The sequence below is a fragment of the Salvia miltiorrhiza genome, unplaced genomic scaffold (assembly GCF_028751815.1).
Source record: "Salvia miltiorrhiza cultivar Shanhuang (shh) unplaced genomic scaffold, IMPLAD_Smil_shh original_scaffold_188, whole genome shotgun sequence".
Lineage (NCBI taxonomy): Eukaryota > Viridiplantae > Streptophyta > Magnoliopsida > Lamiales > Lamiaceae > Salvia > Salvia miltiorrhiza.
Window position 1 is genome coordinate 6,554 of NW_026651497.1, and position 52,519 is coordinate 59,072.

General features: G+C 35.4%; 3 protein-coding genes across 4 annotated transcripts; all 3 read right to left on the reverse strand.

Moving 5' to 3' along the window:
* Positions 1-1,367: 1,367 nt before the first annotated feature.
* On the reverse strand, positions 1,368-2,058 carry LOC131003291 (uncharacterized). Its single transcript, XM_057929795.1, has one exon. It carries the CDS (start codon positions 1,883-1,885, stop codon positions 1,502-1,504), a length of 384 nt encoding a protein of 127 aa, XP_057785778.1. The 5' UTR covers positions 1,886-2,058; the 3' UTR covers positions 1,368-1,501.
* Positions 2,059-10,066: 8,008 nt separating this feature from the next.
* On the reverse strand, positions 10,067-12,027 carry LOC131003298 (protein SPEAR1-like). Of its 2 annotated transcripts, XM_057929804.1 has the most exons (6): positions 11,512-12,027; positions 11,323-11,433; positions 10,733-10,800; positions 10,533-10,617; positions 10,301-10,443; positions 10,067-10,252 (listed from the first exon to the last, which is right to left on the reverse strand). In XM_057929804.1, the coding sequence occupies exons 1-5, from the start codon at positions 11,752-11,754 to the stop codon at positions 10,345-10,347; spliced, it is 606 nt and encodes a 201-aa protein (XP_057785787.1). In that variant the 5' UTR covers positions 11,755-12,027; the 3' UTR covers positions 10,067-10,252; positions 10,301-10,344. The 2 variants fall into 2 exon arrangements, with proteins under 2 accessions (XP_057785787.1, XP_057785786.1); XM_057929803.1 differs by having other exon boundaries at positions 10,067-10,443.
* Positions 12,028-19,748: 7,721 nt separating this feature from the next.
* LOC131003282 (metal transporter Nramp2-like) lies at positions 19,749-47,307 on the reverse strand. The gene is made up of 2 exons (XM_057929786.1): positions 47,211-47,307; positions 19,749-20,191 (listed from the first exon to the last, which is right to left on the reverse strand). Exons 1-2 carry the CDS (start codon positions 47,305-47,307, stop codon positions 19,749-19,751), a joined length of 540 nt encoding a protein of 179 aa, XP_057785769.1.
* Between the last annotated feature and the right edge of the window lie 5,212 nt (positions 47,308-52,519).

Here is a 52,519-nt window from a genome sequence, read left to right on the forward strand (position 1 = left end):
GTTAAAAATTTAGATATAATTCGAGCAATTATAACCCTAAATGAAATATTAACACGCCACCTCGTGAATATCCTCATATTTAGCCTATGCTTATCCAGGTCGAGAGCTATTTTGGATTGAACGTGCTTGCCAAATGAAATACTTGCGCTGTAAAATTGGAAAATCCCCCGAAATTACCGGTTTCTTGCTAAAGTTTCAAATTCAGATCAACTGCATATTTGATGTCCGAAAACAGAGAAAGTTAAGGTTTGGCTTTTTAATTACTTGTGGAAGTTTCTGATGAGACTACATTGACAATTTTAGCACATATGGCTGAAAAAAGTGATGGCATAGTAACTTGATAAACAAATAGCTAAGCAATCAAGGGATAATGATTAACCCCTTGGATTAGGTTTGTGGAGTAACTATATTCAAACTTTTAACTATAAGCAGCAGCAAAGAAAATACTGAAATGTACAACACAAACACAAGTACTAACAGCCATGCACGATGATTGTTGTTTTTAACTTGTAGGAGAAAATTATGCTGAAGAAAGATTTTTTAAACCATTCTTCCCCAAGGCCAACACTTGAAAGGAAGCTAAACATAGCAAATCAAATTGGGATTACGAAAATGTGATATTCCTTACTTGGAACCATAAATGTGATGTTCCAGCGCCTTATATTGACTTTACATGCGTTTCTTGAAACAATCAGAATTAAATACACACCCATCACACATTTGAAGCTTCAATTCAGACTAAATTAAACTTCACAATATCCAATAAAAGAAAAGAAATGTAGTCCTTACTTACAGCTTCATCTACTGAAACACTCCAATTCCAACTGTCTGCCGTTGCCGAAATCAGTGCATTATATTATCTTGAGTAAACTATCTATGTCCGCAGAAGAAAAGATTGCATGAAGTTTTCTCATGAGTAGAAATCCCAAATTGGCAAGGTTATACATCTCTAAAGCATCATTTGAGAAATGTACAACACCTAGATAATACACGTATACGTAGTGCTTACACCAACATTAATCACTCAACACATTTCACTAAATTTAGGAGGGTTTCCCCACTCTCGTATAATTTCATGTTGCAATTATATCTAGTATAAAGGCCTTTAAACAACTTAGTAAATACTAGCTTTGTCTTGAATGGAAATATGTTTGACTATAATATCTTACATGCACGCAGTTGAAAGCTTAGTGTGCATTAGCAACCAAAATGATCAAGTGAAAGTAAAGAGAAATGCCACAGCAAAGTTAGTTGTGGACATTCTGATGCACTTCTTAACGAAGATCAAGGATCAGGCATCTCTAATTGCTTTCCTATAGCCATTTCTAGGTTTTATTGGATTTGAATAATATGGTATACTAAATAGATAAGCACACAACTTCATGATGATCCAATATGAAGAAACCTATCACAAAAGGCAATCCCACTTCTCATACTCACACGAGCATTTCAACAAACACGTAGCATTCACAACTCCAACAAGGCAATCAAAACAACATAATCACATGATTGAAGTGCAGACACCTATAACAATGAGACAGGTACCAAACAGCGCGAGGCCCACGCGGGTTTCTTCGCCAAGAATGATCCCAAAAACAGCAGTGGCAGCGAAAGTAGTAGCGTTGGTGACGGGCACAGCTAAAGAAATTGGGGAGTCGCTCAAGATTGCGAAGAAAGCGGCCGAGGCTGACAGATTTACTATGAATGGCAGAGTGTACTGCCAAATCAAGAGGAGCTTCAGCCACTTCTTCAGCGGCGGCGTGTTTGTTTCAGGCGTTGATTTGAGTGCTTCGTCCCATAAGATTGCGCCTTTGCGCATGAGGGCGTTAGTGGCCCCCCAAACAAGCCCTACTGCCAACATCTTCTCCACATCTCTCCCCACCATCGATCGCCACTACAAATTTCTTCAAGATTTCGGGGGACACCACAGCTTATATTCGAATCGAATTACCTCATCTGCTGGAAGAGTAGACTGGTGTTTTAAAATGGAAAATACATAAAAGAAAGACGAAGAAAAAAAGATTAAAATTTAACCCAATCGAACATGCGGTTCACTTTCAATTTGAAATCGATTTTAAAATTAAGTATTAATTTTAGGATTATAATAAAATTAAAATTTTATTTGTAAATTACATATATCTTTTTGTTATTTTTTCTTTATCTTCTTATTTATTTATTATAAAATTGTGAAAATTCAACTAATTATTAAATATTCGATATATATATATATCAAATTAAATATCACGATAAGAGGCTTTAATTTAATATAATATATATGTAGATGCTGAATTTAAAATGTAAAAGTTATATTTATTTAAAGATTAAAACTTAACAAAAATCTCTTTCCTCTCACTTCTCTCATATTTTTCTAAATAGATTTATTTTTTAATTATTTTTTATTTTTTTAACTTATTTTATTTTCTTTATTTTTTTGCTTTTTCATAATACAATTTTATTATTGTGAATTTTTTTATAGTTTTTATATTAAACTCAAATATATTCAAAATAAAATTATATTTCATCTGTCCCAATATTCATGATCTGTATTCTTTATTGAATTGTCCCAATAACATGACTTATTTCTACGTTGGGCCATAATTATAGCTTCATTCAAAATTTAATTAACCAAACTATATATACTCCTAACCCTATCGAAACAAATCACAATCGGCTTATTATTTGTTGTGTTAGTTTGTATCTACACTCCTAACTGTATATATATACTTCCAACCCGATTAATCGTCGTATTTATATCTCACACGCGATAACAACTACTCCCTTCGTCCGCCAAGATTATGGCACAATTACTATATCGGGCGTCCGCCAAGATTATGTCATTTTCCTCTTATGGCAATGGTCCCACCATTTACTTTTATATTTTATCCTTACAAACATTCTTTATTTAAAAAAAACCACCCTAAATTCAATCTCAACCACACATCTCATAAAGTGGTGGGACCCTTCCTCCACTATATCAAAATCATCATTAATTTTATTAAATATCGTGCCCAAACAATTTGCCATAATCTTGACGGACGGAGGGAGTATGTCACATCAATTATTCGTCGTGTTAGTTTGTATCACACTATATATACTCCCAATTATATATACTCTTAACTCGATATTCGTCGTGTTAGTTATGTCACGTCAGTTACTCGGCTAATCATATCAACAATAACTTTAATTAGAATACTGACCGGTAGCATAATCAGATTAAATTAATAGTTCAATGATTACTACATCAAACTTTTAAGTTTGTATACAAAATCATAAGTTGATTAAATTTAATAGTTTATAGGCCATTAATCATATTTGTTTTGAAATAAATTAACACAACGAATTTAATTTATTAGGATATTTATTTCTAATTAGATATAAAAATAGCCTACTGCTTAGTGGGCTCGGGCCCCTCGCTCCAGTAAAATTACATTAGGTTAGGTTCGGAATTTCTCTCTGGCCCAATGGGCTCAGCCGTGCCCATTAACTTTGCTATAGGATTCTAGGAAAGGTCAGCTTAGGGTTCACATTTTCAAGCGTGACATTTTTATTTTGTTAAGTTGAAACTATAGTCATTGGATGAATATACAGACAAATGATATCTCGTTGAGTTCTTTAGTAATTTCAGGCTTAAGCTCACAAAACTCTAGATGGGATCCTCTGTCTCAGAAAATGGTGTGTATCACGTGTACCACTCTTTATTTTTTTATTTTATAAATTATTTTTTATAAAAATAAAAATTATTATTATATTATAAACTCTAATTAATATTTATCATTGAAAATCTAAAATTTGAAAAGTTATATACCCTAACTTTGAATTAATGAACCCAAATAATCTATTATTAATTCTAATAATTATAAAAAAATAATTATAAACCTTAAAATGGATGAGTGAATCCTTATTAATTATCTTTATATTATGTAAAAGCATAATAAATTAAAATTAAAGAAAAAATTAAAAATTATTACATAATAAGAGTGGTACTATACACAATATATTTTGGGACAGAGGATCCCATTTGCACAAAACTCAAACTGTTTAAACATGTATTCTGTAACACCCCAATTTTCATAAACTTTTCAATATAAAATGTTTGAAAAACTAATAGATAAAAATAAAATTTCTTGAATTATAAAAGTTCAAACCAATTTAAAATCAACTTGTCAAAACTAAAGTAGTAACATGAAATAAAATGATAAACTAAAAAGTAACATGTTTCAACTTAAATTTCTATGGAAATACTAAATCTCTAGTCATTCTCGACTTCCATGGCCACCACGACTCCAGAACTGCAAAACTGAGAAGATAAGGGGTGAGCATATTGAAAATATACTCAATGAGGAACATAACAAAATATTTATATACGTCACATATATAATTAAATCACATTATCATACTTGCAAACATACGCCAAGAAACCGGAGCCCCTTGACAAGCATAATCATAGTTTGAGTCGATGGCTTAAGTCCCATGACCAAACACATACATAGATCAATGGCTTAGGTCCCATGATCGCACATAACATAATAGATCAATGGCTTAGGTCCCATGATCGCACATAACAACATAGATCAATGGCTTAGGTCCCATGATCGCACATAACATAGATCAATGGCTTAGGTCCCATGATCGCACATAACATAGATCAATGGCTTAGGTCCCATGATCGCACATAACAACATAGATCAATGGCTTAGGTCCCATGATCGCACATAACAACATAGATCAATGGCTTAGGTCCCATGATCGCACATAACATAGATTAATGGCTTAGGTCCCATGATCGCACATAACATAGATCAATGGCTTAGGTCCCATGATCGCACACAACATAGATCAATAGATGCACGTAAACAAGTAATCAACACGATAATAAAAACATATATAACCATATGAATAAGCGTAAAATCCCTCACCTTAATATCGAAACTTATAAATTCAATCAAAATCCGGAACGAGGTCTTAATAGCGCCGCACCAGAAGAATTCGTCAAAATCGTAGCTGAACAGACCAGTCAGCTTCAAGCCTTCGTTTGAAGCCTCAAACGTCCTCAAATCGTATTTTGCCCAGAAATATGACTTCTTCGTCTTCGAGAGAGCTTTCCGTGGCCGCCTGTTTCACTTTAATCGGAGTTATGTGGAGGAAGTTATGGCCGTTCTCCCGAAACTGCCAGAACTTGATTTCCTGCGAAAATCTGACTCCACACGTTTCTGACCCTCTCTGCTCTCTAAAACCCTAATTAATTAGTGTGTCCGTCTGTTTTAGGGTTTGAAAATAGATCTCATATTTATACTAGTTTCTAAAGACCTTTTGATAAATATAAAAAAATATTTTCTATGTATATCTCCTACTAAGATAAAGAATAAAGATGATAAAATGAGTTCTAATTCTAATAGGAATCATTAATAATAATAATAATAATAATAATAATAATAATAATAATAATAATAATAATAATAATAATAATAATAATACTCTAGATAAAATTAATGGTGCATATCTATATGTATCATGTAATTATTAAAAAAATAATAATAATAAGCTATACAAGAAAATACTATTAATTAAACTTATAAAATAAATCTAAATTATCGGGGTGTTACATATTCTAGCTTTTGTAATTATCAACTACGCCTCTAATGCATTTTGTAACTAAATATAGGAGGCTTGGAAGGTGAAGATGTGCATGGCTACTTATAGAAATAAATATATAGATTTACCCCTTACTTTAAATTTATCACAAACACACATATATGTGTATCCGACATAAAGTTTTGGGAGACAAAAAGGAGATGTCGGAGGAAGAATTAGGCACGACTAACTTGTTTGGAGGCACATCCCATTTTTCTTGCAAATTATATGTACTTGACACCACTTACATTTTTTTCCCACCAAGAAAGTATCATTGTTTCAACAGTATCCCCTAATATCCAACTTTTACGTATATACATATATTTTAAAAAGTATATATAAAAAAAAATAGAACATGTGAGAATAAAAAAAATCAGGATGGATAAAGTAAATATAAAATAAAATAATACTCATTTGAATGGTGCCTATCCCCATATGAGTTGGGAAACATTCAAAAACTGGACCATCGAGATTCGAGATACACCAAACTACGAAAGAGTACTTCTTCATATTTGTGAGGATGACTTTTAAATATATAGTAAATCTTTTATATTTTAATTAGACAACTGAAAAATCAGGGAATTTAAGTCTAACTATATGGTAAATGAAGAAAGCCTGGTAGGTGAAATCTTGCGTTTTATATTATCCAACAACTAGTCTACATAAGTTGTAGAGTATATCTTGGATAATTAAAAATTTATATTTTACGTACTTTTAATGAATTATTTATGTCGACTCCATGTTTTTTTTTTTTGGGCTTGAATTTAATCATGGTGCGTATATGTATTGAAGCACATAACTGGTTGAAGGTAGACAATTGTTCTTTTAGGGGAAAGATAGACAATTAATACTGAAAGAGCCCTAGAAATGTGGGGAAGAAATAATTTACTATACATTTAAATACGCTAGGTTCTAGAAGATTGTTATTTTTCGTGAGATGTGAGAATAATGAATAAATCAGTATACATTGATGAATAAGGTAATATATAGTGTTGAATGACGATATTAAAAAAAAGAGGTGATCTTGGATACACCCGGATTGATCCGTACTCAAATCATGACCCGCATCCTAACTCAAATCGTGTAAATGACACTATTCGGTTATACAAATATCATTGCCTATAATTGGCACTACTCTGTTATACAAATGACACTGCGTATAAATGACATTGTGTATAATTGAGCACTCTTTTTGCTTGTTATGGTTTTTTCCTCTAGGTTTTCTGTAACAAGGTTTTAACGCGGCTCGGCTCTTCGTTGGCGTTTCTGTGCTTTCAAGAATTTTTTTTAGATTTTTTTTCTTTTTCGGTTCATCAATATATAAAATCGTATTTTAATAATTAGCACTATTAAAAAATATAAATGACACTTTTTATAATTGACACTATAAGATTGTTAATGACACTATAATATTTTAAATAACACTATAAGATTGAAAATGACACAATAACATTTTAAAATATTACATCGTCATTTATATAATTGAATAATGTCAATTATAAGCAGTGTCATTTGTATAATTGAATAGTGTTATTTACACGATTTGAGTCAAGATGCGGGTTTAGATTAGCATGCGGGTCAGGATCTGAGTACGAGTCAATTCGGATGTACGGTAAAAAATTTGTACAGAAAATTTTGTATTCAAAAAATTAGTAAAATTTTGGCTCTCTTCAAAATTCGAATTCAGGTAAAAAAATTTCCCTTTTCGAATAAATATCATAAATTTTTCCCTCTCTAAAATTTTGTATAAATCAATTTAAGATCTCAATGTACACGTGGGATCTCGTCAGAACCATTCCCGTCGTTGAAATGTGGTGTAATTTGAAAGCTAACGATACTCCTAAATAATAGTAACATCGAATCACCACTAAATTCAATAATGGTGAATATTATAGTCAAATTCAATGGCCTAGTTTGTTCTATTTTGGAATAAAATCTCCTCGATCTCCTTAATTTTCTCCTCTGATATATATTGGTTGGATACATTTGACATCTTAACTAGTTTTTCTATTTCAAGATTCTTTATGCTTTATTTCTTAAATATATATCAGCTCCACATCCCACGAACACTCTGACAATATATCATTATATAACTAAATAAATTGCATGTGTCAGTAATTATAATTTCTTCCATTGCATAAATAGATTTTCATAAAATTAATGTGGTAACATCACACCATTGTATATATAAAGCATAAATATCTTGCTAGAATACTATAGAAGAGCATTCTGAAGATACTGTATTATTGATCATTGATCCAACTCGAAATTCGCTAAGAAATTCATGATTACGTACGAGGTTTTATTTCATATAATTAATGTTGATCGTGAGAGAATGCAATAAGAAATTTTAGAAAATAACACAAATTAACAGACTCAAATACATTACACAAAAAGTTACCTTCATTTAATTAATAAGTATTCTCGTCGATGCAAGATTCATCTACAAAGAATATATATAATTATTTCTTCGAGCTAAAAAATGCATATTTCGGTCTTTTTGTGGGTGCTTTTATTTTAAACATCTAGCTCTACCATTTATTAGATGTTTCGAGAGTTTATAAATTGTCAAAATATTTAGATAATTGATCTTAAATTAGAGAGAGAACTAAGGGTAAGGGGAAAATATGAATAACACAACTCCTCTTTATTACTCTTAATTAATTATCTTATCGAATAGTTGGTTAGTGCTAGCTAATATAGTTTTTTTTAATTCTTTTTTCTTCATCGTTTTGTATTGATATGCATGGTTTAATAATTAAATTTCGTTTCATATTTAAAATAAATTAAAAATATTTTTTTCTTTTGTTCCATTTTACCTAAATAGAAAGTAAAACTAAAATTGTAAAATATTCTTTTTTTTATTACTAGTATTTATGTATATAAACAATAAACAATAAACAATAACCATTACTTATGTTGTCCATGTAGCGGTTATCTATCTCCCGTAATAGACAATGAAAAATCCCTGTTATCATTAAAGAAACTGCACGTAATTAATGTATCAAACTATATACATAATCTATTAGCGCCCCTTATAAACTATATTTTGATACATTGCATACATTTTATAAATTCTAATTACATTTATTAAGAGTTCTTGAAGCCTATTGTCTGAATTGTGTGACCATGTTTTCAATTTTTTTCATTGAATATTGTCAGCAGTAATTGAGTCGAAAAGTTTACAAAAAAACAAAAAATTAAAACACAAACAAAAACAAACAAGCAAACAAACAAACAGACGTCTAACAACAATAATTGAAAACATAATCAAACAACTTAGACCTTGAACTTCAAAAGTCTTCAATCAATTCTGAATTTCAAATTTTTTGCTTTGATAGACTATGCGCTTTATATATTGAAAAAAATGTTGTGATAGAACTATAAAATACTATTAAAGAGTGGAATAGAAAGTAATTTAAACCCATATAGTATAATGTATAGTAACGAATACGAGTTAAAATAATAATGATAATTAAAATACTATTCCCTCAGTTTCGCAAAACTTGAGCAAATTCTTTTCAACGCGAATTTTAAAGAATTAATATTCGAGTGTGTGTGGTTGGCTTAGTGGTACGTAGGAGGTTAATTAATGCCTAACCTGAGGTCTTGGGTTCGAGTCCCCCATCGCACGATCTTTAAATTTATTTATTTATTCATATAATTTATCACAAAAAAAAGAGAAAAACTTGGCATATTAGTTTGAATAAGTAAGAACTAAAATCGCACTAATCATTTTGAAATTAATTTCCAAATTCATGCACGTGTCATAAATTTCTTCTATTTTAAAAAAATAAGTGAAACACGTGGGTAGTTTCTGATAGACAACTTAGGTACGCTTGCTTGTTCTACTTATGGTGATCGATCAAATTTCAATAGTATTATTATTGACAATTTTATCACGGGGGTAACTTTTTATCTTTAATCAAACTTGAAATTCATAATTTGCCATCTACTTGATTACTAGCTACGAGACTGAACTATATTCATAACATCAGTTGCAAACTTATTATAACTAGTTTCTAAATGATGGCATAACAAAAATAATAAAAGAGCACATAAGTAACTAAAGATATTTTTTTTATAAAAAAGTGAAAAGGAAAATCAATAGTAGTACTGTTGTAGAATATCATAGATTTAAATAAGCAGAAATAATATGTGGATTTATCCTAGTTTCTGTGTGTTTTCCTCAGACATGAGGAATGTGAAAAAGGTATCTAATCTTTGTTTTTTCCTTTGTCCTCCAACAAACAAAGAGAATAAATATGCAAGGATTTGAGAATATTTTGTGATCCAATAATACCAGAATCAGCTTCCCCAGATCACACATGATTGCATTTAATCATGAATTTATGCAAGTACAAATCAGTATTTCTAAGGCTGTATTTTGGAGACTCATATCTAAAACAAAATTAGTGCAAGCTAGAGATGAAAATTGACAAACTTCATTTCATTATAAGAGGCTAGGTTATCAATTCCAATCACATAGCAAGCTATCAAACTGTAACAAATACACAATGTTTATCTTAAACTTGTGCATAGTTGCTAGTTTTTGGACTTATATCCTCCAACTTACACGCGAGATCCACATACGCTATAAGTTGCAGAGAGAGGAGAGTGTGAAGAAGAAGAAGAAGAAGAAGAAGAAGAAGAAGAAGAAGAAGAAGAAGAAGAAGAAGAAGAAGAAGAAGAAGAAGAAGAAGAAGAAGAAGTTCACAGCGAGAGTTTGAGCTCCAAATCTATCTCTTGTGAGCTACTGGATTCCGAGTTCAGACTACTCGACCCATCTTTCATGTTCATGTTGTGGGAGCCCTAAATCAATCAAATCATAATTAATTTTCTCACAAATTATATATGTCTAAATATATTAATTAATTTGTTCAATTTTGATGGTTAATTACCTGAGCCGGAGCTTCGAAGAAGGATCTAGTCATGCTTGGCTCAACAAAATGTTGAGTTCCGTAGCCTGCATTGCCTTGATGCCATCTGATTTAAGCCAATCAAAATATTCAATCACCAAATTTTTATTTGACGATCTTCTAATATTTGGAATAAGATCTAATTTTTACGAAAAGAAATCAAGAATCTATATGCATATTACCTTGCAACATTGGTGGGTTGGGAATCTCCGTAAGCAAGATTTGCCCCATCTAAATCTGGCAATCCCATCTGAAAATAATGGTCAACTAATTAGGAAAATTAGCATATTCCAACAGTTTTGAATGCAGTAGTTTAGCAAGTAAATTAGAAAACACTGTATATATTAAAACAAAAAATGTTTTTGATTCAAGACCCAATTAATCTGATTAGCTCCATCTCAGCATACTAAGTTTAGGAGGAATGAAATTATTGAAATTTAGATTGAGGAGAGAAAAATCTGTATATATAAAATCCGAGAACAAGTGTTGATTTCTTGATAGAAAAAAAAAATGTAAAAACCCATTGTGTAGGAGCTATTTTGTGTGGACTGATCATGTCTAGGGTTACAAACTCCAAAGAAAATACTCCATGAATCTAATCAGGCCAAGATTGAGTGAGGACTTGAAAATGGGGGCAACATTTTTATAATTATACCACAATAATAGGTCAAAGCAAACAATCTAGCTACCATAATTGCAATTAGTCATCATCCACAATTACACCGATCGATCTAAATTATCTTGATTTAATTTGAAATGAAACTAGTCTTACCATGACTCCATGGTGTCCCTGGAAGCCGTAAGGAGGCGACGACGACGATGAATACGAGAAGGAGGACGACGACAACGACGAAGAAGGAGCTGTTTGCAGCCTCATATCCTCCTGCGCATGAGTTCCATCCATGAAATTATAGTAATCCCCAAAAAGATGAATAATAATCCATAAAAGAAATAAACAAACCTGGGTGAAAGTGGAGGCATAAGGGTTGTGATGAACAGAAGGTAAATATGTGCATCCGAGTTGACTATGCAACCTAATCTTCTCAAGCTGCGCCACCCCCAGCCCCCTCTGCGGCTGCTTAGGCTTATCGGAGCCGCTCTTCTTCCCTTTTCTCGACGACGACGACGAAGAAGACGACGACAACCCCCCCGCGCCCCTCTCGTTGCCCAAGTAATTCTGATCGCCGAAGTAGTTGCTCCCCATCTTCCTCAGCTCTACTGTGTGTAGTGCGTTTCTTCCTTCCTTTTCTCTTGATATTTGATAGCACAAAAGGGATTGATTTCTTCCTTGCAAAGAGAAATTTGATTTCAGTGAGATGGAATCAGAGAGATCTTCTGGATACCCTTTTAAGCTGTTAACACTTTGCGCTCACTAATAATTGCATCGCTGGATCTGATTGTATGTAGATTTTGTGTGATTCATTCTGTTTATATAGTATGCTTCAATTTTAATACTATTATTTTTATTTTTTTAATGTATGGTTTGCTCTGAGCTCGTTTTGACAGCTTCCTTCAAATCTCTGCAATTATATATTGTGTTTAGAAAAAAGGTATGGACTTTGAAAAGGATTGTCTTTGATTGTAACTCATTTAATATTTATGCACATAATATTTTTCAAAGATTTCTAACCTAACCCACGCGCTTCCACGGCACGTTCTTCAGAAAGATTTCATTATTTAATTGCGACATTTTAATCCGAAAATATATTTTGGGCAGTTTCATGACTTCAAATCCCGAATCATTTATATGCATATGATCGTGAAAAAGATGAAAATAATGGACACTAGTTTGCATGTTTAAATTCTTTGTTTTACATACTTTTATAGTTAGCTAGTAATCAATGTAAGGAAAAAGAAAAGGAAGCAATACTCCCTATTTGAATTTTTGTGGAGAGAGATAAGGGAATTTAATTTGGATTGTTGCAAATGCACTCAATGAGCATATCTAGCTACTAATAGTATAATGCCTTGAAAATGTCATTACTAGTCATCAAATCGCTAAATCTTTTCCTTTTTTTTCTTTTTCGGGAACGGTATTTTTTTCTTTCGAAATGTCAATATGATATTAGATCCAACATAATTAAGACAATTAGATTGCATAAAATCCTGCAGCAAATGTATAGGGATTGTCACAAAGAGTAAAAAGATATTATCGTCTTTATAAACACGGATATCAATTGGGGAAATAAAGATTTGATTATAAATTATACTTATACTATAATATTAACAGCTAAGCCAAAATCATTTACATACCAATGCTTGCTATATGTGCATATAAATATTCTGCAAGCTGAATTTCAGTATGATATCTTTGTTAGCTCCAAGAATTAACTTAATTATGGGTCTTGCAGTTTACGTCAAAATAATAAAAATAATAATAACAATAATAGATTATATAAATAAATAAATAAAATTAGTTGCCATGCATCAAATCTAATCGAGCTGTTCCACGCATGATTTGTGGGACATATTTTATGAGTTGTTTGTGTGGTGGAAAGTGCGAGAGAGAATCATCCCCTTATTTCTTAAAACATGTGAACTCCCACGCAATTACAAAAGCTATAAATCCATCAAATACAATCTATAACTTCCAAAACGCTGTCGTGTCATTTATTTTATTATTACTTGGCCACTATGTTTAATTATTTTATTATTTATTTTGAATTATTTGATTTGCTATGTTCGCACAATATGTTAACAGATCTAATGTTTCAAATATGTAACAGCCAACAAGAATTCTATCAGTTTCTGATTGTTTTTTTGAAATTGACTTTTAATCTATCGTATTCTGTACATTTCTTTTGAACGTATAATTTTAAAGAATTTTAAAATATGTGCGTGAAAATTAACTTGATTTAATTTACATGAGTAATAATTTAACACCATATTTTTTTTAACCGATGTGTCCATTGATAATGTGCCATATTTATGTGTGATGATTAGTGTGAGAATTATATTACAGGGTGTTGTCATGCCTCATATGTATTATTCGTTAATTTATTCGCCTTAATGGTTCAAATTTTTTGACTCATAATTTATTTATTTATTAATTATCTAATTAAAAAATATTTCTCATAATTCAACCTCATTTGATATCTGATATTTGTCATATGTTAATTTATTGGAAATGAGTACAAATAAAAAAAATAGAGTTTGATGAAATATATGCCTCGTATGGTTGACAAAAAATCTTGTTTGAAAAGTAAAATGATTCCTCATTAATTTATAATATCCAGAAAGTACTAAAATTTTCTTGGATTAGTGATCACGAATTTTGCATTAATTTTTTTTATATATATAAACTAGCTTTAATATATAAATGATCGTAAACAAAATTGAGAGGTCAAAATTATTGCTCATTTAAAATAAAATTTAAAGTTTTTGTTTTTCAAGTTTATCATGTTTTTTTTTTTATTTTGATACTTCAAGGTTTTCTTTTTTGTTTTTAAAATGAAATATAGAATTGGAAAATTTTAAGTTATACTACTTTATTTAATTTGTTGTATTCTAATCACATTATTATGTTTATGTTATTTGAAAAGCGGTTAGATGACTCTTGATTATTATTATTATTATTATTATTATTATTGCTAAATAAATATATATTGTAGTTAAAATTTGAAATGCAAATGGCTTCTATATATGAAAATATTTTTTGATCCAAATTGGTTGAATTACTTTTTTTTTTTTTACAAAAATCACACAAATAAATAAGAGTTTTAAAGATTGCACTACGATGGAATCGAACCTAAGACTTCAGACTTTGAGCATTAATCACTGACCGCCATGCCAAACGCACAGATGATTGAATTACTTTTTAACTCTATGTAAATCGGAAAAACATCATCATTAGGAATTGGATCCCCATTGGAGAGAGAGAAAATGTATGAAAATCTACCCTGGAAATAAAACATTGGTCGGGTATTTATAATTTTGATGACCTTTGGGTTAAAAAGGAGTAAAAATCATCAACCCCGCGACTGTGATTTGCAATAATGCACACACGAACACGAGTAAAGCCTATGCCAAGTGAGTGACACTATTGCATTGCAAGTCCGCAACTTATTGGAATGTCAATTGGATCAATTTATTACGTTTTGGGTTAGTCTTAATGCGATCTATATGAATTGTGGGTTATTCGAGCTGAAATTTTTTTGAACTATAACTTTTAGGGATTATAGCCAAAAAATACACGAACTTTGATAAAAAATTGCAATTTTCACCTGAACTTTCAAATTGGCCAAAATATACCTGAACTTATATTTTTTGTTGTAAATTTCACCTCGACTGGGTTCAATCATTGCAAGTTCAGATGAAATTTACAACAAAAAATATAAGTTCAGGTATATTTTGGCTAATTTGAAAGTTCAGGTAAAAATTGCAATTTTTATCAAAGTTCATGTATTTTTTGGCTATAATCCCTAACTTTTATACTCTAACTCTAAACTTTTGAATTTCGGGGTAACCTGTTGAATTAGTCGGAATCGAAAAAACTTATAAAAATAATTTATCTAATTGATTATTTTATAGTAACAAATAAATAAGTGATATTTCAACATCAACTTAATACTAATATAATAACTAAAACTCCATGCAACTCTTAAAGAGATATAGATGCATCATGCATACATTTTCTTAAATGATTAGTTATCATTTTCTATTTTTTACATCTAAATATTTATGTTAAGTATTATATTAAAAATACATAGAAATTAAAAAATAAGTAAAATTTTATAATATATATTGAATCAAAATATATTTCGCAAACCTTTGAAAAAAATCTTATTATTATAACTTTCAAAAGTAAAGTAGTAAAGTTGAAAAATCAATTAATAACAAGAAAAATTTAATATAACCAAACAGAAACATTGTTTTCGGGTCTACTTTCAGGCCAAGCCTATCGGGTTGTAGGTTATTTGATTACGGACTATTCGGGTTCGAATTTTATCAGGGTTATTTTTCAATAGGGTTATTGCCGGAAAATACATGTAGTTTATATATCAATTTTTTGGTTTAATCGCCTTATAATTTGATCAGAAAATACATCAATTTTCAATTTAATCGCAATTATAACACGACTTTATAGTCTGACCGAAAAATACACAAAGTTTCAATTTAATCTCAATTATAACATGACCATGTTTAGATCATTGTTCATCATAGATATATTAATATTTATTATTTCATATTAAATTGTTATGTATAAAATATTGTTAATTGATTGATTTATTTTTATAAAAAAATAAGCTAGATGATTAATTATTTCATAATATATATATATATATACATACATATATATATCAAGATATTATATTGATGATTTAAAAATACATTAAAAAAATACACACACACACACATGATATATATACATTTTCAACACATACAACATATATATAAATTTGATTTTAATATTTTACACGCAATTATATATTTCTAATTTATTGGTTCTAATATTTTTTATAATTTCATAATTTAAATAGAGAAATACTTATTATATATGTAATATATTAAGATAATGTTAAAATCAAATTTATATATGTGCATTTGTGAGTCGAAAATATATATACATATATATAATAATATAATATATAGTATATAGTATATATTATATATATAATGAAACAATTAATATAAAATAATTAATCATCTAACTTAATTTTTGTAAAAATAAATCAATCAATTAACAATATTTTATACATAACAATGTAATATGAAATTACAATAAATTAATATTAATACATCTATGATGAACAATTATCTAAATAAGGTCATGTTATAATTGAGATTAAATTGACATTTTGTGTATTTTCTGGTCAGACTATAAGGTCATGTTATAATTGCGATTAAATTAAAAATTGATGTATTTTCTGATCAAATTATAAGGTCATGTTATAAACTAGAAAATTGACAAACTACATGTATTTTCCGGCAATAACTCCTTTTTCAATATGCAATCTCATTCATGTATATGCTTATCAAGACTTGTATGAATGATTTTGAGAAGATTGGTGATGCCGGCGAGAGAGTGATGACAAAAATAACGATAGATTAAAAATAGAAATAATATTATCGTTTAAAAAATTAAGAAAGTATCACCGACTTAGAACTAATAGTAAAAATTAATATTAATGACCGAAATAAAGATTGATTTTAAAATAATTAAAAAATAATATTAACGACCGATTGTATAATACTAAAGAAAAATATTAACTATCGATTTTAAATAATAAAAAATACTACTATAATTTAATTTAAAAAAAACATTTTAGTCGATAATTCTATCATTAAAAAATAATTTAAAAATAATATTATTAATAACTTGAAGTTTTAGATCGTCAAAAAAAAAAAAAACTCATTTAGGTTGAATAGCGATTTAATTAATGACCGATAATTTCAATGGTTAAATTTAGTAGTTAAAGCCGCTTTTTCTTAAAGTGTCCGATGGGAAAAGAATACACAACAAATATCCGTTATTTTTTTTATTTTACTTTATAAAAAGTTTTTGCAAGCAAATTTTCTTAAATAATACTCCCTCCGTCCTCATAAAATGTATCCAATTTACCATTCTGCCCTCATAAAATGTATCCAATCTATTTTTGATAAGTTTTTCACTCATAATAAAGTGGGACTCTTACTCCACTGACAACACATTTAACTATTTTATTAAAACTGGTGTAATTTACGAATATAAGAACGAATGGAGTATGAAATATTAATCCATTCAATTAGTTTAATATAAAATCCATAAAAACTCAAAATATATAATAATAGTATAGAATTTTTTTAACATCACATATGCAAACCTCAACAAATTAATATAGTAAGCATAATTTTAAGAAAATAATAGGAGTAAAATTTATGGGGACGAGAAGCTATACCCTGCAATCGACTCGAATTTTAGTGTTTAAATCCGACCGAACCCAACATGAAACTTTTGCCCTATACCCGCCTCATTTGGGGGCAAGTACTTGTGAGTGCCAAAACTCGCATATATAGTTCTATCTGCGTGTATAATTATCATCCCTAAGCATAATTAATAGTTTATGAACAAGCTATAAACAATTATGAACATCTGAATAAAATTTCGAACAAGCTGTAAACAATTATGAAGCGTAATTTTTTTTTCGAACAAGTTGTAAACAATTACGAACCCTAAAAAAACTATTTGAATTTTTTTTGCTAACATAAAGCATTTCGAACAAGCGTACAAAAATTACCTACACCTAAATAAACTATTTGAATGTTTCTTACTAACATAAAATATTTACCATAAATCATTTCGAACATACGTAAAAAATTTATGAACAACTAAATAAAATATTTGAATTTTTCTTGCTGACATAAAATATTTAACATAGAACTTTTCGGACAAACGTAACAAAATTATAAAATAATTTAAGTAAAATATTCACATTTTATCTTGCTGACATAAAATAAAATAATTAACATAAATTATTTCGAATACAGATACAGAAATAATTAATTAGAATAATGACATGACTAAATTACACGTAAATACAGATATATAAATTTGCATAAAGATACGGCAGGATAATATCTTACCAAAAAAAAAGATAATTAAAGATTTGTAGATCTTAATTAACGGCTACACAAATTTGTGAATTACACATAAATGCAGATACAGAAATTTGCATAAAGATATGACAGAATAATATCTTACCAAAATAAATTTGTTCAATTATAAATATAGCCATTTCGGCTATAATTAAGGAAAACAATCAGATTAAATTCGAACCCTTAGATTCAAAAAATTTTGGAGGCGTTAGATTAATTCTCCTTTCTCTACATATTTGTCATTATCTGTTGAATTTTTTCTATATATATATATATATATATATATATATATATATATATATATATATATATATATATATAGGGTGTGGTTTTAGATATAACTACATTATTTGTGAGAACGTGAGAACCATCAAATTTAATGCATTCACTGTAAAAATTAATGCATTCGCTGTTAAAATTAATGCACTCAAAAAAATAAAAAAAATTGCTCCCTTCAGGATTCGAACTCAGGATCTGCATTCATCCAACAAGATGATACATCCACCGTAGATCTTGATAATCGAATGGCTGAAAATGGTTCTCCATTATTTTTTTATTTATGGTTCTTTCTTGAACCTCTCCCTATATATATATATGGAAGAGTTCAATGGAGACCACTCCCCTATATAGAGAATGGAGACCAAATTTGAGCCATTGATCTAACCAAAATCAATGAATCAGATTCATCTGAATTCTTCAAGTTTAGGAAATCCCGTAAATTTCTCATTTTTTCCAATTCTGGGAACCAACGAACATTATTATAAACTTACGGACATAAGTATGTTTATTTGTATGTTCATTTGTTTTTATACGAACATATCGACGAACATTAGCATGTTCATTTGTTTTTTATACGAACACATCGACAAACATTAGTATGTTCGTAAGTTCATAATAATGTTCGTTGGTTCCCAGAATTGGAAAATGAGGAATTTACGGGATTTCCTAAACTTGAAGAATTCTGATTAATTTGATTCATTGATTTTGGTGAGATCAATGGCTCTGATTTGATCTCTATTTTCTATATATATATAGGGGAGCGCTCCAATGAGATTCCATATATCTGGTGAGATTTTAGATTGATTTGTGAGTGTTGATTTCATGTATCCTATGACTGATATTTACCTAGAGGGTGGAAATTTTTACCAGTGTTCGAATTTTGGAGTGAGCAAAATTTTACCAATTTTTTAAATATCGTTATTCATCAGTATATACTGCTTTATTCAATAATATTATATTATAGGGTTAAGTATCAGATTAGCCCCTAAGGTGGAGGCCCCTATGGCATTGGGCCCCTTATGGCAAGGGGTGTGTCAAATAAGCCCCTATGGTAATTAAAATCGAACAAAATCACCCTTAGCCCTAACGGTGAGTTAACAGCCGTTAACTATTTAAAAAAATAAAAATAATCTTTGTCTACCATGTGTTCGACGAAATGACTGAGACTCATCAACTCGCCGCAGCTCAGCCTCCTTAATCCGGAGCCGCCGCTACCGCCACCACCGCTGCCGTCGTAGCCCCCGCTTCCTCCACCACCACTTCCGCCACCAACGACGGCGTCGTCACCACGGCGCGGAGGATGTCGACAATCAAGGCCCAATCCGGATACTCATCTCCTGAATATCAGCCCCAATCAATGGCGCTTCCGATCACCTCCTGAATATCAGCCCCAATCAAGGCCACCTCCGCCATGAACCACAGAACAATCCTCGCCCAGTCCGGATACTCATCGCGGCAGAGCTCGGCCAAATGCCGGCCCGTCGCCACCCCTAGCCTCGCCGACAGAAGCTGAATCAGCAGCCCCATCGCCGTGGCCCACATCAGCAGCCACAACAAGGAGTAGCCAGCAATGGCGCCGGCCTGAAGATCCCCCTCGAGATTCCCCGGATCTAGAAACGCTATGCTCATCAGGAAACCCGGACCCGTGAACATCCACAGCTTCTTGAACGAGAACGGCAGCGCCCCCGAGTAATTGGGCGAATCTAATTCGAAATCGGCGATCAGGATCTTCTGGCGCGCCTCGTACGCCGCCTCCTCGTCGTCGACGTTGTCGGTTTGAATCGGAACTGGTGACGACGCCGTCGTTGGTGGCGGAAGTGGTGGTGGAGGAAGCGGGGGCTACGACGGCAGCGGTGGTGGCGGTAGCGGCGGCTCCGGATTAAGGAGGCTGAGCTGCGGCGAGTTGATGAGTCTCAGTCATTTCGTCGAACACATGGTAGACAAAGATTATTTTTATTTTTTTAAATAGTTAACGGCTGTTAACTCACCGTTAGGGCTAAGGGTGATTTTGTTCGATTTTAATTACCATAGGGGCTTATTTGACACACCCCTTGCCATAAGGGACCCAATGCCATAGGGGCCTCCACCTTAGGGGCTAATCTGATATTTAACCCTATATTATATACTCCCTCCGTCCACGAAATGAGTACCCATATTTCCTTTTTCGTCCGTCCACGAAATGAGTACCCATTTCCCTTTTTGGCAAGTGTACCCCACACATCTCTTTAATTAATACACTCAAAAAGTGGGACCCTTAAACTATTCACACTACACTCCATACATTTCTTAAAACCCGTGCCGTCCACAAATGGGTACTCATTTCGTGGACGGAGGGAGTACTATCTTATTCATTAAATTCATGATCTCACGAAAAATAGCAATTTTATTGGAGTGGACCATATATATATGGGTTAATTACGCCAAAAATCATGAACTTTGGGCCCATTTCCAAATTTTCCATGAACTTTGATTTTTATCAAATTTTCCCTGAACTTAAAGGCGTGAACAATTTTTCCATGAATTTCAGCTCCGGTAATACTCCGGTAAAACTCCGAGCTGAGATGGCAATTACGAGCTGAGATGGCAATTACGGGCTGACATGGCTCTTACACGCACACACACTGATACACACGCAGACACCTCCCCCTCACATCGCCTCCGCCTCCCTCCTCGGCGGCAACAGCCGTCGCCGACAACATCCATCCCTCCTCCTTTTCCCTCTTTCGTCCTCTCCCTCGCTGGACCGAAATCCCCAAAGTCGTAACCTGCGACCTAACAACAGCACACGGAACCGTCGCCTTTGGCTCTCCTTTTCCCAGCTCGGCGCGACAGCAGATCTGCCGCCTTTGGCTCTCCTTCTCCCACCACCACACCAGATCCGCCGCCTTCATCTTCCCCCTCGCGCCACCACCACGCTAGATCCGCCGTCTCCCTCCCTCCTCCCACCCCCAAATTGAAACCCTAGGACCGCCTCCCTCCTCCCACCACCGGCGCCGCGCCACAGATCTTAATTTCAGAATCGCGGCGGCGGTGCACGACCTGGTGGCGAAGATGTGGCCCTAGGACCGCCTCCCTCCTCCCAGCTACAGATCTTAATTTCAGAATCGCGGCGGCGGCGCACGACCTGGTGGCGAAGATGTAGCCCTAGGATCGCCTCCCTCCTCCCACCGCCGCGCCACAGATCTTAATTTCAGAATCGCGGCGGCTGCGGCGTTCAGAACCGCCCTTCGTCCTCTCCCCCAACCCCGAAAATCTGACTCCGGCGAGCAGCAGACCCGAGGCTGCCACCGCCAAGCGGTCACGATGACGTCTAGTGAGTTTCCCGGCTAGGAAGCATGGTTGGGGCTCAAAACGACGTCGTTTTACCCCCCAACTAAACGACGTCGTTTTGATTCACTGCCGGCGATGCCATGTCACTGCCGGCGACGCCATGTCAGCATTCAATTTGGGGATTCTTGAAAGTCATGGAAAAATTGTTCACGCCTTTAAGTTCATGGAAAATTTAGAAATGGGCCCAAAGTTCATGGTTTTTGGCGTAATTAACCCTATATATATATGAAGTTGAAACAATTATTGATGATAGAGAGCAGAATGAATTACTTTTCATTACAATAGTCTAATTATTGAATAGGAACCACTTACTATTGCAAAAAATTAGTTTAACAATAAATTAATGTAGTAGTAGTGTTCCAAAATGCGAGTGGTATACAAGAGAAGGTTCGATGAATCTCACAATCTTTTACTAATTCTTTATTTTCGTTGAAATGATGAAATGTTGATATGTATGTGTATAATGACGTAAAAGCGACATTTGTAACATCTAAGCAACCAAAACGTGATATTGACATCTCCTACAGTTTTCATGCTTGAATATAAAATATTAGTTCTGCTGCCTCCGTTATCCTACATTTATTTTATTAAAACGTATATCACATGAACTATATTCAAATCTGTGTTATGTTTATTAAGAATCGACATAGCCATTTAATTTTAGGAGAGGACTGCATAAGGTCTTTCCCTCTTTTCGAACTGATGCTCTCACTCTATATTTTAGGGCATTCATGTCGAATTTTCTCATTCTTTTTTACACATATCTTCTTTCTCTTTTCTCATATATCAATTTTATTTTCTTCTGACACCATACATATATATTTTTGATACTGACCATGATATTTGTTATCAGCACTCTTCTGACACCGTCGATGGTCAATAAAATAATATTTACTTTTTATTTTTCTATTTTTTTTTTTACTTTGTATAATATATATCGACCTTGTACATATATATATATATATATATATATATATATATATATATATATATGGACCATATTGGGATTGTATCATGATTTTCTTTTAAAAAGCACTACTTTGTTAGCAATATATATCGATAATTCGGATATACTATATATTAAATTGCGATTTTACTAAAAAAAAAAAAAAAAAAACCTAACCATCCTTGTAAATACACGAGCAGGGGCGGATCTAGGGGGGCCGGGGGAGGGGTGCTGAAGCCTCCTCTCAAATTTTGAGTTTATATATATATATATATATATATATATATATATATATATATATATATATATATATATATAGGAGCGCTCCAATAAGACCCCATATTTTTAGTGAGACCTGAGACACGATCTCGTGTGTTTATTTCATCAATCCTATGGCTGATATTGTATCTAGAGGGAGATTTTTTTTTTCTCAACGTTTGAATCCTGGAGGGAGCGAAATATTTTAAATTTCATTATTCATCAGTATATACTGCATTGTTCATCGGTATATACTGTCTTGTTCATCAGTTTATATGTCTTATTCATTACCAATTTTTTAAATTTTGTTATTCATCAGTATTACAGTATATACTGCATTGTGGCCCTTATTCATCAGTACTCAGTGTCTCACGAAAAATAGGGGGTCTCACTGGAGCGTGCCCATATATATATATATATATATATATATATATATATATATATATATGTTCGCTATTTATTTTCACCACACCGCAAGTATACGGGTAGTTGCAATATATGGAAGCAAGGTCGTATCCCACAAGGATTAGTAGTTCAATCTAGTGATTATCTTAATTCATTATGCTAGAGCTATTTAGACTAAACAATGAGGTGAAAGGTTCAATTATCTAGCAATTTCAAAGACTAATAAGATCAAACAAACAAAGAGAATTAAACAAGTGATGAAGGTGATTTAGGGACTAGGCATCAATGGACAAGTAATGGATTTCAAATAGCTCAATATTAATCTTAACATTCCTAATTATCTAGAGTGATCTCCCAACTAGTTCTAGCCCCCTCCCGGACGACTAAAACGGTAGATTACGGGTCATAGTTGCCGTCCCCGGTCAACTTCTAACCTATAACTCCCAAAAGCACACAAAGATCGACAAACTCTCACCCAACTCTCAACCTCTCGGTTTATTGAGTTGATATGTTTCAAGCACCTAATCTATTATGATTATCCTCTCCCGATTCAAAACATAAATTGGAAATGCATAGAGAGTGGCCAACAATCCATACAAGATATAAATCTAGGGCTTGAAAAGATAATAGCAATAGAAATAACTAAGAAATATATTGAGCATAACATTCAATCCAATACAACATCCATCTAGCCTAATCCCCAAACCAATGGGAAATTAGCTTAACATGTTCAAACACAATAAATCAAAGTTAAAGGTGTACATAAATGAAAGAGAGAGTAAGAAATGACAAATCCTATTAATGAGCTTTCTTCAATCTTCTCTCCTCTTCAATGCCTTCAATCTTGGTGAAAAAATGTGGTAATGGAGGTTAGGGTTTGGTGTGGAGGAATTGGGGAAGATGAAGTGGGTGTGTGTGGTGAATGATATGAGAAAAGAGGGGAAAAATGGAGTTTTGGGCTAAAAATCACGTCTGGGCCCACCAAAAGGCGGATCCCCGCCTCTTCCCCGCGGTCACGGCATGAACCGCGGTTGAAAACGCGGCTGGAAGCAGGGGAGGCCGCGGCCATGGCCCGCGGCCGCGGCTCGGACCGCGGGTGCCTCTAAAAAACGTTCTGGACTGCTCTGGAGCAGAGGCCCGCGGTCGGGCCCGCGGCCGCGGCCCGGACCGCGGGTTACTGGGCAAATTTGGAGCAGAGGCCCGCGGTCGGGCCCGTGGCCGCGGCCCGGACCGCGGGTGCCTGGGCTTTATGCGCAGTCCGCTTGTTCGGGTCCGTTCTCCCTCGTCCGGACTCGGATTTGGTCGCCGTTTGCGCTCACGAATTCCTCTCGAGACGTACTTAAATTTCATGTCTTCAAAATCCTCCAAATAATCCTTTATTTTTCCTGAAATCACTCCAAAACTACACCAAGAAATCAAAACTTCACAAAACTCAAAATTGGGATACAAACACATATTAGCAATCAATTCAAGGGGGAAAAAGACAACAATTCATGCGATATTGAGGTACGAAAACCATGTTTGTCAACCCCCCAAACTTAAAGCGTTGTTTGTCCCCAAACAACAATGAGAAGAAAAATAAAAGATAACAAACATGTGAGAATGAATTGGTGTCATTTCAAGGGCTTCAATTTTTTTTTTCAAATGAGTATCACAAGTAGATGTGCATTTCAAGAAATCACAAGTGATAATGAGTTCAACATTATAGCCTCCAAGCTTGAATCCTCACAAATGTGGATGTTTCAATGATGCACTCAACTCTCAAGTGTTTAGAATGGACGTGTTTGCACTCAAATTGAAACAATGTATGCAATCTACCATAAGCTTGCCATTTATCCTCACTCTTTATACTTCAATGTGTTACAAATAAAGATCAACAAGGACTTTCATAAGGTTGTAATGAGGGCTCTTTGGTGAGGTGAGGTGTTTTTAGGCAAATGACTCATATCCCACAATCTAACAATCACAATGAACAAGTCAAATTCACCATTTCTCTTTTCTAATCAATCAAAAACCAATATCCCCACATTTCTTCTTTTCACCCTTAGTGATACTTATCATGATATGATTCAAAAGGCAAATCACTCCCCTTTATGCTCTTTTATTCACATTCATTTTCATTTCTTTTTCTTTTTCTTTTTTTTTCTTTTTCTTTTTAAGCTCATAGGGAACTAGTGATTTTCACTCAATCAAAGCTTGATAAGAAATTTCAATCATTTCCCAAACATTTTCATCAAAGTAACCACTAACAATCTAAGTTCTACCCATCATTGGTTAATTCAAAGAAATGCTACAAGGCACAAAGAGGGTAAACTAGGATCATATGAGAATTTGGACACAATTTAAGTCAAGTGGCTAACAAGGATGGCCTTAAATCACTTCAATATTAACAACACATCTACTTTTATTTTCAAGAGATGACTCATGGCAAGTTCTAGAGATCAACACACATGCTCAAATGATTTACACTCAAGAACAAAATGAGATTGTAAATGTATGACAATCAAAGGCTCAATTCTCACAAGCTCATTTTCTTTTTCAAGTTCTTGGAGGTACAACATTTAGCTCACTTGTCACAAGTTCAAACTTTTCATGCATAATCCACAAGTGATACACACAATTTTTCCAAAAACAAAATTCATATCATAAGCCCAACACACATTTCATCCAACTCATGTTTTTCAACAATCAAGCTCAAACTCAAGAGACATGGAAAAGCTCAAGAAAATAGACAAAATCTCATTATTCGAAAACTAAACTAACTAAATAAATAAACAACGGATAAATGAGATAAGTAACTCGTCTTCACCCTCCCCCCAAACTTATTTCACACAAAGGAGAAATAAGTTTGGATGAAGGAGAAAATGGTTACTTGTCTCGTACTCACAAGCGAGGTGGAGGCTTAGGCGGTGGCCATTTCTCATCAAATTTGCATGCTCCATCCGTTGCCACCCAAAAATATGGTGGCTTTGCAATTCTTGAGACATCCCGGGCGTCATGGTAATCTCGTTCACCATCTAGAGTACCACCACACTCAAACAATTCCTTATTAGACAAATCAAAGTGAAAATCAAAAGATGAAGATAAATAAAAGTGAAAGAAGCAAGCCTTCATAGAATCTCCCGTGTCGAGGTAAGGATCGACAAAATTTTTGACTTTGCATTCTTTAAAACTTGTGAAATCTTCATCCTTTTGGAATTGTAGAGGTTGCGTTGGAAAAGTTGGGCTCTCGACTTCAAGGGGTTTGGAGAATTGATCCTCATCTTCTTCATACTCTTCTTCAACTTCTTGAGGCTCTTCACTTAGCATCGGCATTGGTTCCTCATACAAGGTTCCATTCCGTAGGCTAATCACCATGCATAAATCGTCAATTCGTTTTTGGTTTTCCATAGTGGTAGCCAAAGACCTCCTTTGCTCATCTAGCATAACCTCCGATTTTGCTAGACTTTTTTCTATCCAAGCTTGTGTAGTTAAGAAGCATTGTAGGAGATCGTCTTTCGAATTCGATTTCTCCTCTTGATAGTATCGATTTCTCCCTTGAAAGCCTTCTTGAGTGGAATAAGAATTTTCATAATTCCAACTATTGAAATAGTCCTCATACTCCAATGGTGATTGCCACTCCATGGCATTGCACCCCATGTCATAATACTCACCATAGGAAGGTGTTGGTTGGAAGGCTTTTTGGATCATTGGTTGCCTACAATTTCTTTTGGCTTCCAAAACACGCAACTTAAGTTGCATCAATGCCAATTGTAGTTGGAGTTGCTCAACCAACTCATTCCTTCCATCATCCATTTTTGATGCCGCTTTTACGGTTGTCGAGCAATTTTCTCTAACAAAAATAAATAAACATATAAATAAACAAACATAAAAACAATATCTAAATTAGATAGAAACAACTTTTCACAATATCAAAAGTAAAAACTCAACCAATCCCCGGCAACGGCGCCAAAAACTTGTTCGCTATTATTTTCACCACGCCGCAAGTATACGGTGTAGTTGCAACATAGGGAAGCAAGGTCGTATTCCACAAGGATTGGTGAATTTAAACTTCTAAATATTATTAATAAGTTATTTTCAATCTATTTAGACAACCAAAGTTCAAGAAGTGTTGATAACTAAACAAAGCTAAATTAAAGCAAGCAAAGTAAAATAACAACAAGATAAACTTAGTTAATAAATTGGGGAATGACTCGAAGGAAAGTTATCATAGGGACTAGATTTCGATGGATCGTAATGAACTTCAATCTAAAGCAATATTAATCTTGATATGGCCTACTTATCTAGGGCGATCTCCCCACTAGTTTTAGCCCCCTCCCGGACGACTAAAACAGTAGATTACGGGTCATAATTGCCGTCCCCGGTCAATTTCTAACCTATAACTCCCAAGAGCACAAAAGATCAACAAGCCCTCACCCAACTCTCAACCTCCCGGTTTATTGAGATGATATGTATCAAACTCCTAATCTATTGTAATTATCCTCTCCCGATTCAAATCACAAATTAGAAATGCACAAAAGGTGGCCAACCAATCATACAAGAGATAAATCTAGGACTTGAAAAGATAACAATAAGCACAATCAAGATATATATAAGACAAAGAAATCAATCCATTACAAATCCATCTAATCTAATCCCTAAACCAATGGGAAATTAGCTTAACATGTTCAAACACAATAAATCAAAGTTAAAGGTGTACATAAATGAAAGAGAGAGTAAGAAATGACAAATCCTATTAATGAGCTTTCTTCAATCTTCTCTCCTCTTCAATGCCTTCAATCTTGGTGAAAAAATGTGGTAATGGAGGTTAGGGTTTGGTGTGGAGGAATTGGGGAAGATGAAGTGGGTGTGTGTGGTGAATGATATGAGAAAAGAGGGGAAAAATGGAGTTTTGGGCTAAAAATCACGTCTGGGCCCACCAAAAGGCGGATCCCCGCCTCTTCCCCGCGGTCACGGCATGAACCGCGGTTGAAAACGCGGCTGGAAGCAGGGGAGGCCGCGGCCATGGCCCGCGGCCGCGGCTCGGACCGCGGGTGCCTCTAAAAAACGTTCTGGACTGCTCTGGAGCAGAGGCCCGCGGTCGGGCCCGCGGCCGCGGCCCGGACCGCGGGTTACTGGGCAAATTTGGAGCAGAGGCCCGCGGTCGGGCCCGTGGCCGCGGCCCGGACCGCGGGTGCCTGGGCTTTATGCGCAGTCCGCTTGTTCGGGTCCGTTCTCCCTCGTCCGGACTCGGATTTGGTCGCCGTTTGCGCTCACGAATTCCTCTCGAGACGTACTTCAATTTCATGTCTTCAAAATCCTCCAAATAATCCTTTATTTTTCCTGAAATCACTCCAAAACTACACCAAGAAATCAAAACTTCACAAAACTCAAAATTGGGATACAAACACATATTAGCAATCAATTCAAGGGGGAAAAAGACAACAATTCATGCGATATTGAGGTACGAAAACCATGTTTGTCAATATATATATATTCCTAATTATAAAATAGTCTTATAAAATAGTCTTGTTGAGTCTTGTTTTACAAAAAATGTTTTGCTTGTTATATTTTCTCGTATAGATTTAATTTAAGGTTAATTGTGTTATTTAAAATTATATAATTTATCAAAATATTGTTCATTACTATTATTATTATTGTGCTTGTCTTTTAATAAAAAAATGCTTAAAATGTACAGAATGTAAAAAAAAATTATTATAATGTATTGAAACTAATTTGTAATGTATTGAAATTATAGAATATATGAAAATGTTGTTCTTTATTATTACTATTATACTTGTCTTTTAATAAAAAAAAATACAATGTATGAAAATACCCCAAAAAATTTTGTAATGTATTGATATTATATAATCCATGAAAATGTTGTTCGTTATTATTGTTATGTTTGTCTTTTAATATAAATTAAAATGCCTAAAATGTACGAAATGCCCCCAAAAAATTTGTAATGTATTGAAATTATATAATCTATGAAAATATTGTTATTTATTATTACTCTTATGCTTGTATTTTGATTTTAAAAAATGCCTAAAATGAACGGAATGCCTAAAAAAAATTCGGGGGCGGTAGCTCCCGAAGCCCCATAAAAGTTCAGTCCCCCTCCCCCACCGGAACAAAATTCCTGGCTCCTCCACTGCACATAAAGCAGATTGTCCCATTTAGCCCGACAAGATACAGATCAACTTGAATCGATAACCAGGCTAGCTAGATACATCACGTTCGGCCCAAAAGGTTACCGTCAGCCTAGTTACGAAGTCAAAAGATCCAGCTGTCAACCCTAAGGGGCGTCTTGATCTGATCCGCTAAGCTGACATAGTTAGAAGGTAAATCTAAACAATCTCGTCCAAATCGCAACAACTTGAAATTGGAAGGCATGGACGGATAAGGTCAGCTTGTAAAAATCCTAGCGGCTGGTCATCCTTTATATAGACAGATCGACTAGGTTACAAGAGACACGAAAATCCGACTTGCTCTCTATCTCTTGAATTTTCTCTATTCCTGCCACCGTGATCATTGCTCTAACAAGTTGGAAATAGCCAACCTAGTCTATCTCCGCCTCCAACCTTCCATTATCACAGCCCGCCGTCACCGTTTCCATCCTCTAAACGCCGCTAACATGTTGGAATAATCATTCATTCCAACCTGTCTTTCTATCTTACTTCATCTTATTTATCATTCTAATTCGTTATTCTGTTACCAACTTGAGCATCGGAGGCTCTACAGTCGACACCCTCTTTCGGTGCTCAACCTAGAGATCTTACGTATTCTTGTGTTGATAGGTTGTTAGTGCCCAATCGATCTGAACGTGCCGACGTTATCCTCAATTGTAGATCTAGCCTCTACAATGTATAATTGACACTATTCAGAAATATAAATGACACTTCCTGTAATTGACATTATAAGATTGTAAATGACACTGTAAGATTGAAAATGACACTATAACATTTTAAAATGTTACAGTGTCATTTATTTAACAGAATAATATCAATTATAGGCAGTGTCATTTGTATAACCGAATGTCATTTACACGATTTTGATCAGGATGTAAATTTGGATCAAGATGCAGGTCAAAGTCTGAATGCAGGACAATCTAATTATACGATACACCCGATTGTATCCAAATTTTTGTGAATTCCTATTTCAATATTTTTAGGTTGCAACGATTCCACTCATGAATTCCTTCCAAATAGTTTGTTGTCATTTTTTTTTATTCTCATTCCACCTATCTTATTCAATTTCACGTGTACATTAGGGGGGTGTATTCAATTCATAATTAAAAAAAAAACGACAGATTATAAATTTTTTTTATAATCTGTAGATTCTGTTAAATTCATGGATTGTTTTAATTCTATGAAGATTTTAGCAGATTCCGTTAGATTAATTTACCACTGTTTTCATAGACTTTATAAAATTTTAATAGAAAATTTTGATAATTTAACGGGAAATTGATTTAGCTTTTATATGTATATATAGATTAGTCAATATATTGAGAGAAAAAAAGTCGAGAATTTTTTTTGCTAATGGGCCAGTTTTTTTTGGCGAGCAATATATCTGATTGAGAAGTGTCCTATATATTTATTTTCAAAAAGCTGCCAAAATTCCCTTTCACTGCACCATTCCAGAACAATTGTTAATATTTGAGAGAAGAAAGCAAAAAAAATTGAGAGAAAAATGAACGAAAATAGCTGAGAAATTTGACATACCTGATATCTCTTTTCTTTTTCTTGTTGATGTTGACGATTGAGAGGGAATGTCAAAAAGATTTCTGGAGAGATTTTGTATTTATATTAGGACATTAAAATCCTATAGAGCCCATAACATATTAAAATCCTACAAACTTTCAATATCACCAGATTTGGATGTATTTTTAAGAATCATAATTGAATACCAACATAATTTTAAGGGGTTTTTTAAATCTGAATTGAATACCTATGGACTTTTAAAATACAAAAAAAAAAATTAAATTCTAAATTGATTACACCCTCCTTAATTTCATCTAAATAAACTTCAATTCTCAGTTTTTATGTACTACTATTTTTTTTTTTGAATTACAATATTTATGTACTATTGATTTGAACTAAAATTTTACTCTCGCAAATGAACTGTCAATTTCACCATAAAGTAGTATATTAAGAATTCATTTTTATGTTAAAATAACGTGACAAAATTGAATATTTATCTATTTAAAAAAATAAAGTCTTAAAAAGTGACCCGACAAATCTACTACGAAAGTCGAATTAACTCAATTAGATAGACAAATCTACTACGAAAGTCGAATTAACTCAATTAAATACATAAACCAATGGCAGCCCTTTTACCACATATATATTATTATAATATTAGGAAATGGAGAGAAGGAAACAAGGGATTATGTTGGATCAAATCTGTTTAAGATAAAAGATTCGCAAATAAGTACTAGTATTTGTATATGTATGATGAGAGAAGAATATCTACTGTAGATTGTGGGCACATGCTACAGTTCTGCAGTTTGCATTACCCCCAAAATGTTAGCAAAACAATCTTTCAAAGGATGCTGCGCCTAATTATTTATTATTTATGACATATATGTATTAATGTATACACACCCACATGGGTGTGTGACACCAAATCAACCTTAATCTCATAATTTAATGCTTATACCATATATTTAAGAGATTCTTGTTTTGGTGAGTACATTGGTCCCAGAAAAAGTCTATAAAGATTGGGCAGCACTGTGGCCTAGGATCACATTATTGTTTCCCAACTTTTGATTAAACAATCATACATCCAAGATTCTTCTAAAAACTTGATCACCCATATTATACCTAGCGGCATGATTGTGGTTGTTTTGTTCATTACTTAGTTCTGGTTTTATGATTTTGGTGATCGTGGAAGATATTTAAGTACATACTTAATCTTGTCTTAATAATTAATTTATGAATAATTCTAATTATATCTATGGTCTACCCATCACACAAGTTTTAAAATGATATGGTATTCAAAAAGTGAAAAGGGAAGGTCGAGAATTTTTTATAAATATATACTACTTTTTTTTGCTATTTTTTCAATTCGGACAAAAGATAATGAGATTTGATAATGAATTACTCAATAAAATTTATGAATAAATCAATATAACACACGAATGGTCATTTTTACTTCGATTTGAATTTTGGAAAGGAGAGAAAAATTCACAACATTAACAATATATAAAGATTCATGCTTTACATTGATTTATTCATAAATTTTATTAATTTATTCGTTATTCTCATTTCTCACAAAATATAACATTCTCACTGAATTCTAATTTTATTTTATGGGACTGGATTCACCAAAAAACTTTGAGCTTCCTTACAAGATTATGAGAAGATTTTGTTGAAAAGTTTTTACCTTAGTTTTATAATTATTTTATTTTAGGGACGTTTTATATATATATATATATATAGGGTTGGGTTCCGGTGGATCCCTATGCTTATAATAGATCCGTAGATCCAAATCTAGACCACACATTTATGACATGTGGCGCATCAAGATGGTGACACGTGGCAAGGCATTTCAAGGCAAAATCTGGAGAGGGGTAAAATTGGAATGTAATTTTCGAAATTCAAAAAAAAAAAAAATTATATTTTCTCAAAATAGGTATATTTTAGACGCATAAAGTTTCATACGAGAATGTATGAACTTTCATATAAAAATGCATAAAGTTTCATATAAATATGCATAAGATTTCACCCCACCCCAACCCCACCCCCACACCCCAGAACCCCACCCCACCCCAGAACCCCACCCCCACCCACCCCCTACCCCCCACCCCCCAACCACCCCCCCCCCCCAAAAAAAATTTTTTTTTATTTTTTTAAAAACTGATTTTCTGACCACTGACCCACCCCTACCCCCACCCCCCCCCCCAAAAAAAAATTTTTTTTTAATTTTTTTATTTTCTCAAAAACTGATTTTCTGACCACTGACCCCCCCACCCACCCACCCCCCACCCCCCAAAAAAAATTTTTTTTTTTTTTGAAAATCAGTTTTTAAAAAAATAAAAAAATAAAAAAAAATTTGGGGGGGTGGGGGTGGGTCGGTGGGGGGTGGGGGTGGGCCAGCAATTAGAAAATCAGTTTTTGAAAAAAAAAAAAAATTTTTTGGGGGGGGGTGGGGGGGTGGGGGGGTGGGTCGGTGGGGGGTGGGGGTGGGGGTGGGCCAGCAATTAGAAAATCAGTTTTTGAAAAAAAAAAAAAATTTTTGGGGGGGGGGGTGGGGGTGGGGGGGTGGGTGGGGTGGGGAGGCAGGGGGCAGGGGCTGGGGTGGGGTGGCGAAACTACCAGATTTATTAAAATGAAATGCATTTTTTGTATAGTTTAATGCATTTTATGTGAAAACTTTAATGCATTTTTGTTTGATTTTATATGCATGTGAAACATGCCTATTTTTGGGGGGTGGTAATGGGGAGGGTTGGGGGGTGGTGTGGGCTGGATTGGGGGGTGGTATGGGGTGGGGTGGTGAAAATACGAAAACTGGAAAAATTAAATGCATTTTTCTGTTCAAAGTTATGCATTTCATGTGAAAACTTTATGCATCTTTGTGTGAAACTATATGCATCTAAAATATACTCCCTCCGTCCCGTTAATAAAGACACAGTTCTTTTGGACACGGGAATTTAGGAGAGTTAAATTAGAGAGTAAAATGTGTTAGCCTCTTTATTTAATACATTTAATTAAATTTATTTAATTCTTCTTTTTCTCTCTCTTCTCCTCTCTCACTCCTCCCTAGTCCCTCCCCCATCCTTCTCTCTCAGTCGAAATTCTCTCTCTCTATGAATTTGAGAATCACAGTTCCACCATTGTTGTAACCTCATTTTACTATCTTTTCTCCTCCGACGAAATCGCCGGCGGCCACCATCGCAGACCACCGTCGAAACAACAAGAGTAAAACAGAGCTGCAACACAACCATTCCCATTCCTCACATTTTTTGTGAGAGCAGATTATGAAAAAATACCCAAATCAAAAATGGAAGAAACAGAACAAAGGGGTGGCTAGGGCTTAGAGCGGCGGCGGCCATGGCTGCCGTTGCAATCGCTGGGAATCGAGAGGGAAAGTGGTGGCCTTGCTGCTGTCACTCTGAATCAGGTGAAAGAACGGCAATGGCGGCTCGTTGTTAGTGATTCGCCAGAGAGAGAGAGACGCCAGTCGATGAGTTGTTGACTGGTGCGTGAGAAAGAGAAAAATGGTGAGATGATCGAGGGAGATGGAGAGGGGCGGGGGGTGCATCGGCGGGTGTGGCTTCGCCGGCGGCGGTTGCTGCGGCTGTGAAGATGGCCGGTTAAGGTTGGAGAAACCATGGCAAAAAATCGGAGACAAAGGGAGGCGTAGCGGAGGAGTATGAGGACGGCAGATCAGATCGGAGAAGGGCGGCGGCGTAGTGGAGGACGGCAGATCAGATCGGAGAAGAAGGCTCGCGCATGGTGAAAACCAGACGAGGTGGTGGGTGGCGGTGTCTATTTTGGTTGTTGGATGTTCAGCCAAGATGAGGAAGGAGGAGCTGGGTGGGTGGAGGTTAAGGAGGAAATACTGTACAGGCGGCGAAGGCGTCGAGGAAGGCAGGGGTTGGCGGAGGAAAAGGATGCAGAGGAGGAGAGAGAGAGAGTTTGCGTGGTGGAGAGAGAGAGATAGAGAGAGAGAGATAGAGGTTAAGTTAATTCTAATTTGGCAATCCTAATTATTTCCATATATAGAAATGTGTCTTCATTATTGGGACAGCCCGAAAAGGAAAGTGTGTCTTCATTATTGGGACGGAGGGAGTATCTATTTTGAGAAAATCTAAAAAAATATATATTTTTTTTAATTATTAAATCCGAAAATTACATTCCAATTTTACCCCTCCAGATTTTGCCTTGGAATCCTTGCCACGTGTCACCATCTTGATGCGCCACATGTCATAAATGTGTGGTCAAGATTTGGATCTAGGGATCTATTATAAGCATTGGGATCTATATGATCCCATTCCTATATATATATATATATATATATATATATAGGGAAGAGCTAAAATAAGAGCATTTCTTAAGATATAAAATAAGAATCATTTTCAGCCCTTAGATCATCAAGATCTACGGTTGATTCATAATCCTGTTGGATGGATTTATGGTCCTGAGTTCGAATCTCAAAGGTAGCAAAAAATTATTTTTCACAATTCATACCTTTATACAGCGAATTCATACGTGTTCTACAAAAAATGCATACATTAAAAATTGCTCTTATTTCTTATTTTAAGATGTGCTCTCACGGTAGCCCACCCATATATATATACATATATATATATATATATATATATTTGAGAATTATGAGAGGCATCTAATATATAAATATTCAGCAACCCGTACGCAGGCGGGACATTACCCACACAAAAGTAGGAAAACTACTCGCACGCAGGCGGGATCGAACCCCAAGACCTCTCACAAAGGAGAGTCTTTGGGTGCCTCAGCTTTACCACTTGAGCTAGGCCTCATCGGCATATGAGATTCGAACTTGGGACCATGAATTCATCCAACAATGTGATGAATCAACCTTAAATCTTGATGATCTAATAACTGAAAAAAATAGCTCCTATTTTATATTCTAGAAGACGTTTTTATTTTAGCCCACCCCTATATAGGAGGGCTAAAATAAGTACACTTCTTAAGATATAAAATCAGAATCATTTTCAGCCCTTAGATCATCAAGATCTACGGTTGATTCATCATCCTGTTGGATGAATTCATGGTCCTGAGTTTGAATCCCAAAGGTAGCAAAAATTTATTTTTCGCAATTCATACATTTATACAACGAATTCATACGTGTTCTATATAAAATTCATACATTTTCTCTAGTTCTTATTTCTTATTTTAAGATGTGCTCTCACGGTAGCCCTTCCCTATATATATATATATATATATATATATATATATATATATATAGGAATGGGATCATATAGATCCCAATGCTTATAATAGATCCCTAGATCCAAATCTTGACCACACATTTATGACATGTGGCGCATCAAGATGGTGACACGTGGCAAGGATTCCAAGGCAAAATCTGGAGGGGTAAAATTGGAATGTAATTTTCGGATTTAATAATTAAAAAAAATATATTTTTTTTTAGATTTTCTCAAAATAGATATATTTTAGATGCATATAGTTTCACACAAAGATGCATAAAGTTTTCACATGAAATGCATAACTTTGAACAGAAAAATGCATTTAATTTTTCCAGTTTTGGTATTTTCACCACCCCACCCCATACCACCCCCCAATCCAGCCCACACCACCCCCCAACCCTCCCCATTACCACCCCCCAAAAATATGCATGTTTCACATGCATATAAAATCAAACAAAAATGCATAAAGTTTTCACATAAAAATGCATTAAATTATACAAAAAATGCATTTCATTTTAATAAATCTGGTAGTTTCGCCACCCCACCCCTGCCCCTGCCCCCCCCCCCCACCCCCCCCCCCAAATTTTTTTTTTTTTTTCAAAAACTGATTTTCTAATTGCTGGCCCACCCCCACCCACCCCCCACCCCCCACCGACCCCCCCCCCAAAAAAAATTTTATTTTTTTATTTTTTTAAAAACTGATTTTCAAAAAAAAAAAATTTTTTTGGGGGGGGCGGTGGGGGGGGTGGGTGGGTGGGTGGGGGGGGTCAGTGGTCAGAAAATCAGTTTTTGAGAAAATAAAAAAATTAAAAAAAAAAATTTTTTTGGTGGGGGGGGTGGGGGTGGGGGTGGGGGTGGGTCAGTGGTCAGAAAATCAGTTTTTAAAAAAATAAATTTTTTTTTTTTTTTTGGGGGGTGGGGGGGTGGGTGGGGGGGGTGGGGGGGTAGGGGGTGGGTGGGGGTGGGGTTCTGGGGTGTGGGGGGTGGGGTTGGGGTGGGGTGAAATCTTATGCATATTTATATGAAACTTTATGCATTTTTATATGAAAGTTCATGCATTCTCGTATGAAACTTTATGCATCTAAAATATACATATTTTGAGAAAATATAATTTTTTTTTTTTTTTTGAATTTCGAAAATTACATTCCAATTTTACCCCTCTCCAGATTTTGCCTTGAAATGTCTTGCCACGTGTCACCATCTTGATGCGCCACATGTCATAAATGTGTGGTCTAGATTTGGATCTACAGATCTATTATAAGCATAGGGATCCACCGGAACCCAACCCTATATATATATATATATATATATATATATATATATATATATATATATATATAAGTTTGTAAGCTTGCAATTCCCAAACCATTTGTCAGTCACAATGGACCATACCAATTTTTTTTTTTCTATCTATGATTCATGTATCTTTTTAAAAATTACAAAAGGTATCTAATACATAATCAGATATAAACAACTCGTACACAGACGAGACTTCTACACCACATAAAGTTAAGAAAATAATCACATGCATGCGGAACTACTATCCATACAAAGGTGGAAACACTACCCACATAAAAGTGAGAAAAGTACCCACTTAGAGGCGCTCTCACAAAAGAGAGTTAAACACACACAAAAAAAATGCTTATTTTGATATTTAAAAAAAAAAGGTCCTTTGGGACTAAATGTAATCAAAATAATAGTATAAGAAAATTGTACTTTTGTTGGGCGTCTAGTACTCATCTCCACTCCACCACCCATCATTCACGATTCACGCTCATATTTTTGTGGCAATTTTATTGAACTCAAATTAACATAAGGTTATATTATCATGCGAAATTCCTAAATTCTCTCAACGTAAATATATTTTTTTAGAGTTACAAGAGATATCTATTATATAATTACATAAGTAATCCGCATGCAGGCGGGATCACTATCCACTTAAAGTGAAAATTTTACTTATATGTATGCGAAATTGAATCCAAGAACTATTACAAAAGAAAATATTTAAGTGTCTCAACTTTATCACTCGAACAATGACTTATTGACCTCTTAGAATAAATGTTTGGGATTCGTGATCCTATGCAAATGATTTTGGGCCTCTCGCAAAATTAGATTTGCAACTTGGAAGACAATTATAAAATATCATGGCAATTTTTCTTTTAATTTTTTTTTAAAATGTCATCCATCCTTATTTGACCTGGCCCCATCAAATCATATTCGTTAAATTGCTCCACGAGTTTTACTAAACAATTAAAATCTCGACAATTAAATTCTGGCGACAAACCCTTAATAATTCTATTTTAAATTGTGTAAGATTTTAATACATCATGATTCATGTGTAGCAATTCGTTAATTCTAGAAGCTTTGCTAATCATAGTTGGGATGTGCTTTATGTAACTCATGAGCAGCAATTCGTGTGCTAAAAGACGAACTACTATAATAACACAAATAATTCATTTCCTAAAATGTCCAATTTATTGAGAAAATTTTACAGTTCCATTTTCTAAAGTTGACCTAGTCCATGCCATTAACTCTGAAGCTTGTCACTAAAATTTTAGCAATGTAAATTGCAACTAAAATGACATAACTATAGCATAAATAATAAGGGTTAAATGCATGTAATATCATGAACTTAAGCCGAATTCCAAATTTAGCACAACTTTAAAAAGTTTCAATTAATATGGCAACCTTTGTTCCGTGTTCAATTTTAGCACCAATTTATTTTCCGGTAGAACCACGTGGCAATGACGTGTCTTCCGGCAGACACGTCATAATTTTGTACTAGAGAGAGAGAGAGAGACAAAGAGAGAGAGAGAGAGAGAGAGAGAGAGAGAGAGAGATGTTTCTCTTGGTGCACGTTAGCGGACGTTTTCCAGAACCCGAGCGCGACGGCTATCACCGGTTTGAAGAGGGTAAGGCTGAGGAACGGCAGTAGGGCGATTCCGACAAGGCACGGTGGAGAATTTTAGATCCAAAGCATGAAGGCTTCGCGGCGGTAGATAGGGGCTGCGGGTGTCGGCTCAGAGAAGGAGAGCTCAGCGCAGCGGTGGTGGATGGTTTCCGCCGCGATTGGAGAATCTGACTTTGGAGAATTGTTATTTAGGATTGGGGGCCTCTTTTCTGGATTGAGGATGTCAGATCTGGAATTTTGGATCTAATTTTCTGGAAAATTTATTGAGTTTAAGGCGTCGACATTCGCCGGCCTGACTGAGAAACTTAGACATTCATCGGGGTAGGGTTTGCAGAGCAGAGGGCGACGGAATCGCTGGAGTCGCGCCGTTCAGTGAGGAAGAAGGGGAGTCGCTGGAATCGCGAAAGGGTGAGTCATCGGAATTGCTGGAGTCGCGCTGTTCGGAATTGGAGCCAGCGAGGTAAAGGTTTTCAGTGAGGAAGAAGGGGAGTCGCCAGAATCACGTCTGTGAGCAGAGAGCGGCGGCGGCGCTCGTCGCCGTTGAAAGAGGGAGAGGTGAGAGGCGTGGGCGGTGGAGAAGGCGGGGCGGTGGAGAAGGCGAGGCGGCGGAAGATGTGGGGGTGGAGGCAGCGGAGAGAGAGAGAGAGAGCTTGGCTCGCCGGCTGAAAGCTTGTGCCGGCAAGCCACGTCAATGACACGCAGGATCGAAGCGTGTGCCGACAAGCCACATCAAAAAATGGTGCTAAAATTGAACACGAAGCAAAGGTAGCCATATTAATTGAAACTTTTTAAAGTCATGCTAAATTTGGAATTCGGCCTAAGTTCATGATATTACATGCATTTAACCCAAATAATTAATAAATTGAATATGTCATTCACGTACATTGAAATGATAAAAATACAGTGAATAATAAGACGTGAACACTTAACTAATATTAAGGCTCTCCTCAAAAAAAAAAAAAAAAACTAATATTAAGGCCAAACTCTCAAACGATAGGGTACGATTTTAGACTCTTAAACAATAAAAAATAAAATGCAAGTAATTAAATAACAAAGACAAAAATATAAAATATGAACCATTTTCAGTGTTTAGATCATCAAGATCTACAATTAATTCATTACCTTATTGGATGAATTTATGGTCCCGAGGAGTTCGAATTTCATAGATAGCAAAAAAATTATTTTTCGCAATTCATACATTTATACAGCGAATTCATATTTTATATGCTAAAAAGTGTTTATACTCTAACCCTCCCCTATATATATATATATATATATATATATATATATATATATATATATATATATATAGGCTAAAGTTCAATGAAGAAGGCCTAAATGTAAGAAAGAAGAAAGAAGTAATCTAATCCGTTGATCTTATCTAATCTAACGGACATGATTTATTCACGCTATATTCAACGGATTTTTTCGTTGAACATATGGGGGGTCGAAACCCAGAACCCCCAAAAATATTGTATATGTTCACGAATGTTCAACGAAAAAATCCGTTGAACATTGCGTGAATAAATCATGTCCGTTAGATTAGATAAGATCAACGGATGAGATTACTTCTCTCTTCTTTCTTACATTTAGGCCTTTTTCATTGAACCTAACCCTATATATATATATATATATATATATATATATGTGTGTGTGTGTGTGTGTGTGTGTGTGTGTGTGAAAGCCATTCTTAGACTAGGAACAAATTTATATCAATAATCTACTCATAATCTAACGGTTGATATTTAATCTTTGAAAAATCGTGTAAACGTCTGAATTCTATGTAGAACACGTAAGAATTTGATGTATAACTGTGTGAATTTAGAAAATTAATTTTTTTTTGCTACTTATGGGATTCGAACTCAGGACCATGAATTCATCCAACAAGGTGATGAATCAACCGTAAATCTTAATAATCTAATGACTAAAAAGAGTTCCTATTTTATATTTTAAGAGTTTTTTTTATTTTAGCCCCCTCCTATATATAATAAATATATACATGCGCTCCAATGAGATCCCTTATATGTGGTGAGATCTTAGATTGATTTGTAGGTGTTGATTTCATGTATCCTATGGCTGATATTTATCTAGATGACAAATTTTTTTTACCAGGGTTCAAAACCTGTAGGGAGCAAAAAATTTACCAATTTTTTAGGAGATAGCTAGAGTTGTTTCGCGTGTGAGTCCCTGAGGATACGATACTCGATTACTTGTTATTTGCTACAATAGCACCATGTTAGTTGCGGTATTTGTTGCTAAGAAATTAGTGATCAAATATCGTTATTCATGTGTATATACTGCTTTATTCATTGTACTCATGATCTCATGAAAAATAGCAATCTCATTAGAGTGCTATTCACTGCAATCGAGACAACACAGCACAGCTCAGTTGGCAAGACGTTTTCCCTCCAACCAATAATTAGTTGGGGGTTCGAGTCACTAAGGGAAAAAATAGTGAACCATTATTAATCTTCTTTTAAATAAAGAAAAAAAGAAATTTACTACACTCGAAAAAAAAAATTCGCTTCCTTCAAAATTTGAATATATGTGTTGTGTTCATTCATCAATATGTATGATAAATTCATCGTAGATTTTCATAATCAAAGAACGGAGTATAATTCTCTATATATTCTCATTTGTAATAAAAAAAAGAAAAATTATTTGAACATCCTCCCGCAACGTATATATTTGTTAAGAATGAGCCTCATTATTTATAGAGGATTGATTGCTCCACTATTTAATCATAAAATCGTGAATGAGGTGATTTCGTATAGGAGGGTTCAAACTTTGGTTAATTAACACTAATTATTAGATGACAAATCAACAAATGATAGTCAATCACCCAAAGAATAACACAGTTCCTCAATTCTAAAGACTTAATTTTCGATTCGGTGAACTGTCGTTTTTGATATTATTTTATTTCTATTATATTAAAATTTCTAAGTGGAATAGATCATCTATAATTCTTATCCACTAACTACCTGTCATATATATGTGCGCTAGTATTCATATAATCTCATTCGATATCTATACAAGACATTAATTTGACTGTTAATGTGCATTTCAGAAAATATATAAATTTCCCAAACTTGGATGATTATTCTACCGATATAATCAAAAAAAATATTAAAGAATGATCATATACATAGATAATATATTTATCTAAGATTGGGATCTAATAAGAATACTATATATCATGAAAAGTGAAAATAACGAATAAACTATTTGTAATGCACGAATAATCGTTATTCAATAATATGGTGAATTTTCACTCCTTTCAAGATTTGAACTCTTATTTGAATGTTTATTTGTGCATTACAAGATACTTATTCTTAGATTTTATTAACTTATTCATTGTCAATTCTTATTTTCATGAAAGAAGCATTTTTACTGAATTCTTTCTCTATCTATATATGTATAAAATAGAGTTAATGTATCAAAATATTCATATATAGATAGAGAAAGAATTCAGTAAAAATGCTATCTTTCATGAAAATAAGAATTGACAATGAATAATTAAAGTTAATAAAATTTAAGAATAAGTATCTTGTAATGTACAAATAAACATTCAAATAAGAGTTCGAATCATATATAGAAAGAGTAAAAAATGTTCACTAAGATTAAAAAAAAGGGTTTAAAAATTAAATTCCACTCAATGTATATATATCAAATGCAAAAGAATATTGATGGATTTAATTGATACAACTCTACGACCAAGCTCTCGAGTTATTTAATATGCATAATTGAGTTGCATTTCGTCTCCTTATGAAACAACAATAGCACACTTAAAATATTCAACTCAATCCATGCTTATGTATATAGGTGTGTATTTATGTATGTGTATGTGCTTAGATCCACCTATTTATATTTTATTTGATGTGTGTGTTTTTTTAATTGATAAATTTATCATGAGAAAATGAGGAATAATAAAAAAATTCTTTAAATGTATCTTTCTTTCTTTCTTTTTTTTCTCATTTCATACAAAAAAGAGAATTGCACAATTTCTCATTCATTATTTTTATTTCAAGGAGGAATAATATTATCCCTCCATTTTTTGTGTGATAATATTATACCTCGTTGGAGTGAAAAGAATGAATAAAAAATTATGAAATTCTCTTTTTTTAGGAAATGAGATAAAAGAAAGGCAACATTTAAAGTGAATTTTTTTTGTTATGATCATTTTCTCATAATAAATTTATCAAGAACACACCCTATATATTTATGTGTCCGTTCCGTCACACTGTGATATTTTCCTATTTTTTGAGGATGTCACAAGATATATAGTCCATTTTTTAAATTTAATTACATTAAAATTTTCTTTATCAAAATAATCTAATTTAATGATTATGAAGATAATTTATGAAACAATAAATAAGAGCAAAATAGAATAATATACACAAATTTTATTTTTTAAATAACACTAATTACATTTTTCTAATATATGTGTGTGATCATGTGTGAAAAGATAATGTGGACTATCACAGCGGAATAGTTGGAGTTTTATTCTGTTACGACTGTGGGAATTAATGGGAAACTACCATGAAAGTCTAAATACCACGTGTGAAGATACTAGTTAATGTGGTCGATCGTAGTTTAGAACATTAATTCTGCAGATTACTAAACTGTAGATTAATGCATTCCAACTTGGACTGAGAAATTAGTTAATTATACTGTATGGTTTCGATATCGCCTGCTTCCTGGAAATAAATATCTGAAAAAGCCAACATCTCTCCAGAGATATGTAGTATACATATATCCATATTAACATGCTTTAGAAGCAACTTATATATAATTATCGAGTACCCTGTAAAGCCGAATGTGTTTCTTTATGCATAATCCAACTTTCCAGATGTGTGGGTGTGTGCGAGAGAGAGAGTAGCCACTGTATGATGCAATCTTCCCATCCATATCATATAAATATAAATATATATAGGTTGGATTTTAGTACAATCTTTCCCATATGGATCATTAATTAAAAAAGGCGGACTGCACAGAGAATGATACGTGGCGCTGACACATTAAAAGATTTTTTTTTTAAAAGAACACAAAAGGGAAAAATAGTTATTTTTACGTTTTTTGCAATTAGTCGTGTATGATTTTATTTTATAATATGCATTCTATTGTGCAATATACAGTGTTATATTCTGTCATATGCATGGTTCTTGCAATTAGTCATTCATTGTTCTATTTTGTTGTTGGAGGGTTCATTGACACAAGATGCATGATTCATTGACACAATATATATATATATATATATATATATATATATATATATATATATATATACATGGTTCAGTTTAAACATAGCAGATTTCGTGAAAAATGATGCATGGTTCATTGATACAAGATGCAGGGTTCATTGACGCAATATACATAATTCATTTTACATAAATGCATGATTCAGTTTAAACATAGGATGTAGAGTTCATTTACACAGGATACATGGTTCAATAACATAATATATATGCAGTGTTCATTGACACAATATGTATATATGGTTCAATTTAAACATAGCATATTTCAGAAAAAAGAATGCATGGTTCATTGACACGGTATGCAGGGTTTATTAACACAATATGCATGATTTATTGACATAATATGCATGGTTCAATTTTGACAGCAAAATCATTTTCAATTTTCCTCCACCAGTTTTACAACCTTCTTCTTCGTGTCTCCGATAAACTCCTCTGTAACCCACCGCATCCTTTTTCATTTTCGGTGAACTCCGCCATAAACCACCACCATAACCTCCATATGTATCGATCCTCAATCTTGTATCAAAATTTCATTATCCACTGTACGTCTGTACCATAACAACAATATATCTTCGAATAATTACATGAGAACTCGTCGGTGGTTGCCGCCACCGCTGTCGTGCATCAACCACCATCGTCTATCGCCACGCCGCAACATATCGCGCAACTCAGGAGGAGGAGGAGAAGGAAGAAGAAGAAGAAGAAATCATGTAAAGGAAAAAACAAAATCAACTGACTATATTATCCTTACTATAAGATTCTTAATTAAGTTAAAAAGATCAAAAAGAAGGGGTGAATATTAATCTTAGGATCAAGGAGAGGGATGTATAAGATTTGTATCTATGTACTATATAAGGGAAAGGGTTCTATATGATCCATTCCTTATATATATATATATATATATAGGGGTGGGCTAGAATAAAAACACTCTTAAGTGTATAAAATATAAACGTTTTTTAATGTACGAATTTTATCCAACAGGGTTACGAATTCATCCAATATGGTTACGAATTGTGAAAAATAAATTTTTGTTACCTTTGGGATTCGAACTTAGGACCACGAATTCATCCAACAGGGTTACGAATCAACCGTAGATCTTTGATGATCTAAGGGCTGAAAATCATTTATATTTTATACACTTAAGAGTATTTTTATTCTAGCCCTCCCCTATATATATATATATATATATATATATATATATATATATATATAGGGGGCCGCTCCAATGAAACCCCCTAATTTTAGTGAGATCTAGGGCACGATCTGGTGCGTTTATTTTATCAATCCTATGGCTGATATTGTATCTGGAGGGTGATTTTTTTTCACAGGGTTCGAATCCTGGAGGAGCAGAATATTTTAAATTTTGTTATTCATTAGCATATACTGCATTGTTCATCAGTATATACGGCCTTGTTCATCAGTATATATGTCTTATTCATTACGAATTTTTTAAATTTTATTTTTCATCAGTATATACATCTTGTTCATTAGATATACGTTTTGTTCATTAGCATTATATGTCTTATTCATTGTCCTAGTGTTTCACGAAAATTATGAGGTCTCACTGGAGCGCGCCCCTATATATATATATAGGGGAGAGTTAGAGTATAAACACTTCTTAACATATAAAATACGAACTAGCTAAAATGTATAAATTCTATATAAAACATGTATGAATTCATTGCGTAAATGTATGATGAATTGCGAAAAATAAATATTTTGCTACCTATGCGATTCGAACACGGAACCATGAATTCAACCGTAGATCTTGTTGATCTAATCTAAGAATTAAAAATGATTCTTATTTTATATTCTAAGAGGTATTTTTATTTTAGCCCCCCTATATATATATATATATGTATATATATATATATATGTATGTATGGAGAGGTTCAAGAAAGAACCGCTAAATAAAAGAAGAACAGAGAACCATTTTTTCAGCCATTCGATCGTCAAGATCTACGGTGGATGCATCATCTTGTTGGATGAATGCAGATCCTGGGTTCGAATCCTGAAGGGAGCAAATTTTTATTTTTTATTTTTTTAGTGCATTAATTTTAATAGCGAATGCATTAATTTTTACAGGATGCATTAGATTTGATGATTTTCACGTTATCACAAATAATGAAGTTCTCTCTAGAACTACACCATATATATATATATATATATATATATATATATATATATATATATATATATATATAGGGTGCGGTTATAATGAGAACCACAATTATCGTGAGAACATAAGAACCAATAAAATTACTGCATCTGCTATACAAATTAATGCATCCGCTATTAAATTTAATGCATAAAAAAAAATAATTTTTTTGCTCCCTTCAGGATTCGAACCCAGCATCTGCATCCATCCACCAAGATGATGCATCCACCGTAGATCTTGATGATCGAATGGCTTAAAATGGTTCTCTGTTCTTATTTTATTAGTGGTTCTTATTTGAACCTCTCCCTATATATATATATATATATATATATATATATATATATATATATATATATATATATATATATAAGAAATTTAAGCACAAGTTGGCGAATAGCATGTATGATGAGGAGTAATATATGTAGAGCAGAGGAATGCTTTCATCAATGGAATCACGGAAAGCAGCGAGGTAGCTTTCGCCAGAGGAATCGTACCCTTCAGAGGAATCATCCTCGCCAGAGGAATCGTACCCTTCAGAAGAATCATCCTCGCCAGAGGAATCGTACCCTTCAGAGGAATCACACTCGCCAGAGGAATCGTTATCGCCAGAGGAATCATACTCGCCAGCGGAATCACATTTGCCAGAGGAATCACCTTTGTCAGAGGGGCCGTTCTCGCCAGAGGAATGGCCTTCAACAGAGGAATCACTAGAGACGCGGGGAAACCTCCCGCGTAAGGGCGATTTTACCATTATGCCCTCGACCACGCAGGACGCATGCTCCGAAGTCGATTTTACTATTTTGCCCTCTTATGTAATCTATAAATAAGCCTTGAGCTCGCGCATTATAGACCACGTTATCTCAAATTTATAATACAGCAGCTACTTTTCTCTCGTTCTAAGCTTTCTGATTGTTTACTTTACCTTCTCCGATCATTCACACTAGGTATAGTCCACGTTTATCGCTTTTAGTTTAGGTGTTGGTTCTTTGTTTCACCAACTGGCGCCGTCTGTGGGAAGTAACTGAGCTAGGATGTGAGTTTCCGTTCGCCGGCGCATGCAGATTTGGAAATTATGTTCGGATCTGCGTGCGCGGGCACCGATCGGGCCGATAATGCGGTCACCCAAGTGAATTCGAGTCGATTGTCACGTGTTTCGGGTTGATTTGCCTTTAAGCTTCTGCGATCTGTGTTTATTTATGATTTTTGGTGCATGGGGAAAGGTAGTGAAAGACGTAAATCGTGAATTGGGAGGATTTGTGTTTATTTACCGATTGATCGGTTTAATTGTATGCGAACGAAGGGTTTCTTCGTAGAACTGGGGTTTTCCTTACAGATCTGATGTTTGTACCGGTGGATTGTGGGATAGTACTCTGTTTTCGGTTGTGTTGAGTTTTTGCTGTTAATTTACGGGTTTTGCACCGATGATATGTTGATTAGTACCTTGTTCCTGTTATCCTGGGTTTTTGCTGTTGATTTACGGGTTTTGCATCGGTAATATGTTGATTAACACTCTGTTTTTGTTATGCTGGGTTTATGCTGTGGATTTATGGCTGTTTTTCGTTTAAGGGTGATAACTATCGGTGTGTTCCATGTTTTTACGGTTAAATCTTCGTTTTATCCCCTGTTTAACGCGTTCTGTTGGTAACCCGGCTGATTGCTGTGATGATTTTGCCGTTTTTGGGTTTTATGGTTATTTTACCGCACGATCGTGGTAATTTTGGGCCGTGATGTTCGTTTTTCCTGCATAATTCTCTTTCTCTATCATTTCTGACGCATATCACTAACGAACTTCGTGGTTGATGTTTTGTTTATATCCGTCTTCGGGTTTTCTTACGAGTTCAAAAAGGAATTACTTGGTTGTTGCTCTGTCATTCGCACTCTGTGAATTCAATCTATGCCCTGGGTTTATTTCCCAGTGCATAGGGATATCTTGAGGGGAAACTTTTAACGGCCTCTGCGCCGGTGTTCGGGATTTACTATTTCAGCAATTTCAATCAGTAAAGGAGGATCGACTCATTTGTTATCTGGATTTTTCTCACATCGTTTATGTGTAGGTATTATGGGATCTTCAGATGCTCACCGCAACTTGGAGAAGGAGTTCGACTCCGCTGCTCTCACTACTGAGATGCCTACCTCACTGTTTAACGGCCTGCAGGGCAACACCACCTTCACTGTGCCGCCAGGTTTTCCGGCTATCCCAGCCACTCCGCTGACAGGGTTAACAGGCAACTTCCAGAGATCTGCTCTGGTGACACCGGGATCAGACATGCCAGGCTTGGTCCCCACGTCTGGTGGTGGGCAACTCAACTTTGGGCTAACGGAACAGATGCTGGCGCTGCTTCACTACTCGGCCGTGCGTCAGGCACTGGGGACTCCCCTGTTATCCACCGCCCCCGCTGTAACTACCCTGGTAGGAGCGACCAATCTACAGGGCATTGAGACACCACCTCCCGCTGCTCAGGAGGCAAACCATCCGGTAATCAACAAACAGGCTGTGGCAATTGGGGAAATACAGAAGCTACCCACCGAGAGGACACAAGAGAGAAGGCCAGAGGGGAGCCGAGTTCGGCTCAATAGCGTTGTCATGAGGGAGAGGGTTGACGAGTCTGATAGTCAGTCCATCTCCCCCGTGTTCGAGGAGGAGAGGCCGAGGGAGAAAGCGCGGCTGAGAGACCAAGTGTCGCAACTGAAACACCAGCTCCAGAATCTGGAAGAATCACTAAGGGAGGAATCCCAGAGGGACGATAGAGGGCAGAGGTAAGAGAAATCGAACAGAGCAGAGAAGTCGCACAGGACAGAGAGGTCCCATCGTTCAGAGAAATCGCGCTATATAGAGAGGTCAGAGGAACGGGAGCTGGAGTATTCCTCTGGCAGGCCAGGGCACAGGGTTCACAAACGTCACGCCCATGACGCACCAAAGGAAATAAAGGAGCATGGGAGACATAAGGAGGATAAAAGGGCCAAAACGTCGAGGTTCTACCTTGTCAACGACCGCAGTCCTTTCTCCGTCGACATTCTGGCGGATACTTTGCCCAGAAGCTACAAACCTATTTCGCTGGACTACGATGGTACCACTGATCCAGAGGTACACCTCAACCGATTCGAGGGCCTGGTTACTCTACACATGTATACAGAGGGCATCAAATGCCGTATATTCCCCACCACGTTGACCGGCCCCGCTCAGCTGTGGTTTGGGACGCTTGCCCCAAATTCCATCCATTCGTTTGAGGACTTATGAGTACGTTTTCTGAGACAGTTCACGAGCTCGCGAAGGGTTGGGAAATCAGCCATCTCGCTGATGGACATTAAACAAGATCAGAACGAAACTTTGCGGGAGTATACTGCTAGGTTCAATCTCGCTGCTCTGGAAGTGCCAGAGGCGGAATCCCAAATCAAGAATTGTGCCTATGTCAGAGGGCTAAAGCCAGGGCTCTTCTTTGATGAGCTGCAAATCAGACCGGCTAGGGACTTCGACAATATCATGTCTAGACTACCGGGATACTTACAGTTGGAGAATGCCAGGATGGCAAGGAAAGCTGAAAACGACAAACACAAGGCTAAAAAAGCCGAGGAAACACCAGAGAGGCAGCAACACCAGGATAGGGCCCCTTTTAGAGGATTACCCCCGAGGGTACCTCCCACCCAGGCAGAGGGACCACACCGCCAACAACGCACTGTGAATGAAGTTACTCGTTTCGACGAATACACCCCTTTGAACAAGACATCGGAGGAGATCTTCCATCTGATCAAGAATCAACCGTTTTTCAAGGCGCCTGGGACTTACCAAGATGGGCAGCCCCAACAGGGACCTAACAACAAACTATGCGAGTATCACAATGCCTATGGGCATTTTACCAAACATTGCGGGCATCTGAAGCATCAGTTGGAGCTTTTGGTGCGGACAGGTAACCTGGATCAATTTATACTCCGAAGGAATGAAACCCAGGCACAGAGACTAGAACAGAGGCATGTTACTTAGATGACACGACAATTTGTAGACTGAATACTCTTTTTCCCCACAGGGGTTTTAACGAGGTTCGGGGCCATGATATCAATAAATTTGGATACATGGTTCTAGGGAATTCCCTGGTGTTGTCGAGTTTATTTTTTATTATCGTTTTTTCAAATTGCATATTTTACTTAACATGTTCATGCAGAGGCATTGCACATGTCACCAGAGGGGGGAGTAGGGTGTATACCCGTAGTCTCCAATTTACAAATTCAAAATTGCTTCTCAGCAAGTCAAGGGAAAAGTAGAGGAATCATTGCTATCGTAAGCCGCAAAAGTTGGTTGCACCCCCAGGGTCTTCCATGCTCTGCGCAGAGAAATGGAACGCGGAATTGCTTCTTAGCAAGTCAAGGGAAACATAAACAGCCAGGAACAACGCTCGAACGAGGGGAAGAGCAGAGGGATCACGCTGCCACCAAAGCAGAGGGATCATGCTCCCATCAGAGCAGAGGGATCATACTCCCACCAGAGCAGAGGGATCATGCTCCCATCAGAGCAGAGGGATCATACTCCCACCAGAGCAGAGGGATGATATCGTAAGCCGCGAAAGTTGGTTGCACCCCCAGGGTCTTCCATGCTCCGCGCAGAGGGATGCTATCGTAAGCCGCGAAAGTTGGTTGCACCCCCAGGGTCTTCCATGCTCCGCGCAGAGGGATCATGCTGTCACCAGAGCAGAGGGATGCTATCGTAAGCCGTGAAAGTTGGTTGCACCCCCAGGGTCTTCCATGCTCCGCGCAGAGGGATGCTATCGTAAGCCGCGAAAGTTGGTCGCGCCATCCGGGCCTTCCATGCTCCGCGCAGAGATTACTACTTAATCGTAAGCCGCGAAAGTTGGTTGCGCCGGCCAGGCCCTCCATGCTCCGCGCAGAGTATTATTTCTGTTCAACCGTAAGCCACGAAAGTTGGTTGCACCCCACGGGTCTTCCATGCTCCGTGCAGGGTACTATTTCTGTTCAACCGTAAGCCACGAAAGTTGGTTGCACCCCCCAGGTCTTCCATGCTCTGTGCAGGGTATTATTTCTGTTCAACCGTAAGCCACGAAAGTTGGTTGCACCCCGGGTCTTCCATGCTCCGTGCAGGGTACTATTTCTGTTCAACCGTAAGCCACGAAAGTTGGTTGCACCCCCGGGTCTTCCATGCTCCGTGCAGGGTATTATTCTTGTTCAACCGTAAGCCACGAAAGTTGGTTGCACCCCCCGGGTCTTCCATGCTCCGTGCAGGGTACTATTTCTGTTCAACCATAAGCCACGAAAGTTGGTTGCACCCCCCGGGTCTTCCATGCTCCGTGCAGGGTATTATTCATGTTCAACCGTAAGCCACGAAAGTTAGTTGCACCCCCCGGGTCTTCCATGCTCCGTGCAGGGTATTATTTCTGTTTAATCGTAAGCCGCGAAAGTTGGTTGCACCCCCCGGGTCCTCCATGCTCCGCGCAGAGGGTTACTATCTAATCGTAAGCCGCGAAAGTTGGTTGCACCCCCCGGGTCCTCCATGCTCCGCTCAGAGTGTGCAAGCTTGGATGGGAAGCAGCAAAGGAATGCTTGGATGGGAAGCAGCAGCGAAAGTCCTTGCCAGAGGAGTCAGCGAAATCCTCGACCAGAGGAGTCAGCGAAATCCTCGCCAGAGGAGTCAGCGAAATCCTCGCCAGAGGAGTTAACGAAATCCTCGCCAGAGGAGTCAGTGAAATCCTCGCCAGAGGAGTCAGCAAAATCCTCGCCAGAGGAGTCACCAAAATCCTCACCAGAGGAGTCAGCAAAATCCTCGCCAGAGGAGTCAACAAAACCCTCGCCAGATGGGTCAGCCAAAATCCTCGCCAGAGGAATCAGCCAAAATCCTCGCCAGAGGAATCAGCGGAACCCCCAAAGCAAAAATCAGAGAAACGTTTGAAGCTAGTGCGGAGGGCTAAACTAAAGAAGTGCCTAGCAGATGAGTCACTCAAATTTCAACAAAGACAGAA

Excerpts from the sequence above, each read along its gene's own strand:
- LOC131003291 (XM_057929795.1), bottom strand. The coding sequence starts at position 1,885 with ATGGTGGGGAGAGATGTGGAGAAGATGTTGGCAGTAGGGCTTGTTTGG.
- LOC131003298 (XM_057929804.1), bottom strand. The coding sequence starts at position 11,754 with ATGGGGAGCAACTACTTCGGCGATCAGAATTACTTGGGCAACGAGAGG. Across the intron at positions 10,801-11,322 it reads AGGGACACCATGGAGTCATG|ATGGGATTGCCAGATTTAGA; the intron begins GTAAGACTAGTT and ends CATTATTTTCAG. Across the intron at positions 10,444-10,532 it reads TCTTCGAAGCTCCGGCTCAG|GGCTCCCACAACATGAACAT; the intron begins GTAATTAACCAT and ends TGATTGATTTAG.
- LOC131003282 (XM_057929786.1), bottom strand. The coding sequence starts at position 47,307 with ATGGTAAAATCGCCCTTACGCGGGAGGTTTCCCCGCGTCTCTAGTGAT. Across the intron at positions 20,192-47,210 it reads GAACGGCCCCTCTGACAAAG|TTCCGATTCAAACCGACAAC; the intron begins GTGATTCCTCTG and ends CGTCGTCACCAG.